Source organism: Gossypium hirsutum, chromosome A06, assembly GCF_007990345.1.
Source record: "Gossypium hirsutum isolate 1008001.06 chromosome A06, Gossypium_hirsutum_v2.1, whole genome shotgun sequence".
NCBI lineage: Eukaryota > Viridiplantae > Streptophyta > Magnoliopsida > Malvales > Malvaceae > Gossypium > Gossypium hirsutum.
The window spans coordinates 56,487,569-56,559,657 of NC_053429.1; the positions used below are offsets into that span (position 1 = coordinate 56,487,569).

At 34.3% G+C, this 72,089-nt stretch overlaps 3 protein-coding genes and 1 non-coding gene across 5 annotated transcripts; all 4 read right to left on the reverse strand.

Moving 5' to 3' along the window:
- Window positions 1-13,922: 13,922 nt before the first annotated feature.
- LOC107962313 (DEAD-box ATP-dependent RNA helicase 39) lies at window positions 13,923-20,974 on the reverse strand. 2 transcript variants are annotated; one of them, XM_016898652.2, is made up of 6 exons: window positions 19,472-20,974; window positions 18,875-18,964; window positions 18,462-18,650; window positions 18,154-18,297; window positions 17,884-17,979; window positions 13,923-14,214 (listed from the first exon to the last, which is right to left on the reverse strand). In XM_016898652.2, exons 1-6 carry the CDS (start codon window positions 20,102-20,104, stop codon window positions 14,119-14,121), a joined length of 1,248 nt encoding a protein of 415 aa, XP_016754141.1. In that variant the 5' UTR covers window positions 20,105-20,974; the 3' UTR covers window positions 13,923-14,118. The 2 variants fall into 2 exon arrangements, with proteins under 2 accessions (XP_016754141.1, XP_016754142.1); XM_016898653.2 differs by lacking the exon at window positions 13,923-14,214 and adding an exon at window positions 16,970-17,422.
- A 137-nt stretch (window positions 20,975-21,111) lies between these two features.
- LOC107962314 (hypoxanthine-guanine phosphoribosyltransferase) lies at window positions 21,112-23,834 on the reverse strand. The gene is made up of 3 exons (XM_016898654.2): window positions 22,940-23,834; window positions 21,938-22,102; window positions 21,112-21,412 (listed from the first exon to the last, which is right to left on the reverse strand). Exons 1-3 carry the CDS (start codon window positions 23,243-23,245, stop codon window positions 21,314-21,316), a joined length of 570 nt encoding a protein of 189 aa, XP_016754143.1. The 5' UTR covers window positions 23,246-23,834; the 3' UTR covers window positions 21,112-21,313.
- Window positions 23,835-27,081: 3,247 nt separating this feature from the next.
- LOC107963192 (polyadenylate-binding protein 3) lies at window positions 27,082-30,725 on the reverse strand. Its single transcript, XM_041115718.1, has 7 exons — window positions 30,299-30,725; window positions 29,054-29,829; window positions 28,837-28,914; window positions 28,662-28,751; window positions 27,997-28,299; window positions 27,690-27,914; window positions 27,082-27,533 (listed from the first exon to the last, which is right to left on the reverse strand). Exons 1-7 carry the CDS (start codon window positions 30,537-30,539, stop codon window positions 27,312-27,314), a joined length of 1,935 nt encoding a protein of 644 aa, XP_040971652.1. The 5' UTR covers window positions 30,540-30,725; the 3' UTR covers window positions 27,082-27,311.
- A 27,549-nt stretch (window positions 30,726-58,274) lies between these two features.
- On the reverse strand, window positions 58,275-58,381 carry LOC121231014 (small nucleolar RNA R71). Its single transcript, XR_005929083.1, has one exon. It is a non-coding gene; the product is annotated as a small nucleolar RNA R71 (small nucleolar RNA).
- Window positions 58,382-72,089: the final 13,708 nt, after the last annotated feature.

Sequence of the window (72,089 nt, forward strand, 5' to 3'; positions counted from 1 at the left end):
ATCATAAACAGAGAGCTACACGGCTTGAGGACACAGGCGTGTCCCCTTCATCATACGGACGTGTGATATTATTTTGATGAAAAATTTCCTAAGTTTTCCAAAGATTCCAACTTAGTCCCGAACCATCCCCAATGCGTGTTTTGGGCCTCGTAGGCCCATATAAAAGACAATATGTATTTTTATGAATGATTTTAAATTGGATGAAATTTATGGCCCGTTTTTACGTAGTATTAATATAAATGTCTGGTAATGACTTGTGCCCTGTCCCGGCCTCGGATACGGGTAAAATGTGTTACATTGTAAGAACGTTTACATTGCGAGAAAAACAACTTAATTCAATAGATAGTCTAAACGAGTCTGTAACCCCGTAAAAGAATCAAGGTCAGCATTTGATTCAAGTATTGAGAAGAATTATTATGTCGTCTACAATTCTAATTGAGGAGATGGCTAACATTGGCTATTGGAGCAGTTAACTCCATGGGTAGAGACATAGATGAATTCAGTGGTAGAATTACAATTATGAGGGTTACTTAGCAAAATTTCAAAACTGACTACATAGGTATCAATACTGGAACATGGGTATCTATATTTTCCTTACATGATATCGATACCGATTGAAAAATCGATAACCCAAACAACATTTTAGTTTTCGCCTAAAATATAACACCAGAAATTATCAATACCTTTCAATAAATATCAGTAATTTTAACTCAAGTATAATTACTTGTGACATGGTATCGATACAAAATTTCGATTCTGACTTCCTGTGTAACACCCCTAACCCATATTCGACACCGGAATAGGGTTACGGAGCATTACTGGACTCAATCATTCAAACATTTCATATACAATTCTCATTCAAATTAAAAACCATTCAAATTCATCCATATAGTCCCTAATACGAGCCCTCGAGGCCTTAAATAGACATTAAATGTGGTTTGGGACTAGACCAAAATCTCTACAAATTTTTATGAAAACATGGAAAATTTTTCAAGGTGCAGGGATCACATGCCCGTGTGGCCATGGGACGCACCCGTGTGGCCATGAGACGCACCCGTGTGGCCATGGGACACGCCCTCGACCCCGTGTAACTCCCTAACTTGGGTCACACGGCCAAACCACACGCCGGTGTGCCAGGCTATGTACCCTTCGAAATGGCCTCTCTCGCTTGTGTGCCTAGCCGTGTGCTAGGCCGTATGAAAACTGGAAGGTATACTGATTGGTACCACAAGGCCAAGCCACACGCCTGTGTGCTAGGCCGTGTGAGGCTACTGACTAGGTTTCTAATGAAGCATCAGGGGACACATGACCATATTGCCTGACCGTGTGTCACACACGGCTGAGTCACACGCCCGTGTGGACAAAAATAAGTTATTTTCCAAGCCATTTTTCTCACCCAAAGTGGTGCCAACCTACACACATTAATATGCATACAACCAAGGCATAATAGGCATTCAAAATCAACCAATGTCAAGTTTATAACATGTAATATCAACACATACAAGTATGGTTCTAATAGGCATTTCAATTAGCCAGTTAAACTCATACCAAATATGTCATCCAAACCTACCTAAATGGTCAAAAACATATATGAAATCTTTGTGCCTAAACTTAACATGCATGTCATTTATGAATCACAACTATTGGCACCCAAAATACCACCTCACAACCATGGCATTCATATGACAACTATATGTCATATATCATAAGGCTATTTACATAATTACATGTCAAAACTTATATCATTCTCAAGCCAAAACACTTGGCTAAATACATAACCAACACATAGGCCACATTAACCAAAATACCTATACATTCCATTTAACCCAAAATCTAAAGTCCAAAGTACCAAAATAGAGTTTGTAGTGTGACACGATCTCCGACGGCTTTCGAATGGAGCGAGCTTCCAAAATACTATAAAACACGTAAACATAAACCGAGTAAGCAATTAAGCTTAGTAAGTTTGTATAACTAATAAATAGAACTTACCAATTCATCCACAATTTGAATAAACATAATTAAAACATAGATAAATTCCAATTCGGCCCAAAGCGTATGACATAAACACTAGTAGGTTAGCCATGCATGAATTCAACCACTATGTATTATTTTCCATATTTCTTATGAATACTTATACTAATTCGTATTAACTCGAATCACCTTGTATTATCACTGAGCTCATTGAATTACTTAAATATTGATGAATATACTTACCTCGTCTTTCCAAATTTGAGAACGGCTTACGGATATGAGTATATCATTTTTTGTGCCATAGTCCAACTATGGTCTTACATGTGAATTGCCATGGCCTTGCCATGGTCTTACACTCGTAGTGCCATAACCCAATTATGGTCTTATCATTTGAATGCCATATCCCAGCTATGGTCTTACATACAAATATTGCCATGGTCCAACCATGGTCTTATCCGTCAATTCATCATTTGCATAAGACGATTGTACTCAATCCTGCGATGCACTTATTTGAACATTTAAATTCTATTTCAAAGTCCAACAATAAATATGAACAATTTCATAATATCATTCATCAATTTAATAAGTAAATATTAAATGTTTAACTATACGAACTTACCTCAAACTCAAACGGAGAATACGGTCGTTAACTGAAACATGCCACTGAAAGACTCTAGTGAGACAAAGATGGGCTGTCAAGAACGTAGAAGAGTTAGGATAGGCGGTTGGTCAGATCTAGTATAGATCGTACATGGACGATAGTTGGAGTCGGCGGCTCCCCTAGGTTCCCCCATCTGGGATCCCTGGGGAAGAGGATCAAGTTGGCCCTTGCGAACAACTTGATGCACTATCTGCCTTCAACCTTTTGAGCGAAATGCAGCAAAAGGAAGGAAAATCCATGGACCAACCCTATCGTCTCCACCCCGTAGGAACTACGAAATCACCCCAAGGACGCCTTCGGTATCTAAGGTCGCTCTAAAGGCTACTTTATGGGTATAATATAATAGGGTTCCTGGGTTGAGTCTTTAAGAGGTTTCTCTATGTTAGTGCAAAAGACAATAGCAATGTATGCGAGTTTATAGAGGGAAGACCACGATAGAGAAATACCTCCTCCGGGGCAAGGGCCGCCTCTCCCTCTACTTCACCACCCGCTATGGTATGGGAGCACTTTATCTTTTCCCCGATTTAATTCTGCAAGTTGCTTGATCTATATAATCAAATTTAACTAATTTAATTCACTTTATATTTAATTAAATCCAATTTCAAGTTATGATAAAATTACCATTTTGCCACTATACTTTTGACCTTTTTACAATTTAGTCCTTAGGCTCGTAAAATGAAATTCATGCAAATTTCTCTACACCCAAGCCTAGACAAATTTATAGGTGCTCATAGAAGCCCATATATTCCACAATTTCACACATTTAACACAATTTTCAAATTTATCAATTTAGCCCCTAATTGACAATTTCATTAAAAGTCCCTTAACAAAAGTTGTTTAATTAATAATAAAGACTCATATTCTTCCATTAAACCTCAAAACCGTATTACACACATCAATGGAAAATCTCAAACTATTCAATAGTTTTGCAATTTAATCCCCTAGTTAGCTAGCTTAAGCTACAACGATCCCGAAAACATAAAAATCAATAAAAATAGGATAATTTTTCACTTACATGCAAGGGGTTCTTTTTGCAAAATTTTCAAGCTCTTCAAAGTCTCTCTTTGTTGTAAAAATCAGTTCATGCATGGATGGAGAAGATGACTTTTTGTTTTATTTTATTTTTTTATCAATTATTTACCTAATTACCAAATTACCCTTACCTAACTGTAAAATTACACAATTACCAAGCCATGCATATCCATTAACTCATTTAATGGTCTAATTACCATATAAGGCGCTCTACTTTAAAGTTCTATAGCTATTTAACACCTTTAGCTAATAGAACACAACTTTCATACTTTATGCGATTTAGTCATTTTTTACAAATTGAGCATACAAACGGAAAAATTTCTTAACAAAATTTTCATACCATAATTATAACATGCTGTAGACCACAAAATAATATTAAAATAAATTTTACGAAATCAGATTTGTGGTCCCAAAACCACTGTTTCAATTTCACTGAAAACAAGCTGTTACATCCTACACATTTGAAAATAATAGAGGTATCGTTTTTAAAACTCGAATATCAATTCCTTTGCTTCAGATAGTAAGAATGCAACAAATTTAAGCATACAAACCAATCCAACACAAGTCTATATAACATGCATCTTTTACCATATCAAATAAACGTCCGAGTAATAATCAACATATCACAACTCAAATCTTAAAATCTTAAGAACAAATAAGCTATGGAAACATCCAAAATATCATGAAAAATATTAGCAAAAAGCATACCACATTGTCTTTATTCCCAAAACATAAACAAACAATAAATCACCTACGAAGAATTACTAGATTCTCGCTTAGATCAATCCCTTGGAACCACACTGCTCACATCGAAACGCTACTAGTCTGCAATGGATTAAAAGGAGTAGGTGAGCTTAAACAGCTCATGACTGCCTAGAACATCTACCATGTAAACAATTCATCAAGCATTAATGAAACAACCATATAGCACAACCTCAACAGTTCTAACTCTAGTGTCATGTTACACTCACTTATGCATTATTTATTAGTTCATTTACATGGTAATCACATTCACTTTTCAACATATAACACACTTTATACAATCATATATAAAGATAGTTTGGCACTCGAGCTATGAGCTATGAAACATAAAAGTGGGCTCTACCACCACACATCAGATACACGGATCTCCAACACACCAAATGACTCATAGAGTCAAACATATCCCAAAAAGTGAAGCATATAGCTAACACTCTCCATCACACCAAACATGTCCCATTGAATGAAGCTTAGCTCACATTCCCTTATCTCTCCAACATGTCCCAGGGCCTCAACTCCCAAATCACATAACACATATAGGTGAGTACTCACAATCCTATGGCATGCCAACTATATCCAACGGTCTCAAAGTTCACAAGGCCAAAATATCCATTATTAACACACATTTTACTTACCGTTTACAACACTAATTCATTGCAAATATCACTTTATAAACACAACAATATCATTTTCATATAGCACGTAAAACATTCTCACAACAAACTCTTTCACAATAGCCATTATAAGCTTATTTCATATGTCACAATTTCATGTCTTAATCTACAATTTCACATTACACAATCATATATTAAAATTAAGAGTACGAGAAGCTTACTCTCAGAATTTAGAGTAGGGGTTTAGGTTATTTCTAACTTCCCAATTAACGCATTAAATCATGTCTACAAGTAGCAATTCCAAAAACTTACCAATACACTTTTGCCGAAATGCTAAAAGCTCAAACTAGCATTTCCTTAGCTCGTAGAAGGTCCTAATGAATCCGAAGCTTCAACACAATAATTCGCACAATAACAAAATCAATAATTACCTAAGGATTCATCTTAAACAATAAAAAACATAAGCCTAAGCTATGTTCTCAAGTAACCGAAACCTTTGACACATCAAACTTAAAACCTAATTATCTCGTTCTACACTCAACCATTTTTCCTAAAACTAATTCCATTCATCTAATTATTCACATACAATAGATTCTCAACTGTTAAACTATGCAAAACTACTCAATTCATGGTATCAAAAATTTTAACATGTTTATGACGATTTTTATGAAAATTCATTAAATCCTTAGAAATCTTTAACAAAACTTCAAAATAAGTTTAAAAAAATTTTAATCTCATCAAAATTAATTGAAAAACACTTTGAAACCATGTTTTTACCAAAATCCAAAAAGTTCACCATTAACGACCCAATTTTCAAATTTTATTTAAAACATGTGATTCAAGGGCTAAAAACTCAACTTTAAAGACTAGATAGCATTAAAAACTAATAGAAAGACGAAGGGTTTGCTTCGATAGAAGAAAAATGAGCTCTTGGTTGAAAACTTGAAAAACCCACAAACTTGATATTGGAGAAAATTATGGTATTTTTAGTGTTTTTCTCGAAATTTTATGGAGGTTTAAGGCTTGAGTGTTGATAGAAATAAAAGGAATATAGTTTTGGAAATCAAAATCTAATGGGAGGGCAAGAGAGAACAAGGAACGACACAAACAAAGCAAAGGAAATAAACTATTGTGAGTTTGTCGTAGAAGAAAAGAAAAATAGGTTGAATTTTAAAATTTGGTAAAACTACTTCATAAATACACAAAAATTTGACCCTTTTACAAATTAGTCCTTATTTCAAAATTGAAAGCCTTTTCAGTATCTTTTTCAAAAATTGATTTAATTTTCAAAATGCCATAGACAAAAGCATTTTTGGATACCATGCTAACGAAATTCCCGAGCTCACTAAAGCTAAAATCCCTAAAATACCCTAAAAACTCCTAGGCCCAATTTTGGGGTGTTGCACAATAAAAGACTCAAAATATACTTTTTATTGAATTTAACTAAACTAAGAAAACATAAATAAAACATATTAAAATTGCTTGTATTCAAGCTCCTCAAGTACGAAAACTAGTTTAATTTGCTACACTGAATTACGGTAGATCAAAAGTAAATTCTACGACTTTAAAAATAATTTAATTGAGTCGATTTATTCGATGTGGAATTAAATTGGACAGTCGTAAGAATTGTTCAAATAGAGAATTTGATTAAAAAAATTTCTTGAAAAATTAATTTGGAAAATCTAAGTAATTTTTAGGAAAATTAATTTTGATAAAGTAAAATTAAATTAATCAAATTAATTAAAATTAATATGATATTTTTGAAAATTAATTTTCAAGTCAAACAATTGGTCAAATGGGTAATTGAACTTGAAAATTGGACTTGAGATAAAAAATTGGGCCTGGGAGCCCAAATCGAGACCAAGACCCAAAAACTGGTCGAACCAAGCCTGATATGTGAAACTAGGTCGACAGTCCAACCGATGGCTGGACTAGACTAGTCAGGCCGTCACTGGCCCAAACTGAACCGGCAGAATTCGATCTAGCTAGGGGTGTCGACAACTGCAACGGCGACATTTTGGTAGCAGACAAATGGTCGGCAGCTGTAGTTCTTTGGTGGTTGAGTAGTGGAAGAATTATACTCCTACTGGGACTCTACTAAAGAATTTGATTTCAGATTAACTATTCTAAAGATAATATTATTTTAATAAACTTAATATTAAATTTAATTTAATATTTACCTAAATAGTATTTTATTAATTTAATATTAAAATGATTATCTTAATATTAAATTTAATTTAATGTTTATCTTGTAGATAAATATTATATTAATTTAAAAAGATTTAATATTAAATTAATTTTAAAAATTATTTTGATAAATATTATATTAATTTAATATTAAAGTGATTAAGTTTAATCATAATTGAACTCTCCAAACTCTCTCTATATAAAGAGAACCTTGGGTCATTATTTTTCACACACTTGAATTCAAGAGAAAGTTGTAAAGAGAAAATTCTCTGAAGAAATTATTTTAGAAAATTTCTAAAGATGTTTTTTTTATTTACAACTTGGCTCAAAAGTTTAGAGAAATTGTGAAATTACCCCACTGGTAATTTTTGTGAAATTTATTTTGATTCAAAGCAAGCTCACACTCAGCAGATATAAGCTTAAGGATAGCGGAGAAGACTACTCAGTCGACGCGTTCATCCTAGATGAATTGAAAAGGTACAATTTTAATTAAGTGTTTATTATTTTAGATATCACAATCAAATTCTTGTTTTGGAAAAAAAAATTAAAACTCTAGTTTTTCCCTAAATTTATTTTTCGCTGCATTTTCCAAACCTGATTTTCCAACAGAAATCTCCCAACAAAAACTTTCCATTTTGATAGACTCTCCTTCAAGAATAACTTCCAACAGCATCAAGCATCGTTTCTTTTCTTCCCCTTTTTGGACAAAAAAATGCCAAACTATTCTTCATCAGGCAAGGCAGTAGATAATGCATTCAAGCCTTGTGTTTATCAATTAACTTCCTCACAACTTTGGCTTCAGCTTGCAGTCTATCACACTGTTTTTGATTGAATGCAACCCTAATTATATATGTCCAATTCGTCCCTTCATTAGCTTGTTGAAACCAAAAATTGATTGCATGTTGAATTAAATGAATAGAAATGATAAAGTTAAATAAATAAGTTACATTCGGAAATGAATGTGGTTTCTCACTGAGTACGAAAATGACCTAAGAATTAATTTAAGTTTTTTGAATTATTATTTGTTGAGATCGAAATACACCAAGAGGTGGTGAACTGGTGTTTTAAAAGGTTTTTGGGAAATGGAAAAAATCAAATGACTCAAGAAATTATAGTGGTTCAACCTCAATTGCCTACATCCATTACCTTAGCTTTCCTCAACTAAGCATTTCCCAAATCCACTAGATTTGAACCTTTAAAGGCAAGGTTTAACCTTACAAAACCCTATCTTTTCAAAGGTAAGATAAAACCAGTTCTCCTTAAGGTTTTCTTCCCAAAACCTTCAGTAATTCCTCACAAATGAGAAAAAATAATGATGAAAAATATGATACCTCAAAAAGGTAGATAATCAACAATTAAGCACTCTCATATAAAGTTACAACACTTGAAAGAATGAAGAAAACTTAATGCACAAGTGTGTACAAGAAATATTTAGTGAAAGATTGAGAAAGATTGGAAAATTGAGTTCTTGAAGGTTAGGTACTTGTTTCTTGTCTTTATTGACTTCAATAAGGAGCCTTGACTTATATTTAAGTCCTCTCACAACCTTGTGGACGTTAGTAGTTGTTAGAAACAAAATAGAGTCGTTGCAGCCATAAAAACCAGCATTAAATGTAGTCTATAGCTTCGTTGTATCGGTAGAATGAATCTTATTTCGGTAGAAGTGTGTCTAAAATATGACCATTGGACTCATTCTATCAGTATAAGTTCCCTTGTATCGGTAGAACTCTGAGGGTTTCATTTGGTATCGGTAGAACCAATCAGAGTATCGGTAAAAGTGTAGAGGATGATATACTTTGTCTACTATCTTGACTTTTTTCAATTGAAGTCCTCAAGGTATCAGTAGAACTCTGGTGGTTTCAACTCATATCAGTAGAAGCCATCAGAGTTTTTGTAGAAATGTAGAAGAGGCTGAACCTTGGTTACTATTTTAACTTGTTGTGCTAGAAGTCCTCAAGGTAGTGGTAAAACTCTAAGAATATCGATAGATCTGACCAGGGTATCGATAGAAGTCCTACGCCAAAACTACCTTGCTTACTGGAGTGCATTCTACCGATAGAAGTTCGGATTATATCGGTAGAACCAAAAGTTGTATCTGTATAACTTCAAGTTCTATCGGTAGAATTCTGTAGCCTTTTCAAGGTCATTTTCATCTTGAGTTCTACTAGCACTTGTCCACCAAAGTATCGGTAGAAGTCCTTTAGACTTCAAAAAAAACTCGTTAAAAATCAAGTTAATTCAAGGATTTTTAAAATTTTATTTTGTCCAACACTTTGAAAATAATTTTCAAGACTTACAAACAATTTTTGTAATTTTAAGTAAGGGATTTTTAATATTCTTTTTATTATATCAAAATACTTTAAAAACTAGAACTAACATTATTTAATTAAATAGTTGAAGTTCAAAAATGAAAATAAATTAATTGGTTATTGTGAATCCATTGAATGTAGAAATTAAATATATTTTCTCACAGATTCTTTAACAAAAAAGTTGTTATGACTTTAACGGAATTAGAATTTAGTTGAGAAAATTATTTAATTAGAAAAATTAATTAATTGAAATTAATTTAATAAATAATATTTATTTTAAAAAATAGAAAAACATGCATTGGATTGAATTAAATTATAAAGTGTTGATTTAAAAGTTAAGAAACACATAAAATTGGACCTGATACTGATACGGCCACGCCCCGAGTCACACCTAGCTCGAGTAAGGAGCGTTTGGAGCTGCCTCAGGGTCCTATCACCCGAGCACGAGCCAAGCACTTCAAAGAGGCTATCTCGGCCTTAGTAGATCAAGTGTGGGGTGAGACCTTGTCTAGACACATCGAGAGAGCTTGGGCCAGCCCTATGAGTTCACCTTGCAATCTTTTGCAAGCTGAACTAAGCTCAAACTTAGCTCCATGAGTTTGATTCAGCTCAATTGAGCTCATATCTATCTTTTAGTTCATGCTATTTACCTTGCTGGAATAAACTTAGTTGTTTAATTAAGTTAGTTAATTTAGTTTCAGCTCATAAATATGTCTTAATTTGAACTTATTAATTTTGTGTTAAATGTGTTTTATTTTAATGCATGTTTTTAATATGTCATAGTTAGTACACGTTATTAATTTGTCTTAGTCTATTACATATTTTTAATATGTTCTAGCTTTAGCCGAATTTAATATGAAAGTATTAAAGTGTCTTAGCTACTACATGTTTTAAATGTGTCCTAGTGCTGCTGAATTTAACATGTCTTAAACTTAATTAATTTGTTGAATTAATGGTGCAGCTACATACATGGAACGGCATGAATGCAAGGAGCTGATGGTTTATTTCTTCTAAGCATCATTTCGTGGACACCAATGGCCAGATGATGAGCTGCTGTTTCTTCTTCCCAAGCTGATCATTCAACTCTCTAAGCAGCCTTGAAAGCTTTCACACTAGCTGAATATTCCATTCACACTTCAAGGCCATTCGATTTTTTGCTTTCACACATAAGAGCTATTCAAATCTAAGTGTTTACATCTAAAAACCGTTGAAGACCCCAAGCTGAATTTATTGGGTTCAAAACCATTCAGCTGATCAAAGCAGCTCAATTAAAGTCTAGTAAAACACATTGGCCAAATTTATCTAGCCATTTCAGCTCACCATCCTCTTCATTTAAATCAAGCTCTTTGAAGACATCAAAGGGTTGCCTATTGGCATCTCCAAAGCTCAAGGAACCTTCATGGAAGTTGCTAGGAAATTACCAAGAAGCTTAAGCATTAAAACTAAAATCAATTGTCTATTTAGCTATCATTATGCCTATTCGGCTAGCCTAGGAATATAGCTATAAATACTTAGCTATTTGCTGGTTGTAAGGACTTTTGCTACTTGAATGAATTCTGAGTTATTTGTGAGTATTTCAACTCTCAAATTTCGTTCAAGACTCAGTTTGACTTATCTACTTAGCTAGTGGCTTCTATTTGAACTTATCACTTTGGCGTTTACCCCAAATTGATACCTCTGGTTCCTATCTTCTTAGATAGCGGGTCAAGGTCCCATTTTTATTCCTAACCCACCTTAAGAGTCTTATAAGTCTCAGGTCAACACTCGCCTTTAGTGTTGGTTCATTCTTGACCCATAAGTCCTATTTCCATCCCATTACCACTATCACCTTGAGTCTTTTGTTTTTCTTTGTTAGCCGAACTATCCTTTTTATTTACTTAGCCTTTTTGAACCTATTTTTGTTAACTAAAGCATCTACTTAGCCGAATTCATCCTTTTGTTTCAAATAGAACGGTACTTCTCATTTTAACGATCGGGCAACTACACGATTCGAACACCTCAACGAGGCCGTGGTCGTATCAGATACAGGAGAGGCCCAAAACCCTTATAGTAAATATGAGGAGTGGTAACCCTTATAAAATTACTAGTGCTAGCCGCCTTTTTTTCTCCTAATTCAACTAGAGGATTGTTTTTCTATTAAATAAATATTTTACATTCTACTCATTCAACTAGGGTTTCACTTCTTTTCCCTATAAATAAATGATACCAGTAGGGCTTTAAGCACACCACAACAAGAAGTTATAAAAAAATTGAGATATTGTTATTCTACCTGAAAATAAGTCAGAATTTATTTCTAAGTATAAATTCTATATTCCAAGAATAACAATACTATCGATTTCTATAAGAGAGAAAGAGATTTAATTCCCTGCAGAAAGTAAGAATTATTTCTAATTTTGTGTTTGATTCAAAATTGTTCAAGCCCGCCCTCGAGGCAGTTTATGGTACGAGAATAGTGGAGAAGGTTGTTTGGTTGAAAGTTGGGAACATCTAGGATCTATTTAGCTCAAAGCACAGTAATTATTTTGGGAAAAAAGTTTATTGCTATAAATATAAAAAAGACCGGCTTAGTTTTCAATTTTTTTACTTTTTCGTTGTGTAAGAAAACTGTTTTCAAACCAAATTTTTTTCCAACATACCATAGCATCAAGAGCATCATCCTTCTCAGTCAACTCACCCATAGCGGTATTAATGACCCCTTGTGCTGCATCCACATTAGCACTGAGGGCCTCTACCACTTGTTCCTTAAGTTGATCTTGCCTCAATTTCAACTTTGTGGTACGAACATCAACTTCCTCAAGGGTCCCTCACATCACTTATGGATCCCTCGATTTGGAAACCCTGTCATCTAAAGCTGACAGTATACCCCTTGAGCTACTAGTTTTATTGCCCCCACCATGGGTCTCCCTAAGCTCAACCTGCTTGTCTATTCCTTTCGTCATCTCGATTGGCACTTTAAACCTTAACTTAGATACCAACTGTCATAGGGTTAAAACTTTATCCTAGCAAATCACACAGCCTTAGACGATCTTTTTCTTCAAATTTTCTTAAGTTAGCCTAACTTTCGAAAAATGAGAATTCTCCTGGAAATTCTCTAAGGCACTGAAAATAAAGCGAAGGCAACTCAAAAATGAAAGGAACTTAAGTGCTTCACTAGGCCACCAAGGCTTTAAGTATATGAACTTCTCCACATGTTCTACAAAGTGGGCCAGTTCAAATGAGTCAAATGAACCAAATTTAATCAATTGACCTCTAATGGACGCTATTTGTACATTAGTCATAGGCTTTGATCTGCGGCCCGTGACACTAGTATCAAGGTGGAAACGGTACATCCACTGTTACAGTATTGACTACCTTGGTTTTGATACAAAAATTGTATATAGCTAAAAGTACAACAAGTTTTTATAAAAATTGTACCAAAGTTCTTTAGAATGGTTAAGCACTCGATAATAGTGTTGTACTTAGGAAGAACGATGACTTATTCAGATATTTACAACTATTTGATTTATAATTGTGATAACAAATATTAAGGACTCAAAAAATATTTGGGTTCCAATCTTTTAAGGCATCGGATATGTATGTTAATTTTTAGATATCCATTTCACTTTTAAAAGTTTTTATTTGTGAATTAATATATTGGTTTAGGGATATGAAACACCCTTAACCCGTCTCCGTCGTCGGATTAGGGTTACAGAGTATTACCGTACAATTAAAAAAACATTTAATCTTAATACATCTCAATACAATAATTAAATATTACTTAAGTAAACCATATTAAATACAATCAAACATATGCATTTGGTCTCTAAATCGAGCCTTCGAGGCCCTAAAAATAGCTTAGAAGTAGTTTAGGACTAATTTGAAACAAAATAGAAGATTTGGGAAAAAGTTGGAAAAATTGGAAAACATGGGGTCACACGGTCATGTGACATAGCCCAAGTCGTGTAACATTCGAATAAAGGGACACACGGTCATATCCCAACCCGTGTCCTCACCTGTGTAACTTACTGAGTAGGGTCACACGGCCGTGTCGCAAGCCATGTAACTCTTTGAGTTGCCACATACGATTATGTGCCAGGCTATGTGTTAGGCTGTGTAACTCACCAACATGAAACACCAATAAATTTGAAATGATACACAGTTGTGTCACTAGGCCGTATGATCCAGAAATTGACCCAAATTAATGTCATTCAAAGCCAAACCATATCTAACCAACCATTCCATTTGGGCACACATTCAAGGGATTTAAACACCATTCAAACACACACAAACATGTCATTTCAAACATCCTAATTCATCTAACCAATATGTCATTCAAAGGCACCACAATTGTATCAAAACATTATGGATCAAACTAAAGCAATTTGAACATATCTCAAGCACACAACTTAGTTCCTTTAACTACTACATGATACCACAAATAAACATTCCCAAACCATCACATACCAAAAGAGCCTTATATACAAGTATTTAAGAAAGGCCAAAATGATACAACTTGGTAAAGCATTAAAATTCATCAATCAAAAAATAACTTGAAAAGCATAAATATGCCAAAACATCCATTACAAAGATCCTATACATGCCATTATTAACCTTGGCTAAAATACTCAAAAACTACCAAAATGGTTACTGGATAATGTGATAGGTCTCCGACGAGCTTCCAATCGATCGAGCTTCCAATAATCTATAAAACAAGAACAAGTGCATAGTAAGCTCGTATAAACTTAAACATAACTTACTATTTCATTAGCACAATTTATAGAATAAGGACAATATCATAACCAAGACCTTAAGCTTAGCATAAGCCATACAAGCACCATCAAACTCACATGTTAGTATGCTTATCCATGATACAAATATATTCAATCATATAATAGGTAACTTTCACATATACATCATTTGATTCATCAACTTTTTCATATTATCATGAACCGTTTCATTTGCAAACTTACAGTTTCATTTCATTTTCTTACTTGTTGAACCATCTAGAATTGCATCAGATATTTGGGAATACTCACACATAGAGTGTCTTTCCATATGATTGTAACATTTCCTTTTCAATAATACTCACACGAGCTGTGAAATGGGCCTGCTCACACGAGCCGTAGATCAAAATGTAAGCTACATGATTTGCTCACACGAGCTATGGAGAATCTGCAACAAATGCAGGACCTCAGCCATTGGTAGGACATTTAAGACTAGACCCGAAACATGAAATCCCTAATGACATGTCATTCAAATCCTAGAATCCTTAAGGTTCAAACGGGTTTCATTATCTGTCAATTATTCATAGCATTGATACATTTATATTCAAATTCATTCATAACTAACACAATATAATAGATAGTCAAATTTAACTAATATTAATACGATTATAATTCATATGAACTTCCCTCGATAACTTTGGTCATAGAAGTAAAATTAAAAACTAATCTGAAGCTTTAATCTTTCCTCGATTTAAGTCTGATTGTGGTTTATCTTGATCTAAACAAATAATTTTATTCAATTAAGTACTTCTAGTATTCAATTTAATCCATAATTCATATTTATGTAAAATTACAAAATTACCCCTAACATTTTAACTTTTCACAATTTAGTTCTTAAGCTCATAATTTGAAATTTAACCATTTTAATCCTCCATACTAGCTACCTGAATTTCATAGGGACTCAAACCAACCCACTTAAATCATTATTTCATAATTTTACCATGAAATTTTACTATTTTCTCAAATAAATTCCTAAATCCAATTTCATCAAAATCACTTAACAAAACATGTTTTTTTTACAACCAAGATTAATAATCCATCAATTAACATCACAAACACATCAAAATCATTCATGGAAAGTCCCTCAATCTTTAACATTTTACAAATTAACCCCCGAACTAGCTAGATTAAGCTAAAACGAACTTAAAAACATAAAAATCATTACAAACGGGGCACAAAATTATACCATGCAAGAAGAAATTCAAACCAAAGCTTTGCCACCTTCAACAATGGTAAATTCAGCCAATAAAGAAGGAAATGGCAAAGATGATAACCTTTACTTAGTTTATTTTAAGTTTAATTTACCATTTTACCCCAATTAATAATAAAAATTTTCAAGTTAACCTTATCCATATTTGTCCACTAACTCCTTTAATGGTATAATTATCACTCAAGTCCATTAATTTACCTTTCCATAACCATTTAACCCTTTTAACTAAGAGAGATCAACTTTTATACATTTTACGATTTAGTCCTTTTTACCTAATTAACTATTTAAACATCAAAATTTCTTAATGAAACTTTTGTCCTTAATATAATCCCGTAGACATTAAATAAATAATAAAATAATAATTCACTCATTAGAATTGTGATCCCGAAATCACTGTTTCCAACACCACTAAAAACGGGCTGTTACAGGATAAATAATGTCTTGAGTAAAAAATATTTGAAATAATTAAAGTTATTATTAAAATTATTATTTAATTACAAAACATTAATTTTTATTATTTAAGTAATTGATTTTTTTAAAATTATCACCTAGCTTTAGTAAATATGATTTATATAATTATAAAAATATTAAAATTTCCAATTTTTTAATAAATGTTTTATATATTTTTATATTTTTTGTATTTTTTTATAATTTTATAATTTTTGCAAGTATTTATAATTTTAATACTTTTTAAATAAATTTTTTAAAGATTTTATAAGATTTTTTAGATGATGATGTCACTATAATGCCCTAATATGACACGTGATAACATATGATTAGATAGATATCCCAACAACAAAGATATGATAATGTTAGAGATTGAAATAAGCTAAAAAATAAAAATAAAAACTTATAAAAGCAAAGAGAGAAAAGCGACATAATTCCAATCCATGTCTCTTAAATTGGCGCTTTATTTCTTTTTATGAGTTTTTAGATATTCTTTTATTGATCTAAAGTAAATAAAAATAAATAAATGATTCGGGGGAAGCCGCTACTGAGGGGTGTTGAGGGATTAGCATGAGCAATGGGTTCTTGAGTTTAATAGGAGTTTGAGACTTTGTTCTGCATTCAATGCTAAGTAATGGGATATTTTAGATGGCTTGATGGTAACTCATAACAAAAATTGAAACAAAATATCAATTTAGACAGATAGCGTGGAGGTTATTCAGCCCATCCAAGTTGCTTTCTCAAGGACGTTCAATTCAACACCTATTAGACGTATTTAGCAATTTTTGTTGAAAATGATCTAACGAAAAATGATACATGCTCGGAGAGAAGAGAAAATAGAAACTGATCATGTCGCTAAATTAGCTTTCAACAAGAATGAGGGTTCTACAATTGTTCGCAGAAAGAGAACCCGTTGAACTTCAGTAGTTTAATGTAATAATTGTATTGGTTAACTTTAAAAAAAAAAAACCTAATCTCGTTGGAGAAGGATTGTAACTTATGCCTTAAACTTAATCCACATAGCACTTGCGTGTACAAATTCATTATCAGCAAACAAAAATATGAATTTAGTTTTGTAGTTAACAGGGTGAAGTTCCATCATTTACAAAAGAATATTTAAATAACAAAACAGCAAAATAATTAGTAGACAAACAGGCAGTAGGTTTCAACTTCATTTTTTTCTTTTAAACGCAATTAGAATAGAAGAAAGACATAACTGTTGAGCTACTCAAATTCCGGTGTGAACATGCATATGAGCAAATTATTCTATGTTTTCCTACGTATTTGGTGGTCGGACAAAAGTGTTGGATAAGGTACTTCAACAGTTCCAAGCGGTTCACAAATCAACCATTCTAACCCTTCTCCGGATTGGTACTACGGTCTGTTCCCAGTTATGCTGACTGATCCAATCCGGTTCAAATAACATTGAGAATTGCCCCAAGTTGAGGCCCAAAACTACAAATATCATCCTTGATATTGGAGATCAGACCATGAACACTCATTAGAACTAACCCAAAAGGATCCCAAATTCCACATTGTATATGTACAAAAGTTCAACAACAGACACAAGTGTTTAACCTAGGAGACTCATTATATCAAAACAAACAATATCTTAGGCTGGTGCGGACCGTGGACAAGATGCAAGACACTTTACCTATGCACTCCACCTCGACAAAGAGACCTAAAATATGGCAACACATCAAATTGGCCTACTATTTTCCCTATAAAAGGATCAAAATTTTCAAGTACAAAATGTAACGATTCAAAACAACTCGTGAAGACCAATTAAAGATACAATAGCTATGCATACAGAAAAAGCTCGGTCCCCTCAAAGCATGGCAAGGATTGACAATCAAGAAGAATGAAACGAATTCATTGTTTCAGCAATTTTTATCTTCAAAGCATCCAAAGACTCAGTGAGGTCAAATACCTCTTGTCGATCCATATCCAGCAACATCGCAGCCACTTTTCCAGCATTATTTTGTTCAAGATGCTCCATAAGAGGGTATAACTTTTTCCCCAACATCTATTATTTTTGACAAAGGGAAAAATACTACAATATATAAATTATTCAGAACAGAGATGCAGTTCACTGTACAGATTATTTGGAACTTTAATGCATGGTCTAAAGCCTTGCAAATTAATTATCGGTTCACTAAGATGATAATAATGTAGAACATTGAGCAGATAATTGTCTTACCTTTGTTATTGTTGAAGTGACTAAAACAGTTTGAAGTCCAAGGTCTTTGGTTTTTGATAGTTGTTGATTCTTTAATTGGTTGAGGATCTTGTGAATTTCGGAACCAAAGCCATGATCGAACATGGCATCCATTTCATCCAATACCTGTTTAGGGATTTTTGCTGTCACTAAATATGCAAGATATTGGATATCATTAAGAAACAGAGTATCCTAGTACCTCCAGAAGCCAGAACTCTAATATATAAATTGCAGCATTCTAAAACATTGTTGTGTAAATTATGTAGTTAAAAGTCAAAATGTTGGGATACCAAGTATTTGATGTCATCTGGAACAACACTTCCCTCCTCAATGTACTGAATAGTTTCACTCGGAGTAGCAACAAGCATGCCTATTGAGTCATTTGCCAAATTCTCCGAGATTCTTGACTTGCCGTAACCATATTCTGAAGTAGAATTCAACTTAGCATGATGGCTGATGAATCTTGCTGTTTGAAAATCCTGCATGATGATCTTGATTTAATCACAAACTTGCACTGATGAGAACTATGGAATTTGCAAATCTAACTGTGAGGTTCCTCACACAGGTATAAAAAAACAACAAAACAGATACATAAATAACTTTAACAATGGACTTATCAACATAGTGGCATCTTAATTAAAAGTACAAAAAAGAACCCCTCAAAGAACTAAAGATATATGTCCAAGAAGTGGTAACAAAGAACCTTGTCGCATTGTTCCTCCGAAGAGCACAAAACAATAGCTCGAGGATGCTTTGGCTTCACGCTGAGCAACTCCTCGTCCCGTCTAAGCAGCTGTTCAACTCAATGTCAGTAATTTGTTCAACCTTTATTGCAAACATTTGGCTGCTATTACATAACTAGAAACATTTTACTATGAATATCAAAGAAAAGTTATATGATAATTGGAATTAATTTGTTGAACTGGAATAATTATTAATTCCTAAATTTTTCGAGGGATACAAGAATACTGATTGACTTCATTTCATGAATTCAACAAAAGGAAATTAATGATTCATAGCAGTGTAGAATAGATATATACCAGTATCACAATCTTCAAAAGAAGTTGCTGACCAACATAAATCAATTATAAAGAAAGAGTATGGAGTTACAGTCTTGGACGACCACTTGTTTGAACTTTAATGTCGAAGCACTAGATATAAATTTAGATTCTATATGCTTACATATTTACTTAGGTTACTTCGGTTGCAAAGTACAGCTTCCAAAGAGAAAATTAAGGATCAAAATGACAAGTATAAGGTTACCATGTTAGCGATAATAAATAAATAAATAAAGGTTTACCTGTATGAGGGGTAACAAGAAAGCCAAAGTCCTTCCAGATCCAGATTCAGAGCTTAAGACGACGCTTTTCCCATCCAACAAAGCTGGGATCCCAACACACTGAATTTCAGAAGGTATCCATATTCCCATCTCACTCAAAGCCCCAATTATGTCAGCTTCCAACCCCAGTTCTTGGAAACTAGAAACAAATTTCGTAGCACCACATTTGTTCTTGTCATTCTCAGAATCAACGTCATCCCTTTCTCTTTCCTTTTCAACAACAGTAGAGGTAGGTTTGGAGACGGAGTTGCCTTTGAGCTTTCTTTGTTGGAACTTTTCAAGAATGAGGGAGTCTCTATGGGATTTTGGTGAAGAAGGATGTAGTTTTGCTGCTTTAATAGTAGGCTTAGTGTTGGAGGAAGATAGAGGCCTAATTAATGGAAAAGGCTTGATGGGGTTTAATGGATTAGTTGAAGAAATAAGTTTAGAGGAGACAACAAGGTTGCAGAGGTCGGCAAGTGATTTGCTGCTTCTTTTCATGGTCTTCTGCTGTATATTTTGTTGGCGTTTCTGCTTTTCAAATGTTACTTGTTTAAGGGTTCGTAGCTGTATTTGTGCCCTTCTCGCCTTGTTATTTATTTCTCTTTTGGACATAATAAGTCAATTTTAGTTAAATTCTGTTGTTAAATTTTCAAAAATAGATAAATATTTTTTTAAAGAATTGTTAGATTAAAATATTAATTTTTTAATAATAGTGACTCACCTGATACAATTTATCAAGTCAATAAATAATTTAAAATTAAAAATTAAAAATTATATAAAAAATCAAAATAAAATACATCTAAGTTGTGTACAAGCTATCATATCATATTTAAATAATTAACATTTTAGTTAATCTTTTTATTAAAGAAATAACAATTTGACTCTTTTTAAAAGATTGATATCAAATTGAAAAAAAATGTCAATATTAAAAGCTAATCATATCATTATACTTTTTATCATATTATCTTGATACTTCAATTTTGTAAAGCATATAATTTTTGAAATTTAATTTTATATATTCTTTTTTTATAATTTTAAAAAGTTTTTAAATATTTTTATAAAATTTTATAAACACGGGTCACAATCATGAGTATAAAAGAATATTTTAAAATAAGAGATGAGATAATGGCCTTCTGATATATAGGAAAGGCCAAGTAACTTTGCAAATGGACGAAAGCTTAAAAGACTTTCCCCCATATTTCTTAGCACTTTAGAGCAGCAGGGAATTTCCATTTGCTTGATGCTACCTTTACTTCATGCTTGGCCTCATTCATTCTCTACATTTATGCTCTCTTTCCTTTCATCCTCGTACAACAAATATGTGTCAAACACCAACATAATCTAATTTTCTACGTTTTCAAATTATTTAAAAGATCTCTCAAAATCATATGTCCATAATTATGCGTCAGTGAACAATATAATAAAATACTTTAAAAGTCAGAGCAACATAATCCATGCCCGGTACCTTCTATGCAACCAAATGCACCTGCACCTTGCCAAGACAATGGGACCTTTCTCTACCTTTTATTTATTATTATAATTATTATTATTTATTTGACAGATTTATCAACAACTGCATTGAACATTTCCACTGCCATGTTTGCCAATAAGAACGGGAATTCCCTTATGAATCACCACTGCCTTTTGTTTTTTTATTTCCTTTTGATTAAAATATCTGTCTTCTAAAGCAAGTAATGCCAAAAGCCAAATCTAAAATCCAAATTAATCACAATGCTAAAAAATTCAAACAATTTTCAGGGTTGCTTCTTGAATCCTAAGACCTGAAATATACCTTACTAAAACTGCCAGGGATAAATCAAATCACTTGTAGAATTCGGACTTCAAGACACCAATATAAGGCAAGTTCCTATATAGTTCTGCAAAGTCCATTCCATAACCTACAACAAAATAATCCGGACACTGCAAAAAAACATAATATCAAAACAGAAAATATTATAAAAGAAAAAATGCAACAATGCACAAATTAATATTTAGGAAACCATGCATTTTGCCAATGCTAAAGAGAAAACCCCTTGAGCATACTGGCAGATTGACCATATAACCAAAGGTATTTAGATATAAACCATCAATAAAACAAATGGGAATTTCAAACCAAGTGCCTGAGAAAGTTTTGCAATGTGATACAATCAACATGAGTAATGTTGTACCTATTATTCAAAGCTAACAAGTAGTACTTTTTACCAGTAAAAAAATTTGAAAGCATGATGGTTAAAATGCAACATATCTAGCAGAAGCTCCAAAATATTAATCTACAATGAGGTTTCTTTCAATAGTACTTGGAAAAAGACAAGCAATAATTCTTTCTATAAATGATCATAGATTCTGAAAAAAAAAAAGTGTATTCTTTGAAAAGCAATTAATAAGATACAACAATAATCAAAATCACAACATATGTGCATAAAAAGTTTGGCTATAGATTTTTACCTCAAATCCCTTGTAGAACTTTCCATCACCAACTAGCTTGATATGGACCTTCCGTCTCGTAGGTTTATCAAGAAAAGCACAAATTGATACAGAGGACACTCCTTTTGCTTCCAAGTGTTCGATTAGACAGGATAAAGTGCATCCTGTATCTACAATATCTTCAACCTAAGACAATATAAAATGGACTAATCTATTAGTGAACTTGGTTCTAAATGTTAATGCTAATAATCTTATTAGAACAATCTTTAAGGTCATCTAGCTACCAATAGGGAGCTTTAATTGCAGCTATACACACGTCAAGGTTTTTTGGGGACTCAAATGGATGAGAAAAAATGTTTTAGGACTCAACTGATTGCAATAAAATGATTGATGCTTTGATGATCATATCATTTTATTTTGGAGGTGTCTTCTCTTTTTTTTTCACACCCCTTTTAGTTATTTAGTTTTTACTTCTCCAAAAGTTGCTAAAATGCATAACAATATACTAAACTTAATCAAATGGCTAAGATGCAAAACCAAGTTGAATATAGTTTATATCAATTCAAAACCTGTAGTCTTTTTGCTACAAATAATACCCTTCCAAACTTTTAGTTCTTCAATAATACTATTTGGAGAACCTAATCATATAAACCCACTTCTTATGCATTTTATGAATAAGAAGAAAAGGCAAATTGCAAGAATATCAACCAAATGGTTTACCATTGTTCCTTTTTATTATTATAAATTTCATAAACATTCGTAGAAAGCAAAGTAATAAACAATCAAATTACGATATCAACCCACAATATAATTATTTCCAAAATGATTTGGTATAAAAATAAAACATTGAATTGTCAATTCTTCAAACACCCATTTTCCTTTTTCATTTGGAAAATAAATAAAAAGCTGCAAATCAATAATTGAACAACACTACATTACATTTCTTTCAAAAGCATAGAAAAAAGTTCCAACTATCAAAGTGAAAAAGAAAATAAAATAAGAGAAAGGGTAATGGGGGATTACGAGAATGACGTGTTTTCCCTTCACATCGAGCTTCAAATCAAGGGAAATGGAAGGAGCTCCATTAGAGAGAGTACCGGAGCCATAAGATTGAGCTCGAACCAAGTCAACGGAGAGAGGGAGCTGAACTTTCTTGACAAGATCAGCCAAGAACAAGAAAGCACCGGTGGCGACTCCTACAAAGAGGGGAGGGTCGGGAGCAGCTTTAAAATCAAGGGTAATTTGAGAAGCGATCTGGGCTACTCGGTCCAGAATCTGATCTTGGGTCCAAAGAACCTTCTCTATATGAGAGTCCAGAGACATGGACATGGTTTCAAACAGTGATGGTTGTTCACCAGAGGCAACTGCGGCTTTTTTGTTTTCCTTGAAATGCTATTTTTATTATATTGCCTAGGGTTAACTTCATGTGGTTTTTATATCGTCAACCCTTTTTATTGACCAAAATACAATTAACACTTTTTCTATACGATAATAAAGTCATTCCCTCCAACTTTTTAAAACATCTTCTACTCATCGATGTGGCACCAAATTTTAGTGAGCAAAATGCGGCTGGCTTCTCTTTGGGGAATCTGCCTATTAACCTCTGTGGAGTGATGGAATAACAGTTGCCAATGAAAACCCTTTGATTTGCAAACTAAACACGTCTTTCATCTTTGTGGGATGTAATGAAATCCAACACATGGTCTTCAAAAACCCTTGCAGTTTTTGAGCAAAGAAAACAATGGAAGAAAATCAGCGGGAATTTTTTTCATAGATCTGGAAGAAGCTTTAACTTCTATAAGTGTAAAAAACTGTCATCTGAATCTAAGTTTAATAATTACAAACAAATAGAGAAAAATCATAAATTAAAAAAAAACATAAAAATAGGAAAAAAGAACCACTCTTCCTTCATTTTTACAAAACCAAACCAGTTCAGAAGTGTTGAACTTGAAAGAGAGAGAGAGAGGATCAAAGGGTGAGTATTGAATTTACGAGAAAATTAAGAGAATCTGGAGCGTTGAAAAGTGGAGCATGCATGTGTTTAGGAAAAAAAATATTTTTTATTATGCAAAATTCATTTCTATTAATTTTTTAGTTTAGATATTAAGTGATGTCCACATTATATATTACAATTACTTCTTTTTAAACCATAATTCTGTGGCACAAAGCATTTATGAATATTCATACAAATTACTTGTTTCTGAACCATAATGTTGTGGCTCATACTCATGTATATTTATACAAATTGCTTTTGTAGAATAATTTATTTTAAAACTATTTTATTTTTAAATTGTTCTAAATCTACAGTGTTTGCACTATAAAAATCAATGAAATCTTCGTATAATTATATGGAGATAGAATTTCAAGCCTAGTGGCGAATGAAACAAAAGTTTTGGTTTTGCCACCTTCGATTTCAATTGTATAATAAAATATCAAAACCAATACTTTTTTCATATTTCATTTATTAACTTTCAATTTCGAATTTATATATCCACCTCACAGTTAAATATCGTCCAAAGAACAATGCCAACAAAGCTCATTTTTTGTTTATGAATTAGTATATGTATATAATTAGATAAGAAATTAATCAAAGTTGGAGGATATATATTAAAATTTTAAATAAAATCGAATTCGAGGTGAAAGGTATAAAAATCGGATAAAATGGTCTAATGACTAAGTCAAGATGTTAATCTTGAGGGGTCAAGTAAAAATTAGACGTATTATATAATAATTGATTTTTAGGAGGGGTCTACTTTTATTTTTAATACTATAAAATATTGGAATGGTCTACTTACATTTTTAAGAGGGCTATAATATATATAAAGGGGAAAATTACAAAAATCTTAAACCTTAATAGACCTATTTATATTTTTGAAGGAGCCATAATATATTTACAATGAATTAAATTAAAAAAAATTTAAACTTTGGGTGCCAATTGCCCCGGGCATCTACATGGCTCCGCCCCTGGGGTGGCGCTACATTTATGCAGGTGAAGCGACAAGTAGATGGGTGAAAACCCGCCAAGTCTTTCAACGTTCACGCATTAAAGCCAATGATTGATTCTTCTACTGTACTACCAAAATGCAGCAGCCTTCATTCTACTACTTTGCTAATACGTAAGATGATGAGATTGGTGATCATAAACTTCATAAGGGCCAAAGGGAAATAGCATCAAATTAGGTGCATGCTCATTTCACAGCATATGATAAAGCAAGGATAACAACGTGTAATTAAGAGTAAAGCGTTATGACATGATAAGCAATGAAGATAATGTATAATTAGAGGGCTTATCTAGTAATCGTATTGGAAACAAAACCTTGCTGCTGCTACCCATGCTTGTTATCTTATCAGACTTAGGGTTACTTTTCCATTACTGTTTTGGTTGAGAAGTGATTTGTAGAAAAAGTATATTTAAAAAATGTGGTAGAAATGTTTTGTAAAAAAAATTGATTTATTAATTTTTAGTATTTTTCATTACTGTCAAAAGTTATGATTGAAGATTAAAATAACTTTTTTGGACATGATTGTGGAAAGTTAAAAATTACTTAAGTTATATAATATTTAAATAATTTAATATAATAATACATGAACTATAAAATTTAATTTTTTTAAGTAATTAATAAAAAATTATTTGTAAAATTAGTGATACATAAAATTTTTAAAAACTTAAATATAATAAATAAATTATATTTATATTATTTAATATAATGATAAATGATATTTAAATAATTTGATATAATGATACATAAATTATAAATTAATCTAATATTTTTTTAGATTTTTAAATAATTAATATAAATAAGAGTATTTTAATGATTTTTGTTTCCAAACCCAAAAGTCAAAAACACCTAAATCATAACTTTTACACTTGAATGAAAAAAAAACTTTTTCATCACAATTTTGACCCCAAAAGCCAGATGTCCTTCATTGCCCTTGCAGTGAAAATCCACTTTTGGCTTCTCAAATGCAATGAAGAATGAGACTTTAATAAAGAAAAAGACACTTTTTCACCCCAATTTTGACCCCAAAAACTAGATGTCTTTCATTGCTCATGTGGTGAAAATCTACTTTTGGCTTCTCAAATGCAATGAAGAATGTGACTTTAGTAAAGACAACGACGACGGAGAAAAAAAAGAGTTAATTCTAAAGTCAAAAATTGAAATTTTAAAATGACTAAAATATTATAAATTAGTGTTTAATATTAGCATTCGATAACTAAATATAAAACTATTATAAAACTTTTTTAAAATGCCTAAATAAATCTAGAAGTTAAGTGCATAAATTTTCATTCACTGTCAAAATTTTGTTTTTAGTCAAACTTAACCACAAATTTTACATTATTTTGAAAAATGAAAATTTTATGTCGAAAGAAATTCACAATTTAAAGTATTTAGGTTCTTTACATAAATAAATAAAAATCACTTAAAAGTGTTTTTTTGGTGTATTGAGGATGTAATATGTCAAACACAAAATGAATGTAAATACAAGATTCACAATAATTTATAAGAAAAATGGTAAATCTCTAATCAACATTTAAGAACCTTAAAATTATAAGATAATTAATCCTAATTTCTTCAATGATTTGTATAAGCATAGTTATAATCACAATATGAGTGGTTTCATATAAAATAAATATCTAAACATCATTAAATCAATAAAAATTAATTTGGTATAAAATTAAATTATCAAAAGGAAAGGCACCTTTCTTACTTTTTATGGAGATTAAATCAAGAAATATTGAAAAGAAAAAAAATGCTATCAAATTAAAGAGATTCACTTGAAAATATTGAAAGATTGATTGTCAATATTGTAAAATTTCTAGAGAGAGTATAAGAGAAAAAGAGAAATTTGAGAGAAAAAAATGAATTTTAAAAGAAATTTAAAAAAATGAAAATTTGAAATTTAGTGGGTGGGGAGAAATTAATTTATTTTTAAATTTGAGGGGACAAATTATTATTTATATATAAATAATTTATTTTTCTTTTTATAAAATGTTTCTTTTTAAAAAAATCGTGGCTCCGCCACTGGACCATGCCACGGCAGTCAAGCTAACCAGAAGAGAAATAGTAGCATGAGCATGCACACGCATTCACACAACACAGCCAGCAAGGTCAATTAGTGTATGCACACTAACTCCAAGGATAAACGAGAGAAAGGGAAAATCGTTCTAGAGAATCCCAAATCAAATAAATACTAGAACCAAGCTAATAAATGATGGTGGTCTTTGTGCCTCAGATATCTTAAAGCATCTCAAAAGTCTAGAAAAATTCCTAAAAAAATTAGTTCCGGAGAAAGCCCAATGAAGTCAAGACTTTTAGGGCCCTCTAAAAAATGACAGACCATTGCACCTATAACTAATATATTTATTTACCTATCGATAATAGGTGAACTCCATTCAGTCAGTTCCAATGACCAACTCCTTACTCGCATCAGATTCTCCAGCTGCAGAATCCCGAAGGACAGCCATTGCCTCTTCCACCTTCTCCTTCAAAGCATCTGGAGACTCGATGAGATGGAGAACCTCTGTTTGGTCCATCTCTAGCAACATCCCAGTCACCTTTCTCGCATGTTCAGGCTCAAAACCCTGCACCAGCGGATAAAGTTGTTCTCCCAACATCTGCATTTGTATGTATATATATATATATAATAAAAAGTATCATCAAAGAAGAAAATGAATTACATGTTAGCACACCTTAACAGACCAACCATTATAGATGTTAAGACGAGTATAACAGCAAGACCAATCATTATAAATAGAAAGGATACTACATGCCTTGTTACGTTCTCTAGGGGAAGCAGAAGCTAAAGCAGATATGAGTGTCGATATGTGCACTGGGTTAGGTCGTTGCACTTCAACAGAGTTTACTGGCATCCTTGAAACACCATATGGTAACGGCAGGACAGGGCCTACAACGCTTTGGGTAACTGTAGATTGATCCACACCATCTCTTGCATTACCCATGTATCCCAAACCTTCATTGTTATTACGGTGCAGCACCTGAAGAACAAGAAATTCTGTAATATAGTATTATACTATTAAGCCTTGCAAAAGAGCTACAATGGGGAAAAGTGCCTGCTACCTGTTGCTGCAGCATTTGTTGGGAGTTTCCACCTCGACGAACACCCATCCTTTGACCTGGTTGTCCTTGTTGTCTTTGGAGGTTGTATGGCATAATATAATTTGGAGTGACTCCAGGACGGATTCCAGGTATGAGTTGCTGCTGGTAACCGTATCCTGCAGGCTGAGGGTGTAACAGACCAGGACTACCTTGACCATAATATAGCTGCTGAGGATCAAGCCTATGAGGACCAGAATGATATCCAGGAAACCCTGATGCCAAAGGTGACATGGCACCTTGTGTACGAAGTTGAGCAAAATACGACTGGAAACAAAAATTGTTCATGGAGGCAATTAAGGCTACATAAATTACCATGCAAAGAACAAGAACTTAACCTCAACTAACTGATTCTTATTCCAGGATGGTGCTAATCCAAAAAACATGCTGCTAGAAACAATGTCATCATATAGATTTATATCTGAAAATCCTGTTAAAAATGCTAAACCTACACCATAAAGTTCAATCGTCTATTTGCTCCATAAACGGCTTGTTTGACAAGCTAAAGATCATTTGGCATTTACATGTCCTAGTGTATTTGGATAGCTTGTCCAATTACAAGTAGGCAAGCCAAGACAAAGACAACATCTCAAGGGTCTATGCTAAATAGAAACATTAGATTAAATCACCTGTAATCTAGCTTTTCTTTCTTCTTTGCGTTGAGCGACAGCAACATACAGAGGCTTCTTTCCAATCATCTTTCCATTCATTGCATTCAACTGTAGAAAGTAAAAATAAAGAATGATTAATGAATGCAGAAGACCTAAAATAAAAACAAGCAGGCATTGAACAATTAAAACCTACAGCTTTTGAAGCTTCTTCAGGTGTAGAAAAGGCAACAAAACCAGAGCCCTTACTAACTCCTTGTGGATCAAGCATAACCTTAAACAATAATTAAGGGACAAAAAGCATTTCAAGAATTATTGTAATCAAACATTAAAGAAAAGGAAAGAGATAAGAAACAAAAACTTAATGGAAAGAGTGTGAAGGAAGTACAAGCCTATCCATTATAAAGCCGTACCTTGCATGAGGTAATTGTTCCAAACTCGGAAAATAACTCCTTCAGTTTTTCAGTATCTATGCTGTCATCCAGATTTTTCAGATACAAATTTGCAGCTTGTAGTTTTTCATATCTACTAGTTCTTTCCTGTTCAAATTTGGCTTTCAACTCTGCTTCCCTTTCTGCTTTCCTTTGAGCCCTTCCCACATACCACGTCTTGTCATCATTTTTCATCCCATTTAACTTCTCGACAGCAGCGGCAGCCGCATCTGGGCTCTGAAAGTTCACAAAACCAAAACATCTGGACTTACCATTCTGGTCCTTCATGACAACAACACTGGTGATGGTACCATAAGTTCCAAAAACTTTCTTAAGGTCCTCATCACTTGTTGTTTCCGACAAATTTTTTACATAAACATTAGTGAACTTCGGCGTCACATTGGCTGGCACCCGTTCTTGTCGTCTAACATGACGTCCAACATAAACTTGTTTATCATTTATTAGCATACCATTTAACCTTTTGATTGCATTCTGTGCGGCTTCATCATTTTCAAACTGAACATAGCCGAATCCTTTTGCTTGCCCATTTCTATCAGTAGCAACCTTGCAAGAAAGTACATTCCCGAAGGCAGCGAAAATGTCATACAATGCCTTGTTATCAATAGCTGGGTCCAGGTTCTTGATAAAGACATTGGCATATCCAGTCCTACGAATAATAGGATCGCGTTGAGAAAACATAATTCTCATAGGTTTTCCATTAATGGGAGTGAAGTTAAACATTTCCTTGGCATGTGCAGCTGCAGTTTACAAACAGTGTGTGTCGTCAAGACAAAGCAGTTAAGGGTTCACATTAGCAGTCATCGGTCACTAAAACTTTGTAAAATACAAAAAAAAAAAAAAGAGTAACTTTTTCCCCACTTCAAGACACTCGTATGTGTTGATCCTAGACACAATCACGATGATCACAATCAATCACTGATCTTCATCCCATTAGCAAAAATTATGTCCAAATAATTTTTTTTATTATCAACTACAATTTCCCATTTTTATATTCATGAATTATCAATGATCACACTGACAAGTAAAAACAATATCCAAGTTCAGTCTGATTATCGCACAATCAACCAAACAATGCTTTCCAGTTTCCACCCTCTAATCAAGAATAAAATATAACAAAAACAAATAAGCATAGTAATCACTTGGATCATTTTAAAACAACAGAGAGAAAGACGATCATCTATTTCTATAAAAAAAAAAGAAAATTACCGTCTTGGTAATTGCTGTAATTGACGTAAGCATAACCTAGAGAAGATCGCTTATTCTGATCCCTACAAACTCTAACGGAAAGAACAGTTCCAACTTGGCCAAACAGATCATACAGTTGCCCTTCCACCACGTTCTCCTCCAGATCCACCACGTAAAGCGACACATTCATATTACCACTTCCCACCGCCGCGCCCCCTGCCGTTGCGGAGGCCACAGGAACCGCCGTCGTGGCCGTCGCCATCTCTGTCTCTCTCTCTCCGAACAAACAGAAAGCCCAAAATTCCTCTAAATTTTTAAAAACAAAAGTAGAGTTAATAAATACTAGGTTTGTTTTGACCCGTAGTATATATTATTATGAATATGAATGGAATGTTATTAATGTTTTATTATTTTGGAGGAGCGCAGAGAGGGAAGGGAAAAGACAGGAAGAAGCGAGACGGAGCCTTCCTATATAGTGAACGAAGCGGTTCGTTTGCACGTGCTGGTAATGACGTGGCATTCAAGGAATTTGGGGCCCCGCTTTTGTCTTTTTATGTCGTTCGTTTTTTTGCCCACACTTTTTATGTCGTTTTGTTGTTGCTGCCTGTTTAGCCTTTTTTTTAGCTTACTCGCAGAAGAAAAAGAAACCCGCGCCAAAAAGAGCGAGAGTTCCAGAGCCGTCGTTTGTGACGTGGCCGAACAAGGAATATACACGTCTTCCTATAACTTTTTTATATTACCACAATACATGGGATAATCATGTGTATAAATATAAATTTATTAAATCAATTATTTTAAATTTTTATTAAAATTCAATAATCGTACTTTGAATTCCTTAAATTATAAATATGATATTAAATTGATTATAACTAATAAGTTTATAATGTAATTAAAAAGTTGATGATAAGTAATATTATAAATTGATTATTTCTTAAAATTATTAAAATAAAAAGAAAATTGAAAAGTAATATTATAACATGGAATAAATAATAAATCTATAATATAAGTAAAAAGTTGATGATATCATTTTTACTAGAGGTGAGCATGGGTCGAGCCACCCGGCCTGACCTGAATGTACGCTCGAAATCAGAGAGAGTTTGGACAAAAAAATAATGTCCATTTAAAAAACAGGCTGGGCTTCAGGTAAGGCATTTTTTGCCCAGACCTGGCCCGGCCCAAATTCACTAAAGGAAAAAAAAAGAGTTTTTAATATTATTTTCTTGTTATTTCCTCCCTATTTTGTTACCATTTTACTATTTTGTTGTTATTATTTGGATAGTGTATAAAACTTATTTTATTGTTAATTTTGTTATTATTTTAAAGACATTTGTTATTATTTTATTATTTTAGAGACATTTGCTTGTTAAGTTGCATCTATCTTAGTGTTATTTAAGTATACATATTTTTTTAAAATTTATTTTCAATTTGTTGGGAAATATTTATTTTGATGTTTTTAGTAATTTTGATATATTATATATATTTTTAAATCATATGAAAATTAATATGGGCGGGCCGGGTCAGGTTCGAGTTTTAGCATTTTTATACAAGTTGGGCTTGGACAAAATTTTAGACCCATTTTTCAGGCCGAGCTCGGGCCTAGCAAACGGGTCTAAATTTTTAATCGAGCCTGACCCAAACCCATCCCGGTCCAGCCCATGCTCACCTCTAGTTGTTCCATCAGTTTGACTTTATGACCTACAATTTGTTAAAAAAATATTAGTATTATTTATAGTGTTAAATTTAATATCCATAATAATAATTTTAATGTAAAAATAATAAATAATTTATTTTAAAATTAAACTATTTAAAATAATAATTTTAATGTATTATTTAGTTTTAGAACCAATTATTTTGTTTATGTATTATTATTTAAAAATAATTATAATGTATTATTATTTATGCTAAGTTTGGTTACTAGTGTAATAACTATAGGAAAAATCAATAAAAAAATAGTTATCAAATATAACAAATGTTTACAATTTTTCTTAAAACCAAGCCCTTTTGTAATATTTATAATAACAAATCCTAAATCGGAATTCTACTTGTGCTTTGTGCGAGGTGGACTCAAGTTAATCCTGAATTTCATCCAAATGATTTTCTCCACTATCTCGTACCACGAATTGCGTTGAGTATGAGCTCGAGCAACATAAACCAAAACACATAAAATAAACTATTTACTTACTTTCAGTAGGAAAGTAAGCTCTCCTATAAACCGATAAAACTTGTAATTTCCAAAAAATATAATTTATTCTTAGTAAATAAATTTGCACTACTTTATGGCAGAATAACGATGTATTAATAATGTATGAAGTGTACCTTTTAGGTCAACCGGTGTCCTTATTTATAGAGGGAAGTCCTTGATAAATAATATTATTTAATAGAAAATAGGACTCTTACTAAAACTAGAGGAGTGAGGGGTGGCGCAACCCCTTTAATTTTACTAGGGTTGCAACCCCTTGTGTTTACACGAGGCACAAGTTGGACCTCTCATGTATTAGGTCAAATTATATGTGCTTTTTAGACTTTTAACCCGACACTTTATAATTTAATTCAAATCAATATTTATTTTCTGATATCTAAAATAAATTTTATTTAATCAATTAATTAAATTAACTAAATTAATTTCTCAATTAAATAAAATTTTCAACTCAATTTGAATTTCGTTAAAAGTTATAACAACTTTACTATAATAGAATCTATGAGGAAAATGTATTTAGTTTCCTTATTCAACATATTCATAATGACTAATTGATTTAATCTATCTTCAAACTTCAATTATTTAATTATAATTCATTAAATAATAATTTGAAAACCTTAAATTAATTTTCAAGTTATTTTTTGTGCCTAGCGAGAAAACCCATTCATTGTGAATATTGTTACATTCAATCTATTTCTCTTTTCTTTGGTTCTACATGCAATTCATTTCTGGTTATTTCGAGCTAGCGAAGGTACTGATTAGACATATATAATTAGGACTCAAATAATTTATAATTAAGTTTTAGCTTTTCATCCATTATTTATAAATTTATTTAGTCACGAAGTCATTCCACTAAAGTATTGTGATCGAGCTCTTCCTTATTATATTACGAAAGCTACTTAATAATTACTCGTCTAACGACCTTGTCATAAGTGTGTTACCCTCATAGGATATCTTTAATTTCTTTGAGATAAATCTGTTCTCCCAATATGATTCTATTTTATCTTATGGTAACTATTACATCTTCCTTTATGAAAAGTCAATTACCATCAAATAGTAATCAAGCCATTTATCACACAGACAAACGACCTGTGGCCAAGTTTATTTTTCATCTATCATGTAATGCCAATGAGAGGATATAACTTACCCATTTCTTGGGCTATGAATTCCACTATTGCGAATGATGCTACATGCTGCAGAAGTCGTATACTCAATACATCGGTTTTCTATCACACCCCAAGTCGGTCAGATCCGAGATTAAGGTGTAGAATTGTGAAGTTATTTGTTTTTCGTATTGAAATCCACCATGTTACAGCCTTTTGGCGAATTAGAATGTGGCATATAGTTGGAACGATAAAAATGTGCAAGTGTACACAATCACAACAAGTAATAAAGTGACAAGTAATGTCGAGTTATCGTACCCATAGGGACTGTGCAAGAAAATATTTATGAAATGCAAAATTAAACAATTTGGTGTTGGAAAATATATTGGGTTGAAGAGGTTTTATAAAAACTAAAAATCAACAAAGTAATTTTAATTAAGAAAAAGTAAAAAGTAAAAATATTCCAATGTACGATTTTTAAAAGATGAGTTTTAATCAATATGACATAAATGTGTTAGATCAATTTTATTCTTTAACTTAGAATAATTAAATTTTTGTTTATGTTATTATGAATAATTTCACGGCAACTTGGTAACTTACTAACTAATGCACATACTTACATACTAAACCCAATAACCTCTTGACCATATTTCTATATCAATTCAAATGGTTAATCGAATTTTAATAAGCAAATAAAAGATTAAGTGAAGTAACAATATATCTCTATATTGAAACAATTTAATCACAAAAATCTTGCACGTTATGCAAGGCTAATGTATTGTTTAATACCGTCGCTAATTTAACCCTCAACGACCTCAGACAATTAAACATGCACTAATTAAATATTGTGTCCATTAATTACAATTTCAATCCGTTGAAATAATTAATTCAGTTGTTACTTTACAATTAAAATGCAAGCATAGCATAAGTATGATTTTATTTAATTGAACAATTTACTGAGACTTAATAACAACACAAACACATTTTAAATAATCTAAGCAGACAAAATGCAATTAATCTAACATGAAAGGAATTTAAGTCATTTTAATTAATTGAAGAACAACAATACAAATATTCATGTTCATGATAAAAACAAAATTAAAACAAATATTAAGAGAAGGGAACTAGAAGAACAAAACTCGGTGGTTTTTTGAAGCCAAACTAGTTCGCTCCTCTCTTCTTTGCTCGTTCTACTGATCCAAGGCCTTCACAAACACTTGATTGCTGCTAGTCCAAAAGGCATGCAAGCTCTTTTTCAAGAGGGGAAGCTGATAAGGGTAGAAGGGAATTGAAAGGCACTAGAAGGGAGAAAGAGAGAACATGAGAGAGAGATATGTGAAGTGAGGGATGAGAAATAGGGGAGTGAAAGGGGCTTTTTATAGTGGGAGATAGCTGCTAAAATTAGCTAAAAATAGTAGCCAATCCCCCTTCCATGGTTGGCAATGCTAGGTGAAAGGTTTGGTTGATTCAAACTTGTTATTTTTAGCTTGTGGCTAAAAATAGAAGGCATGAAAAGAGGAGGGGTTTGAATGACTTTTAGGAAAAGTTCAAGGGCTGATTTGCAAGTATAAAAATCAGCTAAAATAAGTTGATTGGGTCAGCTAATGTGGACGGTTTGGGCTGCCATTTTCTTGGTGGATCAGTCCTCTTCACTTAGCACAACTATGCCTCTTTCTCTTCATCAGGCTTGTAATTAATTTTAATCCAATTTCTGTTGGATTAAAATTAATTATAAAATATGTCTAATAATTATTATTGGATTGTCCCTTGGCCTTGGTACAAAAATTGCCTCAACGGTTCAAGCTTCTTAAGGTGCCTACCGAGCTGATTTTCACCCTTTGTGCAAAACTATCGAAAATAAATTAAATTTGTGTAAATTTATTATAAAAAAATTAAAAATTAAAATGTTCATAATTTGAGTGTAATTTAATTATTTTATAATTAAAGTATGATTTTCGACAAAAATTACTACGAAACTGCATAATTAGAGCTAAAGAGGAGCTGTTAAAGTCTATATACTTTTGTGTTTCCACACCCTCAAACTTAATTCATTGCTCGTCTCGAGTAATGCACAAATTGTAAAAGAAGTTGCTTGGAATCACCTTCTGAAAAATTTCTTCGGAAAACATTTCTCCTACAATTATGGGCTTAGTATAATTATGCTTAAGAACAAGAAATTTGAAATTATGCAACTCAAGTATACATATTGTTCGAATTATTCTTAATTATTATCATTGTAACAACTCGTTTTTAGTGAAATCAGAATAGTGGTTACGGGACACAAATCCGAGTTAGAAAGAAAATTTATTTTAATATTATTGCATGGTCTACATTATGATAGGAATGTTATATGAACTTTTTGATGAGAAAAATTTACCTATTACATGTTTAATTATGGAAAAGACCAAATTGCATAAAATACAAAAGTTGAGTTCTAGTAGCTATAAGTATCAAATAACTATGAAATTCAAAACTTGAGGCCCTTATATGGTAATTAGACCATTAAAAGAAGTTAGTAGATATTTATGATGATTTATCCATGGAAAATTAGAAAAAGAAAAGGACTAAATGGAAATCTGAAATAAATAAAGATGATAATAGCCTAATATCATCTTATTTCATCACCTTCCCCAAATTACTTTTATAGAAACCCTAGCTAAAGAGAAAGAACTTCAAGCAAGCTTAATTGGGTAAGTAATCATGTCCCGTTTTTAGTAATTTTTACATTTTCGAGATCATAACAACCTAATCTATCTATTTTAGGGATCAATTTGAAAGTTTATCAAGGTATTAAAATTTTACATGGATGTATATGCTGAAATTTTGAAATTTATGGTAGAAATTGAAAGGTTGTTGATAGATAAACAACTTTTGTAAAGTGAATTTTCATGAAATTGTGATTTAAGGACTAAATTGAAAATATGTAAAATTCATGGAAAATTTCTGATTTTTATGAAATACATGGGTTGTAAATGTTATATGTAAAAATATATTAGGCTTGGAATAAGGATTAAATTGCATGAATTTCATTTTCTGAGCCTAGGGACGAAATCGTCATTTATTGAAAGTATAGGGGCAAAATGGTAATTTTTCTTAGGATGTGAATTGAATTAAATTGAGTATGAAATGGATTTAATTGATGTTAAATTCATTTATATAGATCTGAAAAGATCTAGTACTGAATTGGATCGAGGAAAACAAAAAGTGTCAGATTAGTGGATTCTCGAAACGAGCAAGTATTGAGGTAAGTTCGTGTAACTAAATTGTGTATATTTACATGTTTGAGTGAAATGTTGTATATGTGAATGTTGAATTATGAATTTGGTATGTTTAGGAAATACATTCATAATTCCGATAATGCCCGGTAATTATTAAATCCTATTTGAATACATGAAATTCGATTGGATACTGGGCCCTTGTATTAGTTGTGGTCTTGCATATGTTGCGGACACGCCATAGCTCGAAAGAGCATCCTGTTATTAGCTCTCATGAGTTTCCCAATATATGGTTCTTGCGAGCTTCCCGTTATAGCTCTTTGGAGCGTCCTAATAGGTTGTAATCCTGCATGTGTTGTGGACACACCTTAGCCCTTACGAGCTTCTCGATTACGGCTCTTCGTGAGCTTCCTATTAATTGGCTCTATGTGAGCTTCCTGATATGGCTCTATTGAACTTTCTGATATATGGATATCCGAATCTCCTTAATTATTGGCTCTTTAGAGCTACCCATTATAGACTCACATGAGCTTCCTAAATATTGCTCTACTGAGCTTCCTATTTTAGCCTAGATAAGCTTCCCGTTTATGTGCTTTATAAGCACTACTGAATATGAGTTGATAGATTTACCATATTATACTCCTTGAGTGTATTGCCTATGTATTCATCGAGTTTTCAAATGATTCAATGGGTAACATCCTGGTAAATGATAATATAAATCTAAAATGAAATACCATGAGAATATTTAACATGCAAAACTATGGTATATACATGTTCCTTGGACATTCGAAATGATAAATACATGCATGTGGAAATGGACATTGATGAGCTCATCTATATTTATTAATATTTATATGAACTATATAACAAACATGCTTGATAAGGATTTATGTGTGATTAGGTTATTAATTTCTTTGATTTCTATGTACTATGAGTGCTTGTTTTAAATGAACATAATTGGTAAGTTAATTTACCATTATACGAACTTACTAAGCATTTGAAATGCTTACTCGATTTTCTTTCCTCTATTTTATAGTGCTCGAAAGCTCGTAAATGTCAGAAATTGGTTGAAGCATCATCACACTATCCTTCAACTTTTTTTGGTATAAATAGCAAACTTATTTTGGTATAATGGCAGGTATAGGCTAACTTGGCCAATGTTGGCATGTAAATGGTTGTTTGTAATCTTGTAACACCCCTTACCCATATCCTACGCCGGGATAGGGTTCAAGGTGTTACTGGACTTAAACACATGCATACAAACATTTTCGGGTCATAAAATTTTGCTCAAATTTAAAACTTTCAAACTTCCTCTTAACGTCCCTAATATGGACCTACGAGGCCGAAAACATGATTTGGAAATGGTTCGGGAATAAATCGAACACTTTTGGAAACTTTAAAAAAATTTCAATATAAACAGGGGCACACGCCCATGTGTCCTCTTAACATGGCCCTGTTGAAGGCCCGTGTAGCTCACACGGCTTGAACCTATCAGGACACGCTTGTGTCCCTATCCCGTGTGGATTTATTTCTCAATTCGAACCTACAGGGGTTTTCACACGGCCTTGCACACGCCCATGTCCATGGCCCGTGTCCCACACGCGGCCATGACACGCCCGTGTCTCAGCCCGTATACTAAAACCTTGACATTCTATTTCTAAAGCATCAACCATTTAGGGACACACGGCTAAGGTACACGCCCGTGTGCTAGGTCGTGTGGTGAATTTAATTTTTCATTTAAGGTGCAGACTTCACACGGCCTGGGCACATGCCCATGTACTATGATCGTGTCTTCCACACAGTTGAGACACATGGCCGTGTCTCCATTCGTGTGGTTACTACTGGGCATTCTATTTTTCCAAATTTAGGTGTAGGGAACACACGGCCTGACTACACACCCATGGGGCAGACCGTGTGTCACACACGGCCTAGACACATGCCCATGTGGACAAAAACAAGGCTATCTAATAAGCTTTTTTGCCACCCTTACATGCACCAACCTACACAACATCAAACATCTCTAATCCATGCATAAACACATACCCAAAATAGTCACAACCAGACACCCACACATCGACTCTAAGCTATTTTCTATCACATACAACATCTCCTACTTATCAATACAAACCATGCAATAACCATATCCATGAAAATTCTCATTAAATGCGTTTAACAATAATAATTATTAGCCATCATCCATGGCCTTATGCAAAATGAATCAACCTTCATGACAAGCCAACATATTTGGCTAAAACAATATGACACTTAGCAAAAAGACCAAGTCCTTATACATGCCATACTTAAAATGATAAATCTAACTATACCAAATATTCTGATTGATATTGTGATCTAGCCTCCGACATCCTTTGATCCTCGAGTTAGCTTGATGATGCTATAAGAAAAAGTAAAAGAAAAGGGATTAAGCATAAAGCTTAGTAAGTTGCATGTAAATAAGTAACATCAACCACTCATCTTTAAACACATAGCATATTATAAACCAGTACAACATTCTTGATTTAATAATGGTAGATTTACTACATATTTACACATCACAAGTATAAGCTAAAGATTTCAAGATTGTCCCCAAAATCATTCTCATAGATGGAACTTACTCAATTTCATCCTTACCATTAAGGCATAATAACTAAGCTCATATCTCATGAGTTTTGAGTAGGAACCTGTACCACCCACAACATGATTATGTCCTTTCATATCTTTATCATAAGCTTAAAATAATCCATGGAACCATTTGGAATACTAAAGGATACCCGATAAGCCTCACACAAGAGGGTAAATTACCGATGCCATGTCCCAGACATAGTCTTACACTGGCTCACATGTCGAGACCGATGCCATGTCCCAGACGTAGTTTTACACTGACTCTCATAATGTGGCCGATGCCATGTCCCAAACATGGTCTTACACTAGCTCACATGTCGAGGCCGATGCCATGTCCCAGACATGGTCTTACATTGGCTCTCATAATGTGGCCGATGCCATGTCCCAAACATGGTCTTACACTAACACACATATCAATGTCGACGCCATGTCCCAAATATGGTCTTACACTAGTACACATATCAACACCGATGCCATGTCCCAAACATGGTCTTACACTGCCTCTTATAATGTGGCCGATTCCATGTCCCAGACATGGTCTTACACTAGCACACATATCACCCAATTGTCATGGCATGGATATCCAATCCATTCCTAAGGTTCAACCAGGAGTTTTTACTACATCAATTTTCATCATGCATATTCACAACAATAATAAAAAACTTTATGCCATATTAATTGTTCAATACATAATAACAACAAAGTTTTATTATTTACGTACAACTTACCTCGATATACAAAAAGTGGACGACTAGATTGAATTAGTCTACTAGCTTGGTCTTCCTCCGGTCTAGGTCCGGACTCTATTTTTCTTAATCTATAATGACAAATTCACTTATTTAATCACTACATTAATCAAGACAATCTATAATTCATACTTGGACAAAATTATCATTTTGCCCCTAAACTTTTACATAATTACGATTTTGCCCCTAGGCTTGTAAAATGATTTTAATCAAATTTCCTCCTTTAACAAGCCTAGTCGAACCTTTATTACTCTTATAGAAACTCAAAATTTTCAATTATTTCACACATTTACAACCTATTTTATAAACTTCACAAAATGGTCCTTTTAGGTGTTTTCATGAAAACCCCTTTCACTAAAGTTGTTTATTTAACAACCATGATTCATTTTCTTCTAGAAAAATTTAGCAAACAACATGAATACTCTCAAGGCAAAACCCTAGGCTTTCAACCATTTTGCAAAATAGTCCCCTCATTAGCTAGATTAAACTATAAGGGTTCAAAAACACAAAAATCAACAAAAATGACTTTCAAAATCACTTACTTGCAAGGGATAGAAGTTGCTGAAATTTTGAGCTCTCAAATCCCCTCTTTGCTGAAATTTTTGGTGGAGAAGAATGGAAAATGAAAAAGATGATAGTTTGTAGCAGCCCAATTTTCAGTGGTGTTCAAAACAGTGATTTAGGGATCACTAAATTCGAAAAGTAAGTTTGAAAATTTAATAAATTAATACCTATGAGTCAAGTGTGATTATAGAAGTATTTTTTTAATTAGTGAATTTTGTGATTTAAAAGAATTAATTAGGTAAATTGAGTTAAAAACGAGGTATCGAGACCTCGGATTCATAAACCGAGCAATAAATATTTTTATAAATATTTATGGAGTGTTAGTAAGTTATTATTAAAGTTTTGTTAGAAAATTTTAAGGTTTGGTTAGTCAATTAATTAAAAAGAACTAAATTGAAAATAGTGCAAAATTTGGTAAAGTGATTAAATAGCTTAAGTGACTAATAAGGAGGGATTTAAAAGGAAATTAGACCCAAATTATATGGGCTGGATGGTTTGGGCAAGAAAATCAGCAAAAAGACAAGGAGAAATAAGGGCAAAATTGGAAATTTTGCAAATTAAACATATAAAATAAAGACAAAATTGAAAAATCTAGAGATATCATCATTTTTCTTTAGAAAAAACGCCATGGGAGGTATGGAAGTTTCTGGTTTTTCATATTTTGACATATATGAATTCAATTTTTACTTTTTCTTAGTAATTTTTATGTTTTTGTGACTTTTACAATTAGGTCCAACTATCTAATTCATTAGTTTTTGATTTTATGGGTGACTTTAAAAGTTACCATGAATAAGTGCTGTATGATTATGGTGAATTATTATAGAATTGAAGTTCTTATTTTATTATATGATAATTTTATTAAGTGATTTTGATGGAAATTGATTTTAGGACCTATTTGTGAAAAAGTTGTGAATTAAGGTTTGGTACTGAAATTCTATTTTTCAAAGGTTGTGTAGTAGCATAGAGTGAATAAATAATGTGTTAATTGAGAAAAATTAGCTCAATTGATGGGTTAATTGAGTAGGGACTAAATTATAAAAACTATAAAATTTGGGGAAAAAGTGTAATTTTGAGAATTAAAGGGTATAAACTGTAAATTAGAGTAAAATTGAAATGAATGCTAATAAATTAATGATTTTACAATTATAGATCAAGAACTCGAAGTGAATCATGAAAAAGAGAAAATAGCCGATTAGTCCCTGAACTTGTATGACTATTGCAAATTTGCCCAGGTAAGTTCATATGGCTAAATTCAATGTTTTGTTATGAAAATTTCATGAATATTATGGTATATTATTGTATATGAACGTTATAAAATTTTGATAATTGTAAAATAATGATTAAGTAAAAGTACAAATTAGTTAGAACGATGGATTTGAGTACTTTTGTTCAGTGGCTAAGATGAATTGACGGAAAAGACCATGGTTGGACGATGGCAACATGTGATATGTGATTTCCGTATAAGACCATAGCTGGGCTATGGCATCGGTGTGATATGAGCTTCCGTATAAGACCATATCTGAGATATGGCATCGGTATGATATGTGCTTCTATGTAAGACCATATCTAGGATATGGCATCAGTGTGATATGTGATCCATGTAAGACCATGGCTGAGCTATGACTTCAGTGTGTGATATGTGACTATGTGCAAGACCATAGTTTTATTATGGCATTGTGATAACGAAGTACTCAATTCTGTAATCGTTCCCTAATTTGATTAAGAAAGGTAAATGGTAAAGGGGCCCAAGAGATTAAAAGTTGGTTAATAAGTGACATTGAATTCAAGCAAGTGAACTTATCACTAATTTTTTGATTGACAAGAGGAGTTAGTGAATTTAGATATTGTATAATTTTTATAAGATTTTCGGTAAGAATTATTTTCTATGCCCATGAACTTATTAAGCTTTCATAAGCTTACTCCTGTGTGTTAAATGCTCTTTGTAGATTGACGTGAAATTGGTGGATTGGATCAATGTAACGTCCCGTACCCGAGACCATTGCCGGAGTCGAACACGAGGTGTTAACAGACTTATTTCATTTATTTACACAGTTCATTTTAAAATTTCCAGACAAGCTGGTTAACTGCATCACAGTCACTTTAAAAATCATATCTCGAGTTCCAAAACTTGAAAACTGATTCCGTAAATTTTTCCTGGAACTAGACTCATATATCCATCTACAAGTTTTTTTCTAGAATTTTTGGTTGGGCCAATTAGTACAGTTTATTAGTTAAAATCTCCCCTGTTACAGGGTTCGACTACTCTGACCTTCATGCATTACTACTTAGATATCTCCCTGTACAGGGCTTCAATACTTATGCCGTTTGTTTCTAAAGAAACCAGACTCGAGAAGGAATCTGTACATATAGTCCATGACTTCAAATTATCTCTGGTTAATTTATAGTGAATTTCCAAAGTCAAAACAGGGGATCCAGAAATCGCTCTGGCCCTATTTCACGAAAACTTAAACATCTCATAAAATATGGCTCATATGATCGTTTCGTTACTTTCATATGAAAATAGATTCATCAAGGTTCGATTACATAATTTATTCACTATTTAATTCCATTTCTACTATTTTTAGTGATTTTTCAAATATACTACACTGCTGCTGTCAGCATCTATTTTAAGGCAAATTTCACCTATTTCATAGTTTCCATGTCACTTAATAACCATACCATAAGACCATGATGTTATACTTCAAAATATACGAGCCATTTTCGCATGGCTATACGAATATACATTACAAATGGGTGCTCAATTGACAACAAGGGTCAGCCCTATACATGCCATTTTCAAACTGAACTAAAAGAGTACCAAAAGTGGTTTAGATAGTGTGGACGACTTCGACTTTGACACTCCCGAGTCCGATAGCTGACGAACCAAAATCTATAAAACAGAGAATCAAAGAAACGGAATAAGCATTTAATGCTTAGTAAGTCTTAAGCAAAACAACACTCTATATATTAACATAACTTTGAATATCTATCAACTCAAATATCCAACTTAATTCCATGCGTTCGTAATATTATACAAATACAATTTAATAACTTCCATTAATGTGTATATATATATATATACATAATACACATCATGCCTTTATATTAAACACTTTCATTTCGGCCGAATATATTCATGTACATTATCAATAACTTTCAATTTCAAAGTTATAAACTCTTGCATCACAAGTTATTTAATTACATTCCTACCATCGCCGAATTTACTTGTATAAAATATAACCATAATTCAATTAATCACATGCTCATAAACGTTTAAGAATTAATTCCGCAAATGTTACAATTTTTCTTTTTATCTCATGAAATTTGCACTACAATCTCAATAACTAATTTACAGTATATCACAAACATAAACTTGCTAAAACATACCTGTTCCCTTTAGCTTATTGTTCATATTCATAAAACACTTCAGCATCAAAACTCTTTAACGTCAATTCCTTATAACTCACCGGCTTTAAGCCTGTTAAGTATCAATCTGAATTCATAACAGCACACAGCCTACTGGCCTGTAGTTTGAATTAATAAATTTAACATTTCAAAATAAACAGATTTTATCAATGACGTTATACTTTTACTCAATCATATACTATTATCGAATGTTCAATCCCCAACTTTACATCACATAAATGTTTACCTAGGGGCCGAATACAAAGAAATAGTAAACGTTCAATGTCATCTTTAGTTTAATTTTTATATAACATCCCATTAACTGAATTTGCACATATATAACTAAGACCGCATGTTCATGTGGCCAAAATTAACATATTATATTTTAACTTCTAAAGCCAAATAGTTATTAAATCTAGTTCACATACATTCAAGTATATAAATTCATGCAATACCATATATTTTCACATACATAAATTAGCTACATAACCTAATACACATTATCACATATGCATACAATTAAGACTCATTCAGTACTATTCACAAGACCCAATATACTTAACTAGTTCACATAATAATCTTTACATTGAGTAAATATCAAACTGGTTCATACCTGCCATTCAGCTATATACATGCTAACTATATTACTTTCAATTTATACTTACCATTCGGCCATACAAACATATCTCGATCTTACTTTCATTTCATAGTAGCCAAATTAAACATTAACGACGTACTTTAATCCCATTGAGTTAACTTGACTGAGTACTCAAAGTCAATTATACCATCATATAATTACTTACATATGTGGCCAAGTATATACAATTCACCATATATATATACATATATTTATACGATATATCCTTACATGAAATTCAATCCTTTAATTAAATGAAACACTTCATATGACCGAATATGCAATTTGTATTCAATTCCCCACATAAACAAATATATCAACTCAATATAGGCTTATATGTTTCACCAATTCAATATAACTTACCTTCAATTGGATATACCAAATCAATATCATTTAAATCATAGCCATCATTCAATCATAAATTACATACAAAAATTCTCATAACTATTCACATGCGTACCTTATTACGAATTAATAACAATTTAACTCATACTTGGCTTTACACTCATTTTAACTTGTTCAATAACACATCAATTCTTAGTCACTAAAAATCATACCAGCATGTAGCCTGCTAGAATTATAACCTGAATCATATCACCGGCAATATGCCTGCTAGGCTTTTAGCCCGATGTTACAATCATTCACTACTTAGCTCATTGCTAAGATTACACATAGTATGAGTCGTAACACAACTACTTTGATACACATCAATTTCATCAATCCTTTCATTTAAAAATACCTTCGGCACCTTGTCTCAATGTCTATTTCAATTCAAAAAGTATAACTACATTCGGCTCAATTTATTTATTCAAACACACATGCAGCATATTATATTTCTATGTCTATTTCGGATTAATAATTTAGCCACATTCGGCTCTAATCATTTCTCCAAACATATATCCATCACATTATATTTATACATCTATATAATCAAGCATTTTACCTTACTATGTTTATTCAAATTCTAAGCATACCGAATTGAATTTAAATTACTTAAGAACTTATCTCGACAACTTCGTACAATAGTGTCGACTACTCGGCTAACTTCGCCTTTCCCGATCCAAATCTCAGTTCTTTGGGTCTTGAGCTTAAATTAAAGTAAAGCAACTATTTAATCGATCAATTGATCCACTTAACATTACCCTATAGATTATATATATATATAAAATAACACAACTTAAAATTAATTCGCATAACAGCCCCCTTTATAAAATTCAGACATTAACAATTAAGCCTTAACATCCTTAACATGTAATTACTCAACATTTTATCTATTTCACTTCATCTGAATATTCCTTAGTATTTTCAAGTCCTTACAAATTAATCTAAGTTCATGCAAAATAACAAGAACTAAATTTGTCAAAGACACTCTCAACCGAATGCCATCTCTTCACATACAAGTCCCTCCAACCCAATATTTTACCACTTAGTCACTTATAATTATAGATTCATAAATTTCTCTCCTTAATTAAGACAAACAACCAAATTTGATTCAATTTTCTCTATGACCGAATGCACATACCTCAACCGAAATCAAAATTTCAATATGGGCTTTAAGACTAATTAAACAAGGATCACACATCTATTAAAAATTAACAAAAACTACATGAAATTTACCTTAAATTTTTAGCTTGCTATATTGCCGAAATCCTCAAAGCATATTTCTTCTTTCTTTCTCAAACATTCGGCAAGAACAAGGCAAGGATGTATGGCTTTCCTTTTTTTTTTCTAATACTTATTTCCTATTATAAAACCATGTAGTCATTATAATATTAATACAAAATGCATATATTTTGTATCCCATACCATCATGGCAGGCCACTTCCTCTAAAGTGGGGAATTTGACATGCAAGTCTACATTTTTTTCCACCATGCATTATTTGCTCACTACCATTTAACCTATCACATTTCCAAAGTTTCACACATAAGTCCTTTCTAATTAATTTCACATTTAAAAGACAAAATCAAAGCATGAAATTTTCACACATACACTTTCATTTATAGCAGGCATAAAATATAACATTTAATTATTCTTGTGACTCAATTTTGTGGTCCCGAAACCACTTCTCGACTAGAGTCAAATTAGGGCTGTCACAATCAACACATCAGGGCACACTATCCAGATTACTTCGATAAATTTTATTGTGCATTTTAAGGTTTATATGGCATGTATAGGGTTTAATTGAAAGGAAGTGAAGGTGTTATAAACTTAGTTATCAACATTTTTCACTAAAACAATTTTAGACAACAGCAGTAGTCCAAATTTGAAAAATCACCAAAAATTGTGGAAATCTACTTAGAGGTTGAATAAAATGTGAAAATAAATCCTATTTAGTATAGTTTTACATAGAAGAAATGGTGTAAGAAAAAGAATCTTATTTTATGAGATATTTAAATTTTTGTGAGATAGAGTTAGAATGATTATGGAATCCCCTGTTTTGATTTGGGAAAATAATTAAAAATTTTACAAAAATAATTATGGGTTATAATTTATATTCTTAAAATCCTTAATGATTCTATTTTCAAAAAAAAAAAAACAAATGGGAACATCATCCGAATTTTGTATGAGGAGATAATTAATTTTTAGTAAACAAAGGTCGAAGCTGTCAAACAGCAGAACAGGGTTAACTTTGAAGAATAAACTGTACTTATTGGCTAATCCATAAATTCTGAAAATTTTATGGTAAGAAGATATGTGAGTCTAGTTTCAGAGAAAATTAGCGGATCTTAATTTGAAGTTCTGTAGCTTCAGATATAAATAATTTAGTGACTATAACTCAAGTGGGCAGGTTCGCTATGAACAGTAAATATCATGAATTATTTGAAAATGTTCTGAAATTTTCGGTAATGCTCCGTAACCCTATTCCAGTGCTGGATACGGGTTAGGGGTGTAACACCCCTTACCCATGTCCGACACTAGGACAGGATACGAGGCATTACTAACTTATTCATAAGCGTAAAAACTTTCCCGAGTCGTAAAAATGCGAACAAATTAAAATCCTTTCAAAATTTCACCTTTACAACTCTAATGTGGGTCTACAGGGCCCAAAATATACTTAGAAACCAATTCGGGATCAATCCAGATCTCTTAAAGAGCTTTGGAAATTTTCACTAAAGACAGGGGCACACGCCCGTGTGGGAGGTGACACGCCCGTGTTGGTGACCCGTGGGGCTCACACGGCCTGGTGTCTATTGGGACAAGCCCATGTCCCTAGCCCATGCGGAATTTAATTTTTAGTTCAAGGTATAGTGGTTTTCACACGGCTTCGTACATGCCCGTGTGCGTGGCCCGTGTCTTCTTACACGGCCTTGACACGCCCATGTCTTGGCCTGTGTCCAAAAATTTGGACATTCTGTTTCTGACGTCATCATAACCAAAAAGTCACACGGCCGAAGCCCGTGTGCCATTCCGTGTCCTCCAAATGGCTGAGACAGACTGCTATGTCTTTTCCTGTGTGATTATTACCATGTATACTCACTTGAGATTTTTACGTGCAAGGGACACATGACTAGGCCACACGCCCTTGGGGCTGGCCAGCCGGCCGTGTGTCACACACAGCCTAGACACACGCCCGTGTGTCTACCCGTGTGGACAATTTAAGACTATTTTCCAAACCTCTCCCTTGTTCACCTATCTTCATGCTATAACCAACCAATACCAAAACAAGTAAAATTTCCATAATCAATTCGACCATAATAGACATTCATGCAACCATGATGATGCATCTTCTATAAACTCAAAAAGGAATGTTAGCCATCATTCAAGGCTTAATAAAAAGTGTGAGATTTACCTTAAGCCAATTCATTTGGTAAATGCTCAAGACACAAAATGATAAAGTCTAGACCCTACACATGCCATAATTCAAAAATATAAATCCAACTATACCGAGTGTTTCGGATGATAGTGTGATCAATATCTCTGACGTCCGATGATCCTTAGGCTAAATAGGCGGCACTGTAAGAAAAATGGAAAGAAAGAGGGAGTAAGCATAAAAGCTTAGTAAGTTGCATATAAATGAATATACAACAACAATTTCATTAATGATCAGCATATTCATGAGCCAGATGTAGGCATAGATGTAACTTACTCATTACCAACCATACAAGTACCCAGATGTAGGCATAGATGTAACTTACTCATTACCAACCATACAAGTCACATAATATAATATGTATATTGAGCTCATATCTTATACGTACCAATTAGGTACCTGTACCATTCACAACACGGTTATACTTTCCTCATCAACTCAAAACATAACATCCATCGTTGAACCATTCGGAGTATCACCGGATATTCATTAAACCTCAAATATGGGTAAGGTTCTGATGCCATGTCCCAGACATGGTCTTACACTGGCTCATATCTCAAGTCGATGCCATGTACTAGACATGGTCTTACACTGACTATCATCTCGTAGTCGATGCATGTCCCAGACATGTCTTACACTGGCTTACATTTCGAGGCCGATGCATGTCCCAGACATGTCTTACACTAGCACTCGTCTCAGTGCCGATGCCATGTCCCAGACATGGTCTTACACTAGCTTCCATAATGTGGCCGATGCATGTCCCAGACATGTCTTACACTAGCACACACAAGTGACCCAAGTATTACGACATGAATGTCCGGTCTACTGCTTAAGTTTCCAACGGAAATTATATTATCTCAATTATCATTAGACATTCTCAAATTTCATAATCAATCAATTCATGCTATATCGATTCAATGACAATTCAAACACATATATCAACAACATAGTTGTATTATTTACATACAGCTTACCTCGGATTACAAAATGCACACGACTAGTCGGTTTGCTTGGCTTTCCCCTGGTCAAGGTTCGAATTTGACAACTCTTGATCTATAATAGTAAAATGAACTCATTTAGTCACTAATCACAATTAGGCAATAAAAAATTCACATCTTTGGTAAAATGACCATTTTGCCCCTAGACCTTGGCAAAATGACCATTTTTCCCTTAGGCTCGAAAATTGATTTTTTTATCGAATTTCTTCGTATCTTAAGCCTAGTCGAACCCTTTTTACTCTTATAGAAACTTCAAAATCTCACTATTTCAGTTCACAACTTATGCAAAATAGTCCCTTTGGGTGTTTTTATGCTAACACATCTCACAAAAGTTGTTTAGGGCTCTTCTAAAACTCATATTTTTCCATAAAATTTTAGAAACATGAACATTCACATAGTGAAACCCTAGACTTATTACCATTTTGCAAAATAGTCCTCTCATTTGAAAGCCCATGACACAAGCATGCCAAAAATGTAAAAATCATCAAGATCACTTACATTATGAGAGGAATAAGTTGCTGAAAATTTTTAGTTTTCAAACCTCCATATTTGCTGATATTTTTGGTGGAGAGAAGAGATGGAGAAGAAGAAAAATGCTAGATAGGCCTTAGGCATTATTTTATCACCAAATCGTGACATCACTTACCTAAGCTTTGACTATTTGTTTAAAATTCATCTCATGGTTGGCCAAGCTACTCCCTAAGGGTCTATTTTCCCTTTAAAGACCCCAAATTTAAGTCCTCCAGCTAATTGACACATTTGGGCACTAGTTTGCAACTTTTTCCTTTTATGCGATTTAGTCATTTTTCGTAATTGAGCAAGCCATCGCTAAAATTAATTCACCAAATTTTCCATACACTAATATTAACATGCTATGACCCCAAAATAATAATAAAATAATTTATTCAACTCTGAATTTGTGGTCCTAAGACCATTATTCTGACTAGTCCCTAAGTCGGGCTGTTACAAGGGGTGTTACATAGATAGCCTTTTAGGTTAATATTTTATTATCAATTAAGTCACCTAACATTTGACCATTCCTTGAATTAAGGCTCCATGTCTAGCCACTAATAAATTTGTGGTCTATTTACTCACTAAGGACCTCTAATTTAATGTTTTATAGCCATTTAACACTTTCAGCTAGTAAAACAAATCTTTGGCACTTTATGCGATTTAGTCATTTTTCGAAATTAAGCAAGCAATCGCTAAAATTAGTTCACCAAAATTTTCATGCACTCATACAATCATGCTTTAACACATAAAATAGTATTAAAAATGATTTCTCCGACTTCGAATTAGAGGTTCTGAAACCACTGTTTTGACTAGCCCCAAAATCGAGCTATTACAATTCTCCCTTTTAGGGATTTTTGTCCCCGAAAATCTTACCAGTGAAAAGGTTGGGTATTGATCTCTCATAGTCTCTTCGGGCTTGCATGTGGCCTCTTCAACCCCATGTCTATGCCATAGTACTTTCACAAGTGCTATACTTTTATTTCTCAATTGCTTGACCTCTCGGGCCAAGATCTTAACTGGCTCTTCACCATAAGTCATGTCTAATCGAATCTCAGCCTCTGTGGGTGAAAGAACGTACGAAGGGTCAGAATGGTAACAGTGACACATGGAAAACATTTTGGATCTTCTCTAACTCGGATGACAAGGCTAGTCGATAAGCTACGGGTCCAATTCTCTCAGTCACCTCATAAGGTCCAATAAAACGTGGACTTAATTTTCTTTTCTTATTGAATCTGAGGACTTTCTTCCATGGGGATACTTCAAAAACACCATATCACCGACTTGAAACTCAATTTATTTTCATTTCAAATCCGCGTAGGATTTCTGTCTATCCGAAGCGGCCTTCAAATAGTCATGAATTACCTTTACTTTCTCTTCGGTCTCTTTGACTAAGTCAACCCCGTGAATATGATTTTCTCTGAGTTCGATCCAATACAAGGGTGTTCGGCACTTACGCCCATACAAAGCCTCATAAGGCGCCATTTTCAAACTCGACTGATAACTATTGTTGTAACACCCCTTACCCATACTCGAGGCCGAGACAAGGTACGAGGCATTATTGGATATATACACGTATATTCATGCAAAATCAAGCTACACAATTTCATTCAATTTAAAATGAATCAAACACAAGTACATTGTCCCTTTTTTAGACTTATGAGGTCCAAAAACATGCATTGGGATTAGTTCGGGACCAAACAGAAAACTTTAGAAAAGTTTGGAAAATTTTTCTTTAATACAGAGCCGCATACCCGTGTAAGACAGGGGACACTCCTGTGTGTTCTCAATACGCCCATGTCTTCAGGTCGTGTAACTCTCTAACTATGATGTCAGCACAAAAATAAAGTCACACAACTATATCACATGCCCGTGTGTCCAGACCGTGTGGTGAATTAAAAATGAATGAATTTTTCATAAAAATAGTGCAAGCTTCAGACGGTCAGAGTACACGCCCATATGGGTAGGCCGTGTCCCTCACATGGCCAAGACACACGCTCGTGTCTTAGCCCGTGTTTTTACTACTGGGCATACTGACTTGCAAAACTAAGGTACAGGGGACACACGGCCAGACAACATGCCCATGGGGCACACAGCCTAGACACATGCCCGTGTGTCTACCTGTGTGGACAATTTAAAGGCTATCTACCAAGCCAATTGCCACCCTCAAGCACTCATTTACTCAAACATGTTTCATAGCATGCAACATAACCTATTTAAACACTCAAATATTCAATATCATGGCACTATCATGTCTTCTTAAAATTATTTTATTACACATTCAATTAGCCATGCCTTTTTAAAAGTATTCCACACCAATTTCATGCATAAATAAGATTTTTCATTTTAATTCCAAGTTACAAACTCTTTACTATGATCATCTCAAGTCATTAAGTCATCCCTTATCAGCAAACATTTAATTCACCTCTCATCATATATCCATCAAACAATCACATAGCACATCATCAAGGTATTAGCACATGCATGCATGAACAATTAGATGTTAAAACCCAATAATCAAATATAAGCCATATTATATAGCTATTACAAAATGAATCATCAACATTATAGGCCTTTACAATTTGGTCAAAATAGCATGGCACATATCACAAAATAACCAGGTCCCTCATACATGCTATACTCAAAAATATTAAAATCACTATACCCAAATGTTCCTTTGATAGTGTGATCGAATACTCTGATAGCTTCCGATCCCTGAGCTAGCTTGGCGAGACTACAAGGGATGGAAAGAAAATGGAGTAAGCATTAAAGCTTAGTAAGTCCATATGCAAATAATATGCAATGTAAGCAAAAAAATATCATACAATAACATAATAAACATAATTATAAACCTAAACATAAGTTTGTTCATCATTCTAAACTATTGCCTTACTTATCACCAATATACCTCTTTAACATGAAACATCATATATCAAGGCATTACTCATGAGTTTAGTGTACATACTTGTACCATCTTGTAGAATAACTTATAACCATACCTTATTTAACATACCCTTTTTTGGGACCTTCACCACATCATCCATTGCATTACCCATTGAACACTCGGAATAATATTGGATACGCGGAAAACTTGTCTATAAGTGCCACATATACATACATAGCCAAAGCTACCTCATAACATGTAACGATCGTAATAGAGCTACTCATGGGCCTGCTCACACAAGCTGCCAGTCTGAGCGTAACTACACGGGCTGCTCACACAAGCTATCAGGTATCCGACACACTCGGGACTACCTAGCCACCGGTAGGACTCCCAAGACCAGTACTCAGAACCAAATTACATAAATCACATATACTACGTACTTAGACCACACTCAATGAGTTCGGATCACATTGTCCCTAGTGACATGTCACTTGTATCCTAAACTATTTCTAAGGTTCAAACGGGATTTTCCTTACTTGCACATGGCATCCTTATTGTACTTGCTCTGATGTCGTGGATAACAAACATAATATCATTTATATTTTCATAACATCCAGTAGGCATAACATACATAATAGTAATCAATTATTTATCACATAATATCAAATCATTAGAAATACGCTGCAATACCACATTATTTAAACATGTACTTACCTCGGTACAAAATGATGAGAAATGAGCCTATTCGTCGTAAACTTTATTCTTTCCTCAGTCAAGACCCGAATCACGTTTTTCTTGATCTATAATGCCAAATTTAAAATTTTTTAATATTCACATCGTTCAAATCAATCCATAATTCAGACTTTAGTAAAATTTACCTTTTTACCCATAACTTTTCACTTATTTACATTTTAGTCCTTAGGCTCGTAAAATGAAATGCATGCATTTTCTTTGTTACCCAAGCCTAGCCGAATTTTCCTTGTACTCATAACAGCCCATATTTCTCATCAAAATTAGATTTTTATCACTTGTTTTACACCTCTTACAAAATGGTCATTTTTAGTGGTTTTCATGAAAAATCACTTTGTGAAAGATGTTTATCTTACACCAAACTTTCATATTCCTCCATTAAACATCAAAATACATGTATGTCATGCATGGGTAAATTTCTGAACATAAACCCTACTTCAAAATAAGGGTAGAAATTGGTAAATCAAGCTACGAGGACTTTAAAAATGTAAAGAATATTAAAACAGGGCTAGGAAACACTTACTATTGAGCTTGAAAATGTCAAAAACCCTAGCTATGGAGTGCTTAGAATTTTCAGCAACCACATGAAGAAGGTGAGCAAATTTTGCTTTGATTTTTCCCTTTTTATTCTTTTAATTACCAAATGACTAAAATGCCCTTAAGACCTTTCTTTCAAATTTTTCCTATGCATGTCCATTTTTGTCCAAAATTATAAAAATTGGTCAAATTGCTAATTAGGACATTCTAATTTATAAACTAAAGCAATTTCATGCTAAAAGCTTCTAGAACACAAGTTTTGCATCTTATTCAATTTGGTCCCTAAAGTTCAATTGGACATTTTATGCATAAAATTTCTTCATGAAATTTTCACACAAGCATGCATACATATCATGGACCTCATAATAATCATAAAATAATTATTTTTGTCTTGGATTTGTGGTCTCGAAACCACTGTTCCAACTAGCCCCTAATTCAGGATGTTACAATTGTTGTAGGCAAACTCTACCAGTAGTAAATACTTTTCCCAGCGGCCTTGGAATTCAAGGACACAACACCGCAACATGTCCTCAAGAATCTGAATTACTCTCTCCGATTGACCTTTGGTTTGCGGATGGAAAGCCGTGCTAAAATTCAACTTTTTTCCCAAAGCTTCTTGTAACTTTTTCCAAAACTGCGAGCTAAACCTCGTATCTCTATCTGAAATAATTGACAAGGGCACTCCGTGGAGTCTCAAAATTTCAGATACATAAAAATCAGCCAATTTTTCAAGCAGATAATCCATACGCACTGGTATAAAATGAGCTGACTTTGTTAGATTATCAACCACAACCCATACGACATCTTTCTCCTTGGCGTCCAAGGCAACTCGGGCACAAAATCTATAGTAATACAGTCCCATTTCTATTTGGGAACCATCACAGGCTAAAGTAAACCCGAAGGCACTTGGTGTTCGACTTCACTTGCTGACAAATTAGGCACTTAGAGACAAACTTTGACACGTCTTTCTTCATTCCCGACCACCAATATATTTTCTGCAAGTCGTTGTACATTTTCACACTACCCGGATGGATAGACATACAACTGGTATGTGCCTTATGCAAAATTTTCTGAATAAGCTCATCGTCTTTGGGTACCAAATTCTATCTCGAAACATTAAACAACCATTTGAACCAATCCGAAAGTCTGATTCTATACCCGTCTCGCACTGAGTTATCTTAGTTTGCAATTATTTATCACATTTTTGAGCTTTTCAGATCTCGTGAAAAAAATATTAGTTTCGATCTCAACTCGGCTAAAATCGAACCATCATCGGTTACTAACAACTGAGTGTTCATATCCCTCAAGGAAAACAATGACTTCCTACTCAAAGTATCGGTGACCACGTTCACCTTCCTCGGGTGATAGTATATCACCAGTTCATAGTCTTTTATGAGCTCTAGCCGTCTTCGTTGGTGAAGGTTCAGTTCCTTTTGTATCATCAAATACTTTAGACTTTTATGGTTAGTGGATACTCGACATCTCTCGCCATACAAATGGTGTCTCCAAATCTTCAGTGCGAACACTATGACAGCTAACTCTAAGTTATGAGTTGGATAGTTTTTCTTATGCGGCTTCAGTTGTCTCGAGGCATATGCTATTACCTTGCCTTCTTGCATGAGCACATATCCCAATCCATTCAAGGATGTGTCGTTATACACTATGAATTTTTTTCTCGGTTCTAGTTGCACTAAAATTAGAGCTTCAGTCAACAACGCCTTTAGTTTCTCGAAACTCTGTTGGCATTTTTCCCTCCATTCGAACTTAACATCTTTCTGTAGTAACCTCGCCATCGGAGTAGCAATCATGGAGAATTCTTTAATGAATCGTCTGTAGTAACCTGCTAAGCCTAGAAAGCTTCTAACCTCAGATACATTCCTCGGTGGTTCACACTCAACAATAGCCAAAATCTTACTCGGGTCAACTCTAATTTCATCACCCTACACGATGTCTGATAAACCATAATATATACATATTTTTACCCCATGCTTGGCATATTTATGGATGATTTTTCCTTGGTTTCATTGAATTTGATACTCCTAATCCTTTAATTTCATGTTTTCTACTCAGGAGAGCTTAGGATAGCAAAAAGAGAGAGAAACGGGCCAAAAACGGACAATTTGGGCCTAAATCAGTGTTTCACACGGTTTGACACGGCCTAGGCACTTCCACACAGGTGATCCACACGTCCGGGTGTGACACACGGGTAGACCACACGCCCGTGTGTCATGGTCGTGTTGACACTAAACCAAGTCAGAATTACACACGGCCTGAGCACCTTTACATAGGCGTGGCACACGGCCGTGTCCCTGTCTAGCCCAAGTCTAATTCTACTCAGAAAAGACTAATTTTGAGGGTTTGAAGGCATTCTAAAGTCTATATAAACACCCTAGAAGAGGATTGAAGGGGACACAAAGAATAGAAGGCAGAAAACACTCAAGAACAGCCATCGGGATCAGCTCATAAGGAGGATCTACATTAAGACTGAAGATTTCCATCCAATTTCCTGGAAGTTCTTTGGGTTTCTTTATATTTTGTTGTTTTCCAATTTTTGAGATGTTTTCCATTATTATGAACTAAACTCCCTAAATACCTAAGGGAGATGAAACCTAAGATGAATCTTATTACTCTTTGAATTATATGATAAAAACTTGTTCTTATTCTTAATTGTGAGATTTAACCCTTGCTTTAATATTCCATGATATTAATTCAGGTTTTTGATGTGCTTCTTCAGTGGAGCAAAAGTCTCTGTTAAGAGTAGATCGTTCATAATTAAGCAGAGTTGCATGCAATCCTAGAGATAGGACAACATAAATCTGCTGGATTAGAGTCAAATCTAATAAGGGAATCCATAGATCGAGTTAATGCGACAATAGGGGTTTTAATTAGAAAGAGATTTCGATTAATCGACCTAGAGTCAATTATTTTTAGTCTCGAGAGAGATATTAACATAAATCAGGTATTTCTACGGATTAAGTCAAGTGAATAAATCGTCTAATTCAACGGTAATAAGTGAAGCCTAGGTGGATTCTTCCTTGGGTATTGACTTATCCATTGGTTTTCCAAAAGTATTTTCCAATTTTAATCTCTGTTGCAATCTTAGTTAGTTAGATAGTTAGTTTTAGATTAAAAATTCTCTTAACTGTTAGGCTAGATAATAAAAAGATAATAATTACTAGCACTTTTAGTCCCCGTGGATACGATATTTCCGGTCTCACCATAACTATACTACTGTTCGATAGGTGCGCTTGCCTTAGTAGAATTTTTACTTAGTTTAGCGACTATCAAGTTTTTGGCACCGTTGCCGGGGAATAAGATATTAGGAACGCTTAATTTTTATTACTTTAGCCATGTTTTATTTTTATTGTACAATTTAATTTTGTTTTTGCTTTAATTACTAAATTTTCTTTTATTTACTTCTGGCAGGTTTTTATAGTTTATGACTAGAGGAAACCCATTAGGACCATTGCTTTTTGACAGTGAGATCGAGAGCACAACTCACAGAAATCGAAGAGAAATAAGGCGAAGCCTACAATTCATAGAGGAAGAGCAAGAGGATGATATCTGTACTACAACTGAGGAGATGCCTGATAATCAGAATATTCTGCTACGTCCTGTGGGTGCTGCAAATCCAGTAGATCAGAATCTTGCTCCTCGTACTATGTATGATTATGCTAAACCTAGTTTAACAGGAACTGAATCGAGTATAGTTAGACTTGCTGTTGCTACAAATAATTTTGAACTGAAACCTAACACGATTCAAATGATACAATAGTTTGTTTAGTTTGATGGTTTGTAGGACGAGGACCCAAACACTCATTTAGCAAATTTTTTGGAATTTTGCGACACTTTTAAGATTAATGGTGTTTCTGACGATGCCATTCGCCTTCAGTTATTTCCCTTTTCATTGAGGAATAAGGCTAAGCAGTGGTTGAACTCGTTACCACGGGGTCAATCACCACTTGGGAACAAATGACCAAAAAAATTTTACTTAAATATTTTTCACCGGCTAAAACGGCTAAATTGAGGAGTGATATCTCTTCTTTTGTGCAGATGGATCTAGAAACTCTTTATGATGCATGGGAGAGATACAAGGACTTATTGAGAAGCTGCCCTCACCATGGGTTACCTTTATGGCTCCAGGTTTAGACTTTTTACAACAGTGTGAACCCCTCAACAAGGCAACTTATCGATATAGCTGCCGGTGGAACTTTAAACAAAAAAAACACCTGAAGAGGCTTATGAATTTATTGAAGAGATGTCACTGAATAACTATCAGTGGCAAGCCATGAGAATGAAGCTGACAAAAGCTGTTAGTGTTTTCAACCTCGACACAGTCACTATGCTATCTAACCAGGTAGAAGTTTTAAATAAAAAAAATTGATGGTTTGTATGGTTTTACTCAAGTACATCCAGTGTTGAGGTGTGATTCAAATGGAGGAAGAGTGCACAACACAGATTATCCATCCGTCAACCCTAGCATCGATGAGGAACAAGTCCGCTATATGGGTAATAATTCTAGACCTCAAAATAATCCGTATAATAACACTTATAATGCAGGTTGGAGGAACTATCCCAATTTCTCATGTGGTGGTCAAGGAAATCAAAAACCACAACATCCTCCAAGTTTTCAACAACCACCTTACCAACAAGAGAAGAAACTGAACTTGAAGAGATGCTCACAAAATTCATCTCGGTGTCAGAAACTCGTTTTGAGAATATCGAAATAGCACTTAAGAATAAAAAAACGTCGATTCAAGGGCTCGAAACTCAAATAGGATAGCTTGCTAAGTTGATCTCTGAAAGACCACAAGGTGGCCTACCAAGTAACACTGAAACTAACCCAAGGGAGCAACTTCATGCCATTACTATGCACAATGATGAAGGGTTAGTTGAATTTGAACCGAAACCAAGGCAGGACAATATGGAAGATAGAGGTAAGGTTGATGTAAGCAATGGTACACAAAAACTGGTAAGCAAAGAGTATAAACCTCGTGTACCATACCCTAAGGCGATAAGGAAAGACCACATGGACGAGCAATTCGGTAAATTCCTTAAATTACTAAAAAATTTGCATATTAACTTACCATTTATTGAAGCTCTTTCGCAGATACCAAACGCAGTGAAATTTTTAAAGGAGCTCTTGGCTAATAAATTAAAGTTAGATGATGCGTCATATGTGGAATTAAACGCAGTTTGCTCAGCCATTCTACAGAATAAGCTACCCAACAAACTGAAAGATCCAGGGAGTTTTACTATCCCTTGTTTAATTGGTAGTTTAAATATTAAAAATCGTTGGTTGATTTAGGCGCGAGCATTAATATCATGCCTTATAAAATGTTTAAACAACTCGGTCTTGGAAAACCCAAACAAACTAGGATGAGCATTCAATTAGCAGATAAAACAATTAGATTTCCTAGGGGTATTATTAAAGATGTGCTTATCAAAGTTGATAAATTTATATTCCCAGTTGACTTTGTTGCTCTAGACATGGATGAGGATAGTGACGTACCTCTAATTTTAGGAAGAGCCTATTTAGCAACTGCTAGAACTATCATTGACGTTGGCATAGGTAAATTGATACTTCGTGTAGGAGATGACACGATTAAACTTGAAGCTCGTGATTCTGCTAAAATATCTAGTAATCAAGATGATTGTTTTAGTTCTGTTAATTTGACTAATGTTGCAACTCAAACTTCTTTGCAGGAGTCCCCTAGAAAGAACATGATGGAGCCACATTCTAGTCTATGTGACAAGAACAGACCGAGTCAGGAGGAACGAAGACTACAAATTGATGAACTAGATGAATGGTAGACACATGTCATGGAGAAACCAAAAGTACACGATGAATCACAGCGACACCACGATAAGTATAGGGATGAAATAAAGTAATTTAAGGTCGGGGAAAAAGTTTTGTTAGATGAAAAGGACCCTAGAATTGCTACTTCAAAGCTTAATACAAACGGAGCAATTCCTTTCACGGTATTGAATACTTTCCCATACGGTACAGTCGAGGTAAATCATTCTCAATTTTGCACGTTTAAGGTAAATATTACTCGACTTCGACTTTATGTGGATTAGAATGGATAGTGAGAAAAAGGAGTCTCGACACCGTGATCCACCGTGACCATGCGAATGAGAGGTAAGTCGAGCTTAGACTCTAAATAAGCACTTATTAGGAGGCAACCTGAGCACTAACACCACTAACTAGTTTATTTTAGCTATTTTTTGTGTTTTTTATACAGGAACAGTGACCCACACGGCCTGGACCCACGGGCGTGTCCTTGGCTGTATGGAAATAGGGCTAAAAAATCCCCAAGTATCGAGCCACACGGCCTTCGATAGATCAACACGATTGTGCGACACGACTGTGTGGACCACACGACCTGGACACACGGGCGTGGCCTAGACCGTGTGAAAATTGGAGCTAAATTTTTAATTTTCAAACAAGTCAGAGAATTACACGGGCAAGGCACACGACCATGTGTTCGGACACACGGGTGTGTGGGATACCACACGGGCGTGTGAGAAGCGAACAAGAAAGCACACGACCGTATGAACCATACGGCCTGGACACACGGGCGTGTTCCTAGGCTATGTGACGATTGGGCATTCAATTTTCGTGACAAACACGGGCTAAATTGGAGCCACATGGGCGTGTGACACAGCCGTGTGGCCCAACACGGGCCTCACACGACCTTGTCCCCTTTAACACCCCCAACCCTAACTTTATTTTTGTCTTCTTCATCTTCAATCTTTCCCTCCAAAACCCTAGCCGCTACAGCCCCCTTTCCCCCTACTCTGGCCACCACCTAGCCTCTCTTCTTGCTCTCTTTCTCTTCTTCGTTCCCTTCTCTTTCTTTCCTTCTCTTTTCTTTCTTTCTTTCCTCTTTCTTTCACTTTCTTCCCTCTCCTCTTTCTTCCCCATTTCCCTCTTAACCGAATAGCGACCCCCCACCCTCGGCCTCCTTCGCGTTGCATAGCTTGAACCTCCACTAGCTCCGACCGCGCCCCTCCGATTACCACAACCCACCGTTGGTACACTATGACAAACACACGAGGCAAGAAGACTACCGTCCTCGCTTCGAAAAAATGGAAGGGTTTTGGTGCAACCTCCTCGAGCGCCGCGACCGAAGTTCGCCACCCTTTGCTTTGATTATCGTCAGGCCCATAGGACAACTTATTTCAGCTTCTTCGAGTACGACCATTAGGAGTGGGCCGATGTATTGACTGGGCTGCCTTGGAGCAGGTCCAACTTGCCAACCTTGTTTGACTCCATCTCGCCACTACCCTGTGGGATCGGTTCTTTTTGATTATCGAGCCCACCTATTCGGAGCTTACCTTGGAGTTTTGCACTACTTTCCATCTATAGCATGTGATGAATACCCATGACGAGGCCTGTACTATTATTTTTAGACTAGGTGGACTCGTACAACACATGAGTGTACTAGAATTTGGAGTTGCTTTGGGCCTTTACACTGAGAAGTTTATGGCTTCTGAGAATTTTTTACATCTTCACCGTCACATACACTACTTGCCCTCCTGCTGTTGGACTGACCTTAAGGTGAGTACTATTCCCTATGACACAAGTCGCTCAAAGGTGACTTCTTTTCCTCCAGCACTACGCTACATCCATGCTATTTTGGCTCATACCTTGACTAGGAGGAGAGAGAGCACCGGCATCGTTAGCACCATCAATGCTTACTTCTTGTGGAACATGGCGACTGGTTATGTATTTGATTTGGCATATTTTATCGCCCTCGCTTTTCGCCACCAGACAGACCACCATAGGAGGGGCCCCATTTGCCTTAGCCCTTACGTGACTCACCTCGCTTGACACTTTGGCCTCTTCGACACTTTGGAGATGTCATCGACACTCACATTAGTAGGCCAGATGTCTCCTCAGGGAATTTCTAGTATGATCCACATGAGGATGATAGAGCGACGCCGTGGATTCGACCCCGCTAGTTCAGTCTTGTTCACTCTAATAACCAGGATGAGTCAGAGGACATTACTGATGATGCCCCTCCCTTTCATGAGGACCCACCTCCACTACCATCACAAGGTCACTGCCCCACTGCTACCACCTTGACAGATATATCCGTCGTTTTGAGCAGCAGTGTTTTGAGCGGTTCGGTAACATCGATGCCACTCTTCGACAGATTTGCCACCACCTCCAACATCTTTCTTTCGGCACCGTCGACCCACGAGGCATCCGATGATGAGGACCTTTGAGTCCATTTATTTTATTATTATTATTATTATTAATTTTAATTTTCCTTTTATTTATTTTTGAAAACTTATGTTTTATATTTTGAACTATATTTATCTTTATGGTTTTTCTCGAGTAACCCCTTGATTCTTTTCCTTAGTTGTGTTTATTTTCTTACTATTAACTCAGACTCATGCCTTTCATTAGCCTTCTTTACAAATCTCGCTTTCGCTAATCTAAGAATTTCATCCAAAAATTCAGGGTAGTTTCGCTTCTCTCCCCCTCTTATGATATTATGCTTATATTGCTGTTATCTATGTTTGTACATTGAGGGCAATGTACATCTTAAGTGTGGGGATGTTATTTATGTGATTATCAGAAAATCCCTAAATTTTTACCTTGTTCTCAAATAATTTTCTCATATCATTATTAGAATGAATTCTGATTAATTAATGATTTTTATTGATATGTTTTGAATTAAATCATAGGTAACTGTGCATTGATTGTTTAATCTTTCAGACATTAGAGGATCAAGCATGATTGTTGACTTTTGAGAATTAAAATTGCTAGGTTATTTACCTGAAGTGAGGTATTATCTTGAAGTTTTGAATTTACAGGATTGACATCAAATACCCATAATTTTCTTGAGATTTTGAGCCTTTTAGAGCATATATCCTTCTTGCTTATTATTTTATTGGTTATGGGTGTGTCAACATTGATTTGCTATTCTAGAACTTGCATCGATTATACATGTTGAGACCATACCTTTAATTTGATATACTGAAATGATAAAGGCACTTAGGTTTTAACCCATTTACCCCATAAAAAGCCTACCTACATAATTGACCCCTAGTGAACCCCTTTGAGCCTTGACTTTTATTTCTTGACTTTTCCCCTTAATAATAACCCACAACTTAACCCTTTTTAATTCATTAAGAATTTCCCCCTTTTCATTGACTCTTTTTTTTTATCGAGATTTGATTTGATTAGTTACCTAATTATGTTCGTTCATTCTAGTTGCTGAATTATTTCTTATTATGTATTTTCCATTATTGTACTTGTTCTTAAAATAAAAAACCTGTATATTTATTCATTCAGTTACCTATGCTTGGCATATTTATGGATGATTTTTCCTTAGTTTCATTGAATTTGATGCTCCTAATCCTTTAATTTCATGTTTTATACTTAGGAGAGCCTAGGATAGCAAAAAGATGAGAAACGGGCCAAAAATGGACAAATTGGGCCTAAATCAGTGTTTCACACGGCTTAGGCACTTCCACACGGGTGATCCACATGCCCGTGTGTGACACACGGGTAGACCACATGTCGGTGTGTCATAGCCGTGTCGACACTAAACCAAGTCAGAATTACACACGGCCTGACCACCTTTACATGGGCGTGGCACACGGCCGTGTCCCTGTCGAGCCCAAGTCTAATTCTACTCATAAAAGGCTAATTTTGAGGGTTTGGAGGCGTTCTAAAGTCTATATAAACACCCTAGAAGAGGATTGAAGGGGACACAGAGAATAGAAGGCAGAAAACACTCAAGAACAGGCATCGGGATTAGCTCAGAGGGAGGATCTACATCAAGAGTGAAGATTTCTATCCAATTTCCTAGAAGTTCTTTGGGTTTCTTTATGTTTTGTTGTTTCCAATTTTTGAGATGTTTTCCATTATTATGAACTAAACTCCCTAAATACTTAAGGGAGATGAAACCTAAGACGAATCGTATTACTCTTTGAATTATATGATAAATACTTGTTCTTATTCTTAATCGTGAGATTTAACCCTTGCTTTAATATTCCTGGACATTAATTCAGGTTTTTGATGTGCTTAATTAGTGGAGCAAAAGTCCCTGTTTAAGAGTAGATCGTTCATAATTAAGCGGAGTTGCATGCTGTCCTAGAGATAGGACAACATAAATCTACCGGATTAGAGTCAAATCTAATAAGGGAATCCATAGATCGAGTTAATACGACAATAGGGGTTTTAATTAGAAAGAGATTTCGATTAATAAGCCTAGAGTCAATTGTTTTTAGTCTCAAGAGAGATATTAACATAAATCAGGGATTTCTATGGATTAAGTCAAGTGAATAAATCGTCTAATTTAAGGGTAATAAGTGAAGTCTAGGTGGATTCTTCCTTGGGTATTGACTTTCCAGTTTTAATCTCTGTCGCAATCTTAGTTAGTTAGATAGTTAGTTTTAGATTAAAAATTCTTTTAATTGTTAGGCTAGATAATAAAAAGATAGTAATTACTAGTACTTTTAGTCCTCGTGGATACGATATTTCCGGTCTCATCATAACTATACTACTATTCGATAGGTGTGCTTGCCTTAATCGAATTTTTACTTAGTTTAGCGACCATCAATTTGTCCTACGAATCCGACCTTTCGGAGCCAAAACTCACTTTTACTAAACTTGGCATACAACTACTTATCTCTTAAAGTCTGCAAAATAGTTTTCAAATACTTCGCGTGCTCACTCTCATCATGAGAATAAATTAATATATCATCGATAAAAACAACAATGAACTTATCCAAGTACAGTCGAAAAAATACGATTCATTAAATCCATAAACATGGCAGGAGCATTTGTTAAGCCAAAGGGCATGACAAGGAACTCATAATGCCTATACCTCGTCCGAAACATGATTTTCGGTACATTTTGCTCCTTTACTCTTAGCTAGTAATAACCAGACCTTATGTCTATCTTAGAAAACATTGTGGCTCTTTTCAGTTGGTCAAATAGATCATCGATCCTTAGCAAAGGATACTTGTTCTTTACAGTTGCTGCCTGTAGTTTATACATAACCTCATCGACCCGTCTTTTTTCTTCACAAAAAGTACCAGAGCACCCCACAGAGAATAGCTCGGTCTTGCAAAACTTTTATCCATTAACTCTTATAGCTGAAGCTTCAACTCTTTTAACTCAAACGGGGCCATCCTATACGGGGCAACCGAAATAGATGCTGTACTAGGGACCAACTCAATACCAAACTTGACTTTCTTAGTTGGAGGCAATCCGGGCAACTCTTTCGGAAACACATCCAGGTACTTACATACCACAGGCACTGACTCAATCTTTACTTCTGACTCTTGGGTATTCAACACAAATGCAAGATAGGACTCATACCCTTTTCTCATGTATTTCTCAGTAGTCATAGAAATCAGTACAAGTAAGCTATCCGGTTCACTTGATTCAACTCGAATAATATCCCCATTTTCACATTTGAGTTCAATAAACTTACTACCACAGTTTACTAACACGTTATGAACAGTCAACCAATCCATGCCAAGAATTAGGTCAAATTCATCAAACGGTAGTAGCATGAGGTTAGCTGGAAAACAATGACCTCTAATCATCAAAGGACAGTTTCTACACACTTTGTCAACTACCTCATGCTTGCCTAACGGGTTTGACACTTTTATCACAAATTCTATAGACTCAACAGGCATATTCATGCTAGACACCAATTTTACACAAGCATACGAATGGGTAGACCCCGGATCAATCAAAGCAACAAGAGGAATATCTTGAAAAGAAAAAGTACCCGTAATCACATCTGGTGACGATGCGCGAATGGCATAAGTCCTTGTAGGCGTTCGACCCTCGGACCTCACGGTGGAATCTCTAGGTACACCTCTGCTGCTAGCCCTACTTCCTGGGTTCGTTTGTGGTCTACTCCTGGAAGGAGAGTTTCCCGATATCACACCTTGATCTTTATTTTTCTTGACCATCTCAGGGCAACTACGAATAAAATAGCCTAGCGACCCACATTTGAAAGAGTCTTTTTCATTTTCTCGGCACTCACCGAAATGATGTCTACCGCACTGTGAACATTCTGGTCTATTTGGTCGAGCACTACCAACACTCGCGATAGAAGTGGTTTAAGCTTTAGACACTGCATATTGCTTATTCTTATTTCTATTCGAGAATCCTGCTGACGCATTTGATCGAATAGGAAACTCTCTCGATCTCTTGGATGAGGTCTGAAATGATCTTCCCATTTGTCTTTTCTTTGAGTCAGGAGACTCGTTATTAGCTTTTCTCTTCTCCTTGACCAACTCTTCTACCTCGCAAGCTCTCTCAAAAAGCACCACAAACTCCCTTAACTCTAAGATGCCAATTAATAATAGGATGTATTCGTTCAATCCGTCCTCAAATCTCTTGCACATGATGGCTTCGGAAGATACGCACTCCCTAGCGTATTTGATGAGCCTCATGAACTCACGCTCATACTCTGTTATTGTCTTTTGACCTGGCTTCAATTTTAGAAATTCCTTCCTCTTCTGGTCTATAAACCTTTGAGTAATATACTTCTTTCAGAATTTATCTTGGAAAAAATCCTATGTAATCCTTTCCCTTGGTACAACCAACACAAGAGTGTTCCACTATTGGTGGGCCGAGTCCCGCAGGAGTGACACAACACACTTCATGCCCTCAGGTGTGCAAGACAATTCATCAAATACTCAAGGGTGTTCCACTATTGGTGGGCCGAGTCTCGCAGGAGTGACACAACACACTTCATGCACTCCTCAGGTGTGCAAGACAATTCATCAAATACCCTAATGGTTTTTCTAGCCAGAACTCTGCCATCTCCGGGTCATCATCTATATTCGCTCTAAATTCCTCGGCCCCTTGCTTTTGAATTCCGTCAACTAGAAGTTTTTACCTTCTTAACATCTCCACCATTTAGGGAGCTACAAGGGTAGACTAAGGGATTGGAGGGGGTGGAGGAAGTGGAGTGTTCGGATTTGCATGAACAAACTCTGAATACCAAGCATCCATCGTATAGAGGTAGACTTCTCTAGCCCCTCCGCCCTGGCTCAGTGTCACAGGCCCACTCTTGACTGGAGCAGTTCCCTTAGCGGGAGCCGACACATTACTCTCTACATCATTTGTCACAGCTCCATCGGGATACATTTACTATATGAAAACACAATTTAAATTCGTTAGGAGTCCTCACACTATCATATCACATCTATGGCATGTATAGCTAGACTCGTACTCAAGCTAGGTTAGTCTAAGAATTGACTAAACCATAGCTCTGATACCACTAAATGTAACACCCTTTACCCATATCCAACGCCGAAACTGGGTTCGAGGCGTTACTGGAATTAAACACATGCATACAAATATTTTTGGGTAATAAAATTTCGCTCAAATTTAAAACTTTCAAACTTCCTCTTAACGTCCCTAATATGGACCTATGAGGCCCAAAACACAATTTGGGAATGGTTCAAGAATAAACCGAACACATTTGAAAACTTTAAAAAAAAAATTCAATGCAAACAGGGGCACACACCCGTGTGTCATTTTAACATGGTCTTGTTGAAGGCCCGTGTAGCTCACACGGCTTGAACCTATTGGGACACACCCGTGTCCCTATCCCGTGTCGATTTATTTCTCAATTCAAACCTACAGGGGTTTTTACACGACTTGGCACACTCCCGTGTCCATGGCCCGAGTCCCTTACATGGCCATGACACGTCCGTGTCTTAGCTCGTGTACTAAAACCTTGACCTTCTGTTTCTGACATCATCAACCATTTAGGGGCACACGACCAAGGCACACGCCATTGTGCTAGGCTGTGTGGTGAATTTAATTTCACATTTAAGGTGCAGACTTCACACGGTCTGGGTACATTCCCATGTACTATGGCCATGTCCTCCACATAGCTAAGACACATGGCCGTGTCTCCACCCATGTGGTTACTACTGGGCATTCTATTTTACCAAATTTAGGTGCAAGGGATACACGACCTGACTACACACCCATGGGGCAAACCGTGTGTCACACACGGCCTAGACACAAGCCCGTGTGTCTAACTATATGGACAAAAACAAGGTTATCTACCAAGTCTTTTTTCCACCCTTACATGCACCAACCTACAAAACATCAAACATCTCCAATGCAAGCATAAAAACATATCCAAAACAGCCACAACCAAACAGCCACACATCAAGTCTAAGCTATTTTCTACCACATACAACATCTCTTACTTACCAATACAAACCATGAAATAACCACATCCATGAAAATTCTCATTAAATGCATTTAGCAATAATAATTATTAGCCATTATCCATGGCCTTATACAAAATGAATCAACCTTCAAGACAAGCCAACACATTTGGCTAAAATAATATGACACTTAGCAAAAAGACCAAGTCCCTATACATGCCATAGTCAAAATGATAAATCTAACTATACCAAATATTCTGATTGATAGTGTGATCGAGCCTCTGATGTCCTTTGATCCCTGAGTTAGCTTGGCGATGCTATAAGAGGAAGGAAAGGAAAGGGAGTAAGCATAAAGCTTAGTAAGTTGCATGTAAATAAGTAACAACATGAACCATGCATCTTTAAACACATAACATATTATAAAACAGCACAACATTCTTGATTTAACAATGGTAGATTTACGACATATTTACACATCACAAGCATAAGCTAAAGATTTCATGTAACATCCCGATTTCTGGCTTAGTCAAAACAGTGGTTTCGGGACCACAAATCCGATGAGAACAATTTCATCTTTATTATATTTTTATAGTCTACGATTTCATGAAATGATTTCGTGAAAATTTCGTTCGAAAATTTCGACGCTTGGGCACTCAATTTAATAAAAAGGACTAAATTGTAAAAAGTGCAAAAGTTGAGTTTTATATGTTAGAGGTGTCTAATTGTCATGAAATTTTAAGTAGGAGGTCCTTAAATATTAATTAAACCATTGTATAACTTTTTGGACAAAAATGGCCTTGTTTGGGTAAAATTTGAAAGAATAGTAAAAAGGACATTTTGGTCATTTAGGGGTAAAATGAATTAAAAGACAAATTTTAAACCCCAAATGTGTCCCTCTCTTCTTGATACAATAGAATGTACCAAAAGCAGCCATGGTTAGGGTTTGGCCAAGCTTCCAAGCTTAATAGTAAGTGATTCCGAGCTCCGTTTTTAATGTTCTATGTATTTTTGAAATCCCGGTAACATGATTTGCTCATTTCTACCATTATTTTGAGTTAGGATTTATGTTTAAAAATTTACCCATGAATGATATGCATGTATTTTGAAGTTTAATGGTTTAAACAACTTTTGCTGAGCGATTTTACGTGAAAACGAGTAAAACGACATAATCGGTAAAAATACCTAATGTTCATAAGTAAATGTTAGAGTGAGAATTTGATGTTTCCATAGAAGGGAAAAATGATCAGCATGTCATAAAACATAAGAAAATAGGAAGAATTTTAATTTCTGAACCTTGGGGAAAAAGTGTAAATATGCAAAAGTTTAGGGTTAAAATGAAAATTTTTAAAAATATGATTTTTAGACCCATATGAATAGTGTGACTATTTAGTAGGCTAAATGTGATATTATAGATCAAGGAAATCTAGATTTGGGCTTAAATCGGGAAAATACAAGGTTATGGACTAGAATGTTAAATTGCCATTTCTGGATCCGAGATAAGTTTGTACGTAAATAATTTATCGATTATTTTTATTTTATTATATTTTGTTATCATATGAAATGTGGCTGCTTATAGAATGATTATTTGTTGTAAATTGTAAATTGAAAACGGACTATGAATAAATTGTAACATGTTGGAAAGTGAGGAATTTCCTGGTTGAGCCTTCGGAATAGAAACGATACGAATGATCTATTGTGAGGTCACGTGTGTAGTACTAAGTGCAAGCTACTACGTGTACCGGATTATTGGTCGCATGTGTAGTACTAAGTGCAGGCTATTATGCGTACCTGATAACTTTGATCACGTGTGTAGTACTAAGTGCAGGCTACGACATGTATCAGATGGTTAGGTCACGTGTGTAGTACTAAGTGCAGGTGTACCGGATAATTGGTCGCATGTGTAGTACTAAGTGAAGGCTACTATGCGTACCAGATAGCTTTGGCTACAAGTGTGAAAATATGTGTAGGCAACTGAGTATCAGTTATTATTCCGGAGAGTTCAATGGGAAAATCGATTAAGTAAAAATACATGTGAACATGATTATATGATGAATAAGTGCAGGTATATGTTTAAGAAAATTTTGACCAATAGGCTCGATATTTGAGTGAACTTCGATAAGACAAAATGGATTAAGTGAAATTATGTAAGAGTGAATTTTAGTAGTAAAACAGTGTTGGATAGTAGCAGTTGCGTGATTTTGAAAATTCACCAAAAATTATGTAAGTTGAATTAATTTTAAAATAAATTATGGAATTAAAGGTTAATGAGTCTATTTTTATATAAAAGAAACATAGGGAGCCAAAGAGTTATATATTATGTGATATTCTAATTTTTGTGAGATAGTATCAGAATGAATTTGAGATCCCCTATTCTGACTTGGAAATTTTTTTAAAAATTTTAGAAAAATAATTATGGGTTATAATTTATACTCTTAGAATCCTTAATGAGTATAATTTCTGGAGAAAGGGATGGAAACATTATCCGAGTCTCGTACTATGATATAAATAAATTTTAGTGAAGAAAGGTTGAAGCTGTCTAACAGCAAAACAGGGGAGACTTTGAATAATAAACTGTACTTATTGGCAGGACCAAAAATTTTGAAAATTTTATGGTGGAAATATATATGAGTCTAGTTTTTGGAAAAATTTATGGATCTTAATTTGGAGTTTCGTAACTCCAGATATAAATGACTTAGTAACTGTAACTCAAGAAAGCAGCTTAACTAGAACATGTGTAAATGTACAATTGGGTTAGTTTTACTATGGAAAGCATGTTAGTAAATTGCTTATTATTTTCATGTGAGCTTACTAAGCGTAAAGCTTACCCCATCTTTTCTATTTCTTTTAGTGTTGTCAGGTTAGCTCAGGGTTGGAGATCGTCGGAGGTGGCATCACACTATCAAGCCAACACCTTGAGAGTATAAACAAATATGCTAGAATTATCAAGTGAGTGGCATGTATAGTGACCTAGTTTTATAACATGTGTTATAGGCTTCAAAGGCCTATATAAAGGATGATATGCATGTGTTTAAGATGTTTTAATTTTGGACAAAAATTTTATGGCCCGATTTTGCATGTTGTAAATGTTTAAGTCCGGTAACGCCTCAAATCCTGTCCCAGCGTTGGATACGGGTGAAGGGTGTTATATTTAGTGGTATCAGAGCTATGGTTTAGTCATTTCTTGGACTAACCTAGCATGTGTGAAAGTCTAGCTATACATGTGATTGATCCGTGATAGTGTGATGTCTCTCGACGCGTATGAGAGCCACTTTGTTTAGACAAAGATACTCTCCAACCGAGCTACACCGACCATGGTGAATGTGATGCTAAAATATTCGAGTAAAGTATAGTCATGACGAATTGAAACTTGGAAAGGTACGAATAAGGATTCATGACATGTGTACATGGTGAAATGAGCTTATCTATGATTAATAGATTATTCCATGATGTATATGATCGATTTATTTGAATAAATGCATGTGTTTGAGTAACTTATCAAAAATATTGATAAGATAAATATTTATATCTATTGGTTGGGATGATTATAATTGGTAAGCTCGTATAACTTGAGTAAATATATTAAATTGCTTGGACTGATATATATAATTGTAATGATATGTATATGATGACGTGTAAGATGAAAGTTTAGACTGTGAT

Excerpts from the sequence above, each read along its gene's own strand:
- LOC107962314 (XM_016898654.2), bottom strand. The coding sequence starts at position 23,245 with ATGTCCATGTCTCTGGACTCTCATATAGAGAAGGTTCTTTGGACCCAA. Across the intron at positions 22,103-22,939 it reads AGGGAAAACACGTCATTCTC|GTTGAAGATATTGTAGATAC; the intron begins GTAATCCCCCAT and ends ATATTGTCTTAG. Across the intron at positions 21,413-21,937 it reads AGTTCTACAAGGGATTTGAG|TGTCCGGATTATTTTGTTGT; the intron begins GTAAAAATCTAT and ends GTTTTTTTGCAG.
- LOC107962313 (XM_016898652.2), bottom strand. The coding sequence starts at position 20,104 with ATGTCCAAAAGAGAAATAAATAACAAGGCGAGAAGGGCACAAATACAG. Across the intron at positions 18,651-18,874 it reads CGGAGGAACAATGCGACAAG|GATTTTCAAACAGCAAGATT; the intron begins GTTCTTTGTTAC and ends ATCATCATGCAG. Across the intron at positions 17,980-18,153 it reads TCACTTCAACAATAACAAAG|ATGTTGGGGAAAAAGTTATA; the intron begins GTAAGACAATTA and ends CAAAAATAATAG.
- LOC107963192 (XM_041115718.1), bottom strand. The coding sequence starts at position 30,539 with ATGGCGACGGCCACGACGGCGGTTCCTGTGGCCTCCGCAACGGCAGGG. Across the intron at positions 28,915-29,053 it reads GAACAATTACCTCATGCAAG|GTTATGCTTGATCCACAAGG; the intron begins GTACGGCTTTAT and ends TTATTGTTTAAG. Across the intron at positions 28,300-28,661 it reads AAAGAAAAGCTAGATTACAG|TCGTATTTTGCTCAACTTCG; the intron begins GTGATTTAATCT and ends TTTTGTTTCCAG.